At 40.7% G+C, this 60,948-nt stretch overlaps 2 protein-coding genes and 1 long non-coding RNA gene across 10 annotated transcripts; 1 reads left to right on the top strand and 2 right to left on the bottom strand.

Moving 5' to 3' along the window:
• Positions 1 to 1,085: 1,085 nt before the first annotated feature.
• Positions 1,086 to 8,911, top strand: LOC109202486 (uncharacterized). 6 transcript variants are annotated; one of them, XM_019360085.1, is made up of 4 exons: positions 1,086 to 1,165; positions 7,086 to 7,198; positions 7,304 to 7,480; positions 7,713 to 8,911. In XM_019360085.1, the coding sequence occupies exons 1-4, from the start codon at positions 1,139 to 1,141 to the stop codon at positions 8,800 to 8,802; spliced, it is 1,407 nt and encodes a 468-aa protein (XP_019215630.1). In that variant the 5' UTR covers positions 1,086 to 1,138; the 3' UTR covers positions 8,803 to 8,911. The 6 variants fall into 6 exon arrangements, with proteins under 6 accessions (XP_019215630.1, XP_019215633.1, XP_019215631.1 ...); XM_019360088.2 differs by having other exon boundaries at positions 1,128 to 1,194; XM_019360086.2 differs by lacking the exon at positions 1,086 to 1,165 and adding an exon at positions 1,223 to 1,438.
• Positions 8,912 to 12,051: 3,140 nt separating this feature from the next.
• LOC109202513 (syntaxin-12-like) lies at positions 12,052 to 14,237 on the bottom strand. Its single transcript, XM_025907863.1, has 6 exons — positions 14,136 to 14,237; positions 13,674 to 13,717; positions 13,381 to 13,486; positions 13,228 to 13,300; positions 12,447 to 12,529; positions 12,052 to 12,364 (listed from the first exon to the last, which is right to left on the bottom strand). Exons 1-6 carry the CDS (start codon positions 14,235 to 14,237, stop codon positions 12,272 to 12,274), a joined length of 501 nt encoding a protein of 166 aa, XP_025763648.1. The 3' UTR covers positions 12,052 to 12,271.
• Positions 14,238 to 15,596: 1,359 nt separating this feature from the next.
• Positions 15,597 to 21,321, bottom strand: LOC112847207 (uncharacterized). Of its 3 annotated transcripts, XR_003220626.1 has the most exons (4): positions 20,962 to 21,321; positions 20,808 to 20,872; positions 15,870 to 20,118; positions 15,597 to 15,696 (listed from the first exon to the last, which is right to left on the bottom strand). It is a non-coding gene; the product is annotated as an uncharacterized LOC112847207 (long non-coding RNA). The 3 variants fall into 3 exon arrangements; XR_003220625.1 differs by having other exon boundaries at positions 20,808 to 21,321; XR_003220627.1 differs by lacking the exon at positions 20,808 to 20,872.
• Positions 21,322 to 60,948: the final 39,627 nt, after the last annotated feature.

Genomic DNA, 60,948 nt, shown 5'->3' with positions numbered 1-60,948 from the left:
AGTATGTTAAGCTTTCAGCTAAAAATCAGTTATCAAGAATTAGTCTAAGAACAATTCATTTGCAGAGGGTGTAAAGAAAAAAAAGCTAGAGGACAGTGCTCATTAAAGTATGCTACCACTTGCTGGAGATTGGAGTTTAGCGCACAAGAATCCAGCTGCACGATAGCAAATAAATTGCCTTATTTACACTCTCCACGGGTGGTATATTCTCTCCGCCTAATTATTCCACTGCTCTTAATAAACTAATTGCCCCCCCCCCCCTTTTTCTTCTCTGCTATGAAATAAACTGTGCACTTGAACAGAACGTGAATGCCGTTTCATGTCACACATTTCACCTCCAGCCTGGTGCTCTCCTCAGTCACATTTGCCACATTACTCACAGAGAGACTTTTTGACTCGAAGCTGCACAACCACAGAGTGTGGCTGCATAATTCACAGTCTTGTGTATTTTTAAAGTCATCCTTACATTCATAATGCAGAGAAATTTGAATCACGTGACAGTGACACGCTGTTAATCTTTTAGCGTCTGCATCGTGTCTGTGTAGGCTTTGAATCACTGCTAGTTAACGAATACATGGGACGCAGTCTCTCTCTCCCCCTCCCACACACACACACACACACACACAGAGTTATGGTTCCATCAGTTCAAAAGAAAAGAACACTGGCTTGCATTCATGGAGACTTACTCCAATTTTAACCATGACTACTACTTTCCTAATACCCAAATTAAGCCAATGCAAAGATTGGTCTATACACGTCCCATCATACAATACACGCGCGCGCGCGCACTCACGCAGTCTCGGGCAAATCAAACCGACTACATCTTTACAGAGTCAGATTTGTAAACCCCTGTTCGTTTCCTTCTAAATCTCCACAAGCACAGATGGCCTTGCTCCCTCTCTCGTCTTTCTAACCGAAAGGACTTACTCGATTTGACATCACCTGCTACCAGCTGGCACGTATCCGTTCACCAGCTTTGAATCTGGTCCACCACCCCCCAAACAGGCCAGTGCAGAGGAAATGTGATTTTCATCATCCCACGCAATTAGCGAGATTTAAAGACGTTTTGTGTCACTGATTGAAAACACCTTCCATTGTTGCTGTAAACAGCGCACAGCGGAGTGAAATCAGGTCGGACATGAATCACCGGCTGGATCTGAACCAGGTTTGAACCCGCGGTCTCACAAGCATATGGTAATCAGGCAGTAATGAACTGTTGTCTGCAGTGTGCGCTGCGAGGTATTCATCCTAACATATTGTAACCGGTCTGTTCGTACCGTGGTGGCATTTGTAGTTCACAACACACGTGCGCACATGTCCCACTCTGCCCCCGCTCTCTGGGCAGTGAATTATAATTGTAACAAATCGAGCTGAATCGCGCAGGAAAGGGCAGGGTGCCGGTGTCAGCTTGCATCACTCTTTGGAAATGTCACCATTCGTAAGTAAATTTGTCTCAGAGTCACCGCGGAACTTCTTGTAAGTCTCGTAGCCTCGCAGTAATATTTTTAAACTCACGTGATTTATTTAAACACTCGCAGCGTGTCTGAGGGAAAGTCATAAGCAGTGTGAATACAGTTTTGATTTAGAGATGTTAATATAGTAACCGTTTGCCCCTGGAGCAAGGATGAGGGATTTATGGTCATCACTGGAGTTGGATGACTCGTAGCAGAACATTCACATATTTAAAGAAGCTGAAAATAAGACTTGAAACCAAAACAAAAAGTGAATATCATATTTCTCATTTTAAGTGCAGCTGAGAACAACTGTGTATTTATTGTTATGATTATTTATTTAATTATTTTTAGAGAAACCAGTGTAATCTAAAGCCAGGCAAAACAACTATAGCTGAGGGAAGCTCATGGTTAGGAGACAGGATGTAAATCACGGCCTGTAATGTAAGCACCTTCTTTTACCACCCATTATTTCACAATGCCTTTAGTTTTCCCTTGGAGTGTGTGAATGCCACACTGCTTCCTGCATTGTCGCTGAATATTACCAGTGAAAGTGAGTTGCTGATGCAAATTAGCTGCATAATAACACATTGTCATGAGAGGGATTCAAGCCGCCATTAAAAGGGAATTCGAGAGCATTCATTCAGAGACACCCATTTCCGAAATGTGCACATTCAGAAATGTCAGAACAGGTGAAGCTGGTGGTGGTTTGCATCTTACTCATTCCCTGCAGTTTCCTTTTAATGCATTATATCAGTCTGATAAGTGCCTTTTATGGAAGGAATTTGTGCTATATAAATGAACTTGGCAAGCCTCTCCTTACTTTAGAGACTCGGTCTTTAATCATGAATTAAGCTCGAAGCGTTCGTTGGTTAAATCAAGGCTGATGCATGTTTGTTAAAGAGGACTGAAGTATTGAGCAATGTGATGTTGATCCCTGCAATCAAACCCACTGCTGTTAGAAAATAATCAGCTACACTGACACAGTTCAAGTGGAAAATCAATGTGAAATTCCTTGCTGATTTCTTGAACTTATTAACCATGACTCTGTGTGCCAGCCGATGAGTGCTCACCGTGATAAAGACTCAAATTACTGCAAGAATGAAATATTACTTTTGTTTTGGGTGCTTCTCCAGTACAGCAGTATTTTGAAAATTGTAATACATGCTTTCCTGTGTGCTTTCTGCTACAGTTTGCTTAGCTCTGTGCTACAGTATGGCTCAATAAAGAGCTGACATACTGATACTGTATTGGCAACCAGTCTTTTTCTTGTTGCCCCATCTTAATACCATAGAAATTGTGTTAGGATTATGCATAAAAGCGCTTTTTAGACACAGATTTGCATGTTTGGATTAGTAAAGCCTTGTAATGGAGGCTTGCAGAAAGCTACCATCTTGTTCTGACACATATTGAAACAATGCGTGGCTGCTTTTCCTTTTAACTACCAGACGTATTCAGCTGTCCGTCTGCCAACTCAGATAATTTCTGAGGAGAATTTTGTTCAGTTGCTTATAAACACAGGAAGGCGAGGGAAGAGTCTCCCACTTTTAATTATCAACCTCGGTAACCAATCTCCTTGCCTCTACAATATCTTTTGAACAACCACTACATCAAATGGGCTCATTTGCATTTGAGGCGTTGAGAAAATTGAGCGAGCGATGCATGATATTCTGTATGTATGCACCCTTTAGCGACACCCAACCAGATTTCAATACACTGCAAACACAAAATTTACACAAATATATGGAAGAAAATACAAATCGCGTTGATTATCTCGTGTGTTAAAATCAGCTTGACACAGACTTGACAGAGGAAAGACAGGTTTCTTGTTAGGATTAAGTGTTACATTTAAACAGTTTTTTTCAACCACTGGAAGGCACAGCTGTGAAAGTCACAGATCCCAGCGACACCAAATGGAAAGTTCCAGGATTTCTCATCCCTGCATCTTCTTTCCCTCAATCCATCTCACTTAGATTTAGCCGAGATAATGTGATGTGCCTTTAACCATAACTCATGCCTGAATCCAGCCGCTAAGGCACAAATTATATCTACAATAGATATAACCAAAAGTTAATGATGTATGAGAATATCAGCCAGGCTTGTGTTTATTGCAGTTAGTGAAAAAAGCGTTTCTGCTTTTGACATCAGTGCATATTGCCTGCTGACAAAGCTGTAATGTGCCTGTTTTAATATTATGTCAGAAAATAATTAAAAATAAAACATGGCGACTATCCGCTTAGCAGAGATTTTTATAACATATACTGCACATTTTATATCCATGTATCATGAGTCAAATGACCAAGGCTGACATCTGATGCAACTGCAGGTAACATAAGCTGCAGGTGCTGAACTGTTGTGAAACAGTGGTAGCAGGTATGAGGAGTGGCCGCTCACTAAAAAATGAGAGGTTACATCTGGAAAGAATGTTTTGCGTTCTGTTGGCAGTTACACCGACTGACTCTTTTTGGACACTTGGCACAATGTGCACATACTCTCTCATGATACTGTTGTTATGATGTGTATACTATTCACACTTCTGGCATGCAGTGAGTAATATTAACATTCATTTGTACATGGCTCACTGTCCACTTGAGAAATCTTTCACATTTCTTCCGCTTCTTAGCTCTCTCTCTGTCTTTTTTTGTTTTTCTCTCCACTTACTAAAGGGCAGCACAACTCCACAATGCCACACTTCCCTCACCAGCTGTTTGCTGGCCTTGTCTGTGTGGTTTTTCCACTCATGCCACCTGTTGAAGACTAATTTAAATGTACAGAAAAAGCTTCCATAAGAATTAAGAGGGCAAGAAGCAACCTGGGGCTGCAAATCAAATGGAACTGATTAATTGAGCATCATCAAGTGTGAGCACCTCTGTCAAAGCAGAAATGTTGCCAGTCAGTAAGTTCATGACAGTACAGTTAGATAAAGACTGTATATATGGCTTGTTTGTTGCCACTTCCAGGCCATGTTCTTCTCTCTAAGAAGAACATGGCAGCCTGGGTCAGGTTTGCAAAGAACAAAAACAGAACAAGGGACAAGACTTCTGGAACAATGTCTTTTAGACAGACAGGACTAAAGTGGGGATGTATGGTCATAATACACAATGTTATATGCATACCAACTATTAAGCACGGTGGTGGACGGGTGATGACAGTGACAAGACCTGGGCACCTTGCAGTCATTGAGTTGACTATGAAACCTCTGAATACCAAAGTATTCTCTAGTCAAATGTGAGGCCGTGTGTCTGACAGCCAAAGGTTGGTCAAAACTGATTCATGCAAGAGGACAATGATCCCAAGCACAGCAGCGCTGGGACCTTAAGAAAGCTGTGTGTAAACCAGGGTCTGCAACCTTTAACACCCAAAGAGCCACTTGGACCCGGTTTCCACGCAAAAGAAAACACTGGGAGCCGCAAATACTTTTTGAAATCTAAAATGAAGATAACACTGTATATATTGTTTTTTTGTGCTTTGTGCGGACAACTAAAGTAAGTAAGTAAAGTTTATTTATTAAGCACTTTTCACAGACAGGCAGTCACAAAGCGCTGTACACAAATATTAAAATAAACAATACAATCAATAGACATTATACACAATGTAAAAGATCAAATGTAAATAATGTAAAGAATATAAAATACGTAGATCAACAAAAGGCTTGTTTGAACAGAAAGGTTTTTAACTGCTTTTTAAAAGAATCCACAGAGCAACTAAGGTGTGTTGCTTATGCAATCCATGAAGTGCTACAGAGAAAATTACATTTTATTTATGTAATTAACACATTTTAAACTCTTAAAGAAATATAACAAAAGGAAAGACACCCAGCTGAACTAAAATGATCCGTGTAGCAAACAAAAACTGTTGTGAGCCGCCACCCTTATATCGCCTGTGGGCTTTTGGAGCCTTGACCTGACTTTTAAAAAGTAATTGGAAAAAAAGCACTATGCCGTTAAAAAAAAGATATTTGCAAAATTCTGCCTAAATATCTGTTTTACCTTGTTAATGTGTGTGGCGGGGCGTGGTCTGCAGTGCCGCTGCATGGGAGTCGGACGCACCTGAGCGGCACCCGCAATCGCGCCTCGCCGCCTTAAGGGGCAGAGAGGAGGACGTTACTCTTAATATTGTTGGTGCATTTCAGGAGGACGCTGCTAATAAAGTTACACAATTACACAGTGAATTCACGTTTATTGTTATATTTACAAAATACCACCGTTTTTGTCTCGGTCGTATCATTTTATTTTGTTGTATTTATCCGCCACACCTTAAAGGCCGGTCCGTGAAAATACTGCCTGACGTTAAACCGTCCGTGGAGCAACTATGGTTGGGGACCGCTGCTCTACACCCGTAGTCAATCCCAGCCCTTTCAGTTGTAATGAGGCTTGCTGTTTACGCTTCAGTGCCAGGCAGGCAGCAATAAGGTGATCCTTTAATAACAGTATTCAACATCATCATGTGGAGGTGAGGGGGGTCTCACGACCAGACTCAAGCCTTGCACGGCGCAACTCGACGTTAACGTCAGCTTGTGTTCATTTACGAACATTATTCATCTCAAGGATGCTTAAAATCCTCCAATAGCATTAGCTCACGAGGAGACTCATAATCATCATTAACTGTCTAATTAGTGACCTGAGCTGTAAAGCAGGGCTAGGAGAGCTGTGTTCACATGTTGGTGCCATACTCTGCGCCCTTCTGTAAATAAACGCTTCTTAGCGCATCTGATAGCAAAGACACTGTCCTTCATTTCGGCTAAACTGCGATCGTGGCTCAAGAGTTGGCAGTTCGCCTTGTAATCGGAAGGTTGCCGTTCGAGCCCCGGCTTGGACAGTCTCGGTCGTTGTGTCCTCCTTGGGCAAGACACTTCAACCGTTGCCTACTGGTGGCGCCAGTGTCCGGCAGCCTCGCCTCTGTCAGTGCGCCCCAGGGTGGCTGTCATTACAATGTAGCTTGCCATCACCAGTGTGTGAATGTGTGCGTGGATGACTGGATGTGTAAAGCGCTTTGGGGTCCTTAGCGCTATACAAATACAGGCCATTTACCATTTAAACCTCCACTCGAAGACGTCCAAACGATGCGAGTGCAAAAGAATGCCGTACTGCCAGGTGTACATGAAAACTACATTATCCAACACAGAAAAGCTGCACGTGAAGTCAGACTACGCGAAGTATGCGCATGCGCCGCGGCCAGAGGCGCTGAACGTTCCAACGAACTGACGTCACAGTAAGGTCTCTTGGTAGTCAAAAGTACACAACTATCCAGATCTAGTGTGAGGACGGAGAGTGAAAGACTGGAAAAAGTGATAATTTGTTCAAAGCTGTCGCGAAAAAGTGAATTCACGGACGAGATTGTGGAAAAATGAACGTGGTAGGACTTTGAAAAATTGATCAGACCACCTCTCATCAAACAAAGCACAAATATTTTAGGCATTTTCAAAATGCAATAATTGCAATGATTAGATGTCAGAAGCTTAGTGGTACTGGTGGACTAACTGTTACAGAAACATCCAAGATGATTTTAGGCACCAATACTGTTTATTTAGTGCAGCTGTGACAAAAACCTTACATTGGCTGCTGGTCTAATTCTTATTATTATTATGGATGTGTAAAGCCTGCTCACTGACATCTAACTGTCTTTTCTTTCTAGATTCCATTAGATGAACCAGGTGAACCGAGGTGCAGTAATCTCAGCGTGCCTCTGTTCGAATTTGAAAACATTGAACACTGCCTCAGAAAACATTTAGCCTATTTATCGCGCAAGTAAGTCACAAGTTCAAAGTTATCAAGACAGTTATCAGCATATACAGACATATTCACTGGTTACAGGTTTGTTTTGCTCAAACATTCTCAATGATTTTCTTTCAGACAGTGGACGGCATTAGCCACTGATGACATCACCTCGGATGTCGTCAATCTGCTGACCAAGATGTGCCGAGTACTCATAGAGCACATTAGCAGCTTAGTGTTTAAAGTCGTACGCCCACAGGTTTTATGCTGCCCACATAATCATGATCGTGGAGACAACGAAAGCTCCGCTGACCGGTAAATCTAAAGCTTCCTTTATTAAACAGTTTCATTCAGTCTTCATTTCTTCTTCTTCATCGGGTAATCCTGGTGACGAAGGGGTTTCTCAGAGTACACAGCAATGGTTCATACTGCCTCTTAGAATAGTTTACATCTCGTGTGAAGTCATCCATGTGATTTATTTAATTTTGACAAAACAGTGATAGTGTGGGAAAATGACTGACTACATTTCTCTTTTCTCCCTTTTCAGGATGAATGTTGAACCTCTGCTTGATGGGTGCAGTTACTGCAGGGTGACAGAGGATGATATTCAGGCCAGCCTCAGAAACATCTTTGATAACTGTTTTGGTTGGGTCTTGGGTTTTGGGCAACGGCGGTCTCGTGACTCAGACAAACTACTGACTTTATTTTCAGTGTCGATTGCAAAGAATGTAAACTCAGCCCTGAGTCGTATCACAGGGTCCACACCCTTGCAATCAGATAGGTCCAGGTCCCCAACAAACCTTGTTGGGATGGTTTACAGTGTAGTCAACATTTTAGAAGACTATGCAAAGACCTTAGCTCCCCTTTCTGTAGATGGTGAGAGTAGCAGCGACAGCATTGTTGAAATGCCAGAGGAAGATAACGACTTTAAACCAGAGTCTGTAGAGACTTTTAAAAGCACACAGACTCAAGCTTGTGTAGGCAAGGAACGTTTGGTTAACAAGGGCCACAGTGATACATTTCAAATCATTGATGTCCAAAATCTTGACAGTGAGAGCTCAGAGAGTGATGAAAAATGTAGTGATGCCCTGCAGTGTTCGTCTGGGACACTTCCTACGCCTACAGAGATCGATACCTTTCTCAATTTGTGTCTTGCAAATTTGGTCATTCACGTTTCTGAGAAAACACAAACATTTGCTGTAAAGTTAAATTGTCAGCAGATAGTGACTGATATAAGAGAGAAGATTGAGGGAGACTTGACTCCTCTAAAAACTGTAAAAAACTTGTACATCATAATGTACAAAGACCTGTGTCGCAAATTTGGATCCAAATACGTGCTTCCGTTTGTAATGGAAAAGGCTGATGCGACTTTTGTAGCAGCCGTTGTGGAGCTATTAAAAGCAGAGCTCAAAAAATCGGCCAGCCCCAGTAACGTGCTGAGAAGTTTAGAAAGTAACAAAAGCGTTTCTCCAGCCGGTAAGAACAAAACGCAACAATCTGCTACTGAGCAAAATGGATCCACAGATTCCCAGAAAAACAGGCCGAGAAACCGTATCGTTAGGGCCCTCACTTCTTTTTTTAGATGTTTGAGGACGCTATTCAGTTACTGCATGAGCAGTGAGTCAGAAACAGAGTAATTATCTTCATAATTACTCAATGCATGCTCAGTGATCCAGGTAAGTCAATCCCAAGAGGTGGAATCTGTTCATGTGGACGTAGCGTTCTCAGCAGGAGGCGTTTTCTCCCGCTGTGAACGCTACGTCCACATGAACAAAATCCACCTTTTCTGTTCATGTGGACGTAGCGTTCACAGCGGGAGTTTTCTCCTACTGAGAACGCTACGTCCACATGAACAGAATCCACCTTTTCTGTTCATGTGGACGTAGCGTTCACAGCGGGAGTTTTCTCCTACTGAGAACGCTACGTCCACATGAACAGAATCCACCTTTTCTGTTCATGTGGACGTAGCGTTCACAGCGGGAGGAGTTTTCTCCCACTGTGAACGCTACGCCCACATGAACAAAATCCACCTTTTGGGGTACCTTCATAATGTTACAACAGTTACAATCCTCTTTTCAAAAAATATGCAGCAGTTTCAGCTGTTTGTAAGTCATTTAACACAGGTTGCGGCAGAAGACCTCCCCTCATCGAGCCTGGTTCTGCCGGAGGTTTCTTCCTATTAAAAGGGAGTTTTTCCTTCCCACTGTCGCCTTGTGCTTGCTCAGAGGGGGTGGTCTGATTGTCAGGGTTTTCTCCCCAAACTGCAGCGTCTTTGCTTTGCAGTATTGATTAGACAGTCAGACCACAGGACAGATTTTCAAATCTGACTCTGTCCACCATATACTGATTTTGAAAGGAGGGTTGTAACAGCAGCACGTCAGCTCTGTGGGACTTCTCACAGTGCAAAGACATGCACTTTGATTGGACACTCTAAATTGGTCACATAATTTGCTTCTTAATTTGGAAATAAAATGATCAGAAAATGAAACAAATGTGTGTTTGTCAGAACATTTGACTTGTTAAATGTGTATAATGGTTTGTAGTCTCATCAATCACAATGTAGAGACAATCGCACAAACTTGATTTAAACAGAGCATTTTGTGTTGGTTTTGTCATTGTAGGTTAAATGTAGACATTTATTCTAGATATTTGACACAAAGGCATTCTCAGCTCTGTAACAGAGAGGTTTTGGCTCAGTGTGAAAATGTCCTGCTGATATCAGTACATTTGATTTTGATGAAGTTCCAGTTAAAGGGTTTTGACTGTCTTGAGAGACAGCAGATTGTAGACCATTGAACTCCAGGCCTCGAGGGCCTGCAGGTTTTAGATGTGTCCTTGATCCAACACAGCTGATTCGGCTGATTTAAATGGCTAAATGACCTCCTCATCATGTCTTGAAGTTCTCCAGAGGCCTGGTAATGAACTAATCATTTGATTCAGGTGTGTTCACCCAGGGTGAGATCTAAAATCTGCAGGACACCGGCCCTCGAGGCCTGGAGTTTGAGACCCCTGTTGTGGACAGAGAGCCATATTCCTAACTGGAAAACTCAAAAACCAGTCTTATCTATGGTCCACCTAGACCTTACACAGAGTTTCAGTCTGTTCTCAGACTTTTATCTGATTTAGTGCCCAGCTAAGATAAAATAATTATTTTGGGTGATTTTAACACTGAAGATTGTTATCATCTTCAATGCCCTGTACCAACATAAAGCAGAGCAGCTATCTGAACGCCACCCCAACAGAGGTCGATCATCTTGTTAATAACTTTGCCTCCTCACTACGTACGACTCTGGATACTGTAGCTCCTGTGAAAACTAAGGCCTCAAATCCAAAGTCCCTGACTCCGTGGTATAATTCTCAAACACGTAGCCTAAAGCAGATAACTCGTAAGCTGGAGAGGAAATGGCGTGTCACAAATTTAGAGGATCATCATTTAGCCTGGAGAAATAGTTTGTTGCTTTATAAGAAAGCCCTCCGCAAAGCCAGAACATCTTACTATTCATCACTGATTGAAGAAAATAAGAACAACCCCAGGTTTCTCTTCAGCACTGTAGCCAGGCTGACAAACAGTCAGAGCTCTTTTGAGCCAACCATCCCTTTAACGTTAACTACTAATGACTTCATGAACTTCTTCACAAATAAAATTTTAATCATTAGAGAAAAAATTACCAATAATCATCCCACAGATGTAATAATATCTACAGCTACTTTTAGTACCATCGATGTTAAGTTAGACTCTTTTTCTCCAATTGATCTTTCTGAGTTAACTTCAATAATTACTTCCTCCAAACCAACGTGTCTTTTAGACCCCATTCCTACAAAACTGCTCAAAGAAGTCCTGCCATTAATTAATGCTTCAATCTTAAATATAATCAACCTATCTCTAATAATCGGCTATGTACCACAGGCCTTCAAGCTGAAGCCTATCCCAGCTGTCATTGGACAAGAGGTCGGGTACACTCTGGCTAGGTCACCAGGCTGATGCCAGGCTACCACACACAGGCAAACAACACCCATATTCACACCAACTAACTGCATGTTTTTGGACTGTGGGAGGAAGCTGGAGGATCTGGAAAGAACCCAAGCAAACACTGGGAGAACATGCAAACTCAGAAAAGCTCCAGCCAGATTGTGCAGTCAAATTTAGCTACCAGGGACCCAGCAGTCTCCGATTCACTCTAAGAGCAGCGTGCAGATGCTTTGGAGAACTTGGGGAAATGAAAGGATTCAAATGATCACCTGACGTCTTGCATTTCTAAACCCATTTATCAGTTTTCAGTGATGATGCCAAACACATTTAGTGATGCTGACAGATACAGTAACCAGACTCAAAGTCAAAATGATTTCCTTCACTAACTAAAGAGCAACTTTCCTTTTCGAAAAACTGTAAATCAAGTAAAGCTTATGTGTACAATCACAGAGGAGGGAAACATACCACAGAACAGCAAATGTTTAAGACATTTATTATCATACTGTCAGGGTTCATAGAAATCAACTTAAAACACTTGATCTGAAGGAGTGATTAATTTACGATTCTTGATGTTTTAACTATTTGCAGAGTTGAATTCGACTTCTAATATTTTCAACTTTGCTTTTACAACATGTACGATTTAACCATCGCTGGCATTACCAGTATGTTGTGCCTGTGAAGACAAGGAACCACAGCAGGATACAGTTCTCCACACACTAGACATCAGAAAGGGCCACAACATGTTTATCGACAACAACAAAAACTCTAAATATCTTCAGTTACCCAGACAAGCTTGTGTGCATGTCTTTAAAATAATTTCCAACAATATTTTTTACATTTGCAAAACAGTGAGAGCTAGTGTCAGTGCAGTTAATAAGAAGAAATGTATCAGTGACGCTAATTTGAATTGCTCCCCTGCACCAACCCAGTCCTCGTTCTCCTAAATTACCTCTTACAGTTCTTAAAGGAACACAAAGGCTTGATTATTTCAGATAACTACAATTTCCACATTGACAAGCCCTTTGTAGACGTGCTCCACTGATCTTGGTACAGGGATGAGCCTTTTCTTACTGTTCTTTTGATTCCAAGCAGGTGGGAGGGGACTGAATCGATTACATTGGTTGCGTGACATCGGCTCATTTGGACGCCCACCAGATGATGATGGCGAGTATGACGAGCACGATGGAGCAGACCATAACCAGGATGCAGATCTTCTTCCGGGACTTTTGCTGCGATAAAGACGGGACAGCGGGGTTATAGTGAGGGTCTGCGCTGAATGACACCACAGAGTGGTGACTGACACACACCCACCTGATAGTAAGCAGCTCTCTGCAGCTGCTCTGTTCCTCGTTCTACGTGAACTTCAGCATTCTCCACGTTAGCCTCGATGCTATCTGCAGGAAGACAAAAAAATACACCACGGTCAGCTGGGAGCTAACAGCAAGCTCCTCTGGACATGTGCTGTCTGCAAAGACAAGATTTTTAGTTTGGTTAACTGGTTACTCCAGGCTGCGAAGGGAAACAAAAATCTAACGTATTTATACACTGAGATTTGAGCTCAGGTGGATCCTGCTTCTGCTGATTTGGCTCGAGTCCACCAGTTGATTGGACATGATTTGGAGAGACACACACCTGTGTCTACTGTCCTATTGCCGACAGCACATGTCAGAGCACAGACCAAGCCAAAACGTCCAGGGAAGGTCTGCAGACCTCAGGTTTGTATCAAGGCGCAGATCTGGGGAAGGGTCCCAGTAAGGTGCTTCAACATAGTCCTGAACAGAGGCTGTGGATACTTATGTGCATGCTATGACTTTGTTTTTTGTTTTTAATACATGTGGAAGGTCTTCAGGAATAATTTACTTTATGGGCTATTGTGTGTAAAAATGTGGAATGAGGCTGTGACACAACGTGGAAGCGCTGTGAATGTGTTGTGCATGTTGGTCAGAGAGGACAGAGACCATTCTGGGTTGAGCTAAAAAGTGAGTGTGTGTCAGTTTTTAAGGAGGACAGATAGATTATTGATATAGGAACTAATTAATGGTTACTTCACAGACTAAGTGATGGGAATAACAACATTCCTGTTACTACTTACCAATCATCTCTCCCTGGTCATGAATCATCACAGCCAGGTCCTTGAAGATCTGGTTTACATCCATGATATCAGACTGTAAAGACAAAGATATTAGCTGAGCGCTGACGGGAGCGTGCTGGATGTTGATTATAGAAAGAGCGAGCCAAGGATCACCTCCAGCTGTCTGATGTTGGTTTCTCTCTCCTTGATGAGTTCCAGGTCCTCCTCTGTGATGGCCGCTTCCTCCGTCTGGGTGGTCATCTGACCCCACTCATCTTGGCTTCACGTTCACATCAACATAACAACATTTCAGTAACCATGTGAAAATGTGTGGATTAGAATTGGATATATTTATTCTTTCCCCTCCATCTTCATGCAGACTCTAAATGGTCTTTATTTTTAAGTGACACTGCAGGTCTTCATGACACACTTGCAACAAATTCCAACCATGAACAGAGGTCACTTACTTATCAAAGGACACAAGCTTTTCATCCCGAGAGTTGTCGTCAGCCTAAAAGAGAAGGAAAAATTCAGCACTGTCAATGCCAGGCTTGTTTTTCTCTTTTGTTTTGAAGTTAAACGGATCAAAAGACAAAGAGACAAACTTTAGGCTAGCGGGGAAACATCTGATGTAGAGGATCCTTTTTATGCTCTTTTTCAAGTCATTTCAACTCATTTTCTGGTAGTTTTTGGAAGGTCAGTGGTTCCCGACTCCTTTAATCATAATTTATTATATTGACCACTCTCATTTTCATTATATCAAGTTTTTATTAGTCGTACACTCTGCAGCCAAACCCAAAAGTTTGATTCTGGAAGTTTTCAGTGGGAGAAATGTTTTGTCACTCATCCAGAAGACTTCTTCAGTCTCAGCTGACTGCAGGTTTCCAACCTTATAAACAGGACATTTGCATAATGACTGAAAGTAGCACCACTGGCCTGTAGGTTCTAAATAGACTGTAGAGTCCTGGCCCGACAAGGTGGCTCTTGGAGGAGCCTGAACCAAAGTTCTGGCCATCCAAATGTTGCAACATCCCAGCATGCTGTTCTGTCTGGACATCCTGTCAGTCACCAGCTTGTGGTAAGGCTGTGATGAATAACAAAGTTCAGCAAAGCAGTGGAGCCACAGCTACAAACTGAGGCTAAATGTGAATGCATGGGAAAAATCAGCCACAGTTGCAACTGACCCATTATTCCCACTGCATGTACCGCGTTTCCATGTTTGCAGTGGTGTCTGTAAGGCCATGCTTGTGATATTTCAGACAAATTACTTGCAGCGTGGCTGGATTCACTTGTTCTCAGACAGTCTACAGTCTGTTGCAGCATTCATATGTTTTTGAGGACTCACAAAAGTGGACCCCAAGGATCGGGTCCCCCGACACAAACAGAGTAACATAGTGTACGCTGTTCAGTGCCAGGAGGATTGCCAGGATTTATACATCGGGGAAACCAAACAACCTCTAGCGAAGCGGATGGCACAACACAGAAGAGCAACCTCATCAGGCCAGGACTCTGCAGTTTATTTACACCTACAGGCCAGTGGACACTCTTTCAACGATGAGGATGTACACATCTTGGACAGGGAGGAACGCTGGTTTGAGCGGAGAGTCAAGGAGGCCATTTACGTGAAAAGGGAAAAACCATCTCTGAATCGAGGAGGGGGCCTAAGGGTACATCTTTCGCCATCTTACAACGCTGTGATTGCAGCCATTCCCCAACTCTCTGTGAATGGTACTCATGGCCATTGATCAGTGTTCTTTGATCAGTGGGTTTTGGTCAGTGATTGTTGATCAATGGTCATGAGAATTTGCATAATTATGATTAAGGAACTGACCTCACAGCCCATTGTTCCTTCAGTGGGCTGGTTTCAGTCATTATGCAAATGTACTGTTTATAAGGTTTGGGGAAACCTGCAGTCAGCTGAGACTGAAGAAGTCACTTGGATGAGTGACGAAACGTTTCTCCCACAAAACGCTACGTCCAGATGAACAGAATCAACTTTTGGAGGTTGTCTCAAAGTTATTTTTCCTTCACCACACATGAAATGTCAACGAATGATGACATACTGTACACACTGTGTCCTGAGTGTGTGTGTGTGTGTGTCCTGAGCCACAATGTTGGCTGAATGAAATTCCAATTAAACCAAGTGCGTCTGTCAGCATCACTCAGCCTGCGCTGTAAGAACAAGCTCCATAGTCACACTTTCAAACTTAGTGTGCATATTTATCTTACAGTTTGACATCATCCATTGTTAGGTGGCTGTAGCTCAGGAGGAGGAGCAGTGGGAACTTTGGATGGGTGAATGAGACATGTTGTAGAAAGTGCTGTGACTGTAAGCTATAGAAGAATCAGTACAGTGCTACTTTCATTAGGACATGTAAACGAGTACTTACTTGCTCTGAAGGCGATGAGGGCAGAGGGATTGATCCCAGCTCTTTCAGGTGTTTGTTGGTTTCTTTTGCCAGTTGGTTGGTGTAGTGTTGTGTCTGCTGCCTGTGAACAACAGTTCAAACAGCAGACAGACCATAAGACCTTCTAATAATTACACAAATACATTTCTTATAGGACAGTTCAACAGTCGCTACAGCGTGGCAGCGCTGGCTCTGAGAAAGTGAAGGTGACTGAAAGTGTGTTTGTTTAGCAGAGGAGGTGATATCGGTACATACAGCCGATCCTGCAGTTCACTGGTGTCCTGTCTGGTCCCCAGCTGGTTCACCATGGTCTTTATCTGAGCCGCTGCCATGGGAACACAATGATAGCGCTCAGTTTTGGAAGAAAAATATACAAGTGACACAAGAAAGAAGCTGCACTTTGTTCCTGGTAGTTATACAGAGATGACATCATCTGTAGTCATCACAGTTTGATGCTGCTTCTTAATGTTCACATTTGTGTCAGACACGTGTGTTTGCTATGAGCCATCATCATCATCATCATCAGTGTGACCTGAAACAGAAGCTGAGGGATTTCAGAACATACACATAAACAACGATATAAGGAAGTGAAAAGTACCCAGTGATGATCTGGCTGTTGTGTTCAATCGCTTGTACAGTTTTTCAGGTGTATCTGGGTGATTCTGTGTTTGTATTTGTTGTCCTGGCCGGGTCACTGCTTAAAGCCTCTCACAGAAAGGACACGCCTTAATTTGAGAAACTGTTCATTTTTCGCTTGTGTGCAGACTTTGTGGGTAAACAGTTCATACAATTTATTGGTTGCAATACTTTTGTAAATCTTTTGTAAAAGATATTAATTATCTAAATTGCAGCTTTAACTTATAGGATACGATTCCCACACCGTGGTAAAAGTGTGAGATAGGATGTTCTCCACGGGGCAACTGTGCTAAAGTCCCTCTGATGCTGGTCAAGACACTACATAACAGAGTGAGTAATGACTATAAGACATCACATATTCATATGTTTAACTTAATAAATGTAAGTAATAAATTATATATGTCAAAGATTTTTATGACAGGATGGGTTGGTGTAGCGTTTGTAGTTGTCAAAAACATAACTCCATTCCTCCGTGCCCGTCAAAAAATGTTCATAGAGAAATGACCCAGAGGTGTTGTTTCCAGCCTGGAGAGAGACTTGCAAATTCAAATGTAGTTTGGATGTGTGATTCCTACTGTGGTTCAGAGCATCTCTGTGGGTGCCAGACACAGCACATTTGTATTCCTCTCAGCAAAACAAATGCAGTGATGGCTGTGGGAATTTTGGTGCTGTGTGTAACCTTGGAAAACACGAATAATGCGTCTACCGCCTTTATGAGAAGAGACGAAACAACCAGAAGCTTTATGATCGTAAACGATATTCAAATAGAAATAATAATGAATATTTTAATGAGCATTAAAAGTACACACTGATATACGGGAACACATACATACACAATTATTTCAGCACGAATCCCCTGCTATTTCATGCTATTACAAAATCTAAATACCACGACTTTCTTCATTCAGCCAATAAACAGATACATATTAAAAACAACAGAGTGAATAAAATGAGCTCTGAGAGTTTCCCTCGGAACAATTAACCTTCCCGACAGGTGGTGTGATATTACCGTATGAGCTATAGTCGCTTTGCTAACATTCAGAACAATGGCAGAGCATCTAAGCATGTGCACATTAGATGAGTAGTGGGGAGCAATAACAGGTTGACAGAAAGCAGAGGTGCTCACAGCCATATGGTTCCGTTTACACGAATCCCCTCAGCAGCGTGATGTCATTATACAGCAGCATCACGGAGGAAGCAGGTTCACTCTGAAAGAGTCGTGCCTGAACCTCTATTCATCGATTCTTGAAGAGCGTTCACAGTATTGGCAGGTAAGACAAATCCCAGCCAAATTAGTTTATCAACTCATTGATGGTTTAGGAGAGAAACCAAACCACACACATACACACACGCAGAAGCTGAACACATCCATCAGAAACCCATCACTTCGACCTGGTCTTCTCCCCTGGCAGCAGCACCCTGGGTTATTTAGACAAACCAATATAAGCCTCCATGCCTTCAAACATACACATTCATGAATATTCTGGTCAGGTCCGAACCAGTGGACGGTCAGGACCTTGCTCAGAGGACACCCAGGAGGCCACAGAGGAGCCAATCAAGTCTTAGCGTGAGGGTCACCGGTGATTATGATGCAGGGGCATAGTTCTCATTACAATCCGCTAAGGCGAGACAGCATGACACGGGCCACAGCTTGGTTACTCATTCCTTACAGTTTCCTGCTCTTTATGCCTTGAAGCCTGGTTTCAAAAGAAAAAAAATATCACAATGTAGGAAAGTGTAGCCAAGCAGGCATTAAAATGAAATGGGTCACGCCTGGGAATGATTTCTTTTCTTTTTTTTCCCTGCATAAGTGATTTCAAAGCACTTCCTTTAACTCTATCAGAACTAAAGACCAGTGAGGAGTCACAAATGAATCCATGAATCAATTTTTTAACATTTTTTTAAGTATAGATAGTGATCCAACAAGTAACGAGCTGTTCACAGTCTCTTTTATTTAACTGAGAAAACACAAATAACCATTTTTACGATTTTATGCATATTATGGCAAATAAAAAAAAGGATGAAATACAAATTAAAAAGTGATGATTTGGACTTTGGACAGAGTCAGGTTACCCCCCCCCCCCCAGTTTCTCCAGCAAGCAGCAAACTCCTGGGAAGAAGAATGAAGCTTAAATGGCAAAAAATTGCAGTTCCTCAAATGTCTACCTGAGGCTGGCTCCAAAAGTGAGTGAATCCCCAAAGACCCAGTGTTAAAATGCCCACCTATACAGAAAAAATGAATTACACATAATAATAACTGGCACTTTCCCTGCTGGGACTGCTGTAGAGGGAGGAATGTATTTTTATAAGTACCAATTCCTATTGTATTAATGCTTAAATGTATCAATTATTAAGTATGGGGCAGGTTTTACAGAGAGCTGGCTGATAGAGCTGTCTAAGTAATATTTCTGCTCATTCGAGTCACTAAACTGCATCTTTTCAACTATGTTTGTAGCATTGGTGCTTTTTGAAAGTTAAAAAACAAAAAACAAAAAACGTGGTTCACTGTGTCATTAATGCTGACAACCTAATCAGGAAGATGTTTTCTGTCAATGTTACTAAGCATTGCTTAGCAGGTATCTATGCCTGTCTAATGCATCCATACAGTTGATGGATCCAGCCGGCTAACCAAAGTAACTAGCACTGGCTGAAAATTCGAACCTGCCAACCCAGTTTGGCTACTTTTTAGGATAGCCCAGCAATAACGCTAAACAGGTAAAATGACCACACAAGATCCTACAATGACACCATGATTGTTCAACACCCAAAATGGCCAATAAGTTAACCTCAGTTGGTTAGCAATCATGTGTCTGCAAAACGCTAATATATATCCACATATTGTCCATCATGATGTTGCAATTACACATGCAAACAGTGGAGATTCACATTCAGCACTAGATTTGTTCAAGTGCTCATGTGGCATGAGCAGGATGGTGTCCACCTTGCATCGAGCTCAAAATGAAGTTGAATAGTTGGGAAACAGTGCGCATGTATTGTACAACTATATCTTGATGAGGAAAAAAAAGTTTTTTGGTCTTTTTGTCCAGACTTTTTGAAGAGTTTTTATTCAGCATGATTTATGTTACTGTGAAGTTTTCATCTGTTAGTGACCATCAAAATTAAAATTATGCCTCCATCTCCATTATTTAGATAGTGGCTCCAAAATAATCTGGTCTTGTTTCAAGATAGCTGCTAATTTTGTTACAAGACTTGCTGCTAGACGGGCTTTAGCTACATTTGTCTCTTACACACAATCAGTGATTTTTTTTTCTTCAAATTTTCATCCTAAGCTAAGTTATTCCTTGCTGTAACCTTCAAAACAAAAGTGGTATTATTATCTGCTATTTTAGATGTGTGACAATCATGACATGACAATGTAGCCAAGTACAGGATAGGGTAGGGGAAGTTAAAGCAAGATGGAGAGAATGGGCCAATAGCTAGATTCGTAGGAGGGATAAAGTGAGTTGCGTGGAGAAGAATGAGTGGAGCCACAGGTAAAGTTGCTTTGAATTATATTAAACTATTAAGAAACAATTTAACAGCACTTCATAAACAGGAATGAAAACATAAAATAAAGTACAGTGACAGCATTAATAATAACAATCAGAATCCTATCTGAGCTCAGATATGTCAGTCTTGCCGGCTTAATAGTCAGTGTTCAGTCAAGTCAAATCCAATAGGTCAAAAGTCTGTGATTGGTGCGATTTCGTCCTACCGCACTGTTGCAATTGTTCGTGAAAGAAGAGCAACCTGCCCTTCTGGGCCAACTCGGAATGGCTGTGGTTCGGTTCAAAGGGAAAGGCTCGCCATCTTCCTCGTCAGGAAGAAATCCAGGTCTCACGATCCCACGAAAAAACCTAGCCCTAACCTGTAAACAACAGGGCTATTACTAATTCAGTTCACACACTATGATATATATGGCCATATGTGTAAATAATGCAAGTGCTATAACAAAAACAAGCACAAAACGTTAATTCTAATTTCTAACTATAGTCTATACAGTGCATCTTAATCATGAATGCAATCTTTAAATCACAATCAGCTTATCCTATCATCAAGGTGCACATTTCTATCAGAAATCATAAATAAACCATGAACTATGGTAGATTATTTTTTATAGTACTGCCCCTTTAACTGAATTACAGGAGCATTGCTTTGCACTGCATAGCAATGAAGCAATATGTTAATTACAGTCAATGTACAAAATAAAATTACCAAAAAGTATACAAAAGCCCACAGGCTGTAGTTTTACAGTATGTGGTAAGGCATTGGCACAATAAGAATATGCAGGGACATCTATACAGTGCCGCTCAAGCATCAAATATAACAAAAAATAAAGTAGATTCATGACCTTTAAGATCTTATTTTAGTGCATTTAATATTCAACAAGTAATACTGGAATATCATCAGCACACAAGCTGAGTGCTCAGAGTGGCTGAACTCCGTGAGAAACCCCGTGTGTTCTCCCACAGTGAAAACGTGGTCAGCTACAGCTATGAGCATAAGGCTAGTTAGCTTTTCAATTAGCCTGATTCGCCCAGTCCCAGTCTAACTCACCAGCACACTTCTAATGTTCAACTCTCAGAGAGGATCTTGTCCACTTCATCCGCACCCGTGCAGATCTACAACGTTGAAATTGGGCCATTATATTCTCCGTTAACTTCATGTTAGCTTTTTAGCTTCAAGGTTAGCTTAACAGCTTCCAACTCACACGCGATGGCTTCAAAGTCCAAAATGTTCACAACAAATCAGGTCCGTTTCTCCAAGGTCCATGCAGATCTCCGGTATGGATATTTGCTCAATTTATCAAGTTAATAGTTATTTTCCAGCAACAAGCTTGGCGGTGAAAATCAGCGATGGTCTCGTGCACCTCCGTCTCTCTCTGTGTCTGAGCACGTGACGGTACAGAGCAGGGGAAGGCGGGGCTTGTTCCTTCCTAACCAGTAGGGGTGTTAAACATACTCTTTGGGGTTTTATTCTTATATTTATATTATTTATATTTTACTATTGATTTACTTTAGCTCAACTCGGTGATTAACAGAGTAATGATAAATCCCAATTAACAATAACATGTTGTAGTGCATTACTGAGTCGTGTAAACTCACTGGGTTACAACAACAATGTAGAATTAAGTCAATAAAATCCCAGTCACATAGAGAGTGGTTCTAGACCATCATACTAAAGCCCCAATCATGCAGACCTACAGACTGATATTTCTTTTGCTCACTGACTGTCATCATTGCTGAGCGATGCTATCTGGTCATCTGCTGAACATTTGCTGTCTACCTGTTTTAGTTTGCTTCTACTTTCTTTTTTTTTGTATGTCTAAATAACTGAATAATTTTTGACATTTTTCACAACAAAATATTCTGTTCAACTGTCAAAATAAACACCAACTAAACCATTAACAAGCATTAGATCAATGCCAGCACAGCCGATACATTTATCAGTGAATTTTCAAAGTACATATTATCAGTTCTGTCATCATGTGATAAAAAGTTGGAAAATTTCTCACATTACTGATCATATTGCTCCTCTTAGAACTATAAATGCATGGTCCACGCAAAGCTTCCTGGAGAAAAACAGTGACAAGCTAAAGATATCCAAAAAAATTAGTCACACACTTGGGAAAAGACATTACATACAAAATAGTTTTGAAATCTATAAAAACACTTAATTGCTATAATAATGAAATAGAGGGATGTAGGATTGTATGGCTAACTGATTAACAATAATCAGTCTAATAATGGTACTTTTACCCATTGATAAACTACTTAATCCCTCCAAAACTGTGCCAAATGAATTTCTTTAAAGAAAAAAAATGTAATGAAATTGCATTTCTCTTCCAGAAAAGAGTTTCTAGTATTGGAGAAAATATCTTTTTTTGTAATTTATCTAGCTAATCACAATCTTATCAAATGACTGCCATGACCTCAGTGTCAGCCTTCCCACCTGTAAATTCTAATCCACCCTTAACTTTTAAGTCTTAAAACTTTCCAAGTAAGGAAATCCCTGAAAGTTGATTGTTTCACCTGAATGTAGTATTTTCTGAAAAGGCTACATACCTCTCTGTATTGAACTGGGAGCCCATAATTACTTTTTAAATCATTTTATTAGTTCATAAAGCTCTCAGTGGTTTGGCCCTTCAGTGCATTCCTGATCGGCTCAGTATCTATAACCCAACTAGAACTCTCAAGTCATCAGATGCAGCTCCTTTAACTGTCTCCAGAATTAGATCTAAAGTGTGCTGAGGGTGTTTTCCGTCCTGTTTTTCAGTACAAGCTGCCTGCTGACCTGAGATCAATTACATCTGTGAAGAAATCTAAAATGTTTTATTCTCACAGAAATACACAGACATGTGTATGTTAACTTGTGTGTGTGTGTATTTTACCTCTTTGTAATCTTTTTTTTTTTTGCTATATTCATTATAAAGTCTGCAAGTGTCAAGTAGTAGTTAGTATTTGCAAACATGAACAACTACAGGCAACAGGGATGTTTCATGTTTTACTGCCTTTACTTAAATCGCATCCTGATTTTTAAACTCTATCTCGGACTTTGTCTCAGAGAGCAGACACATATATTTTAGTCAGAACATTTATCGTTTGTCGGCACCTCTCTCATCCATTACCAAGCACAAAATAGCTCATTTATCATTTGTGAATGAATTAGCAACCAGGCTCCAGATGTCCTCTGCCTCTTCATGTCTTGTCTTGACTCCCACCTGTCTCTCTTGAACCTTCTCAGTATGCTAGCGGTGCTGCACTGACTGGCAAGGCATTAGACATACACAGATGAAGGATGGGAGAAGGAAGAAAGAAGACAACGGGACGGTGACTGTGTAAGTAAGGAGAGAAGACAGAGATTAAGTATAAAAGTGTTTGTAGTAAAGCACTCAAGAGAGATGGCTGAGGACAGAGACATCGAGTCTGAGGGAGGAGGAGAAGAAAAGAAAGTTTTACATAAGTAAGTGAATGAATAAGAGCATGTTCACTCAAGTGTGCATGAAATATCTCCCCTGTTCTCTCCATTGTTTGGTATTATCTTTCAAAGAGCCAGTTAGACTTCCAGCCAGTCTTTTATCAACACAAGGCTGGACTGCACCTTTCTTTTGAAGAACCAAAGTTAGGTCCAAAGTAACTGCAACTGCGTCCACTCAAAAAGCTAAAAATCAAACCAGTACAATGTAATGAATCTGAGCCCTAACCTACTGAAAATAATCCTCATAAATAAATATGCATTTATCTTCATTATTTAACTTTAAATTCTTTTTTCAATTTATTTTTTAAAGGATTTGTTTCAGTATTGATACATTTCTGGCCACGACAAAGCCATCCATCTTTCTGGGTAAGATGAAGGTACTCAGGAGGCCAATTGTTATACATGTAGGTTCAGAAGTTTTTGGACAATGATGCAATCTTTCTAACTGCCTCTATACAAAGTGGATTTTAAAACAAAGAGCAAGTCCAAACCCTTAGACTTTATTCAAGGGGTTTAAAAAAGGTATTCCAGAATACTGCATGAATAGCTTTTAATATCCATCCATCTTCTTCTACTTATCTGGGACCAGGTCGCAGGGGAAGCAGCCTAAGCAGAGAAACCCAGACCTCCCTCTCCCTAGCCAACTCTTCCAGTTTATCTAAGGGAACACTGAGGCATTCCCAGGCTAGCCAAGAGATATAATCTCCCCAGAGTGTCCTGGGCCTACTCCTAGGCCTTTGCCTGGCAGGACTTAACTCAAACACCTCGCTCGAGGAGACATTGAGGAGACATCGAGGAGAAGTGCTAGTCAGACAGGCAAACCACCTCAACTGTCTCCTTTCAATGTGGAGTAGTGGGTCTATTGTGAGCCTCTTTCAGATAGCTGAACTCCTCACCCTTTCTCTAAGGGAGAGCCCAGCTACCCTTTAGAGAAAGCTCATTTCTGCTGTTTGTATCCACTATTTTGTTCCTTTGGTCACTGCCAAAACTTGGGTAGTGACCAAAAGACCAAGTATCTAGGAAAGATTGACAGCTTTCCTAGATACTTGGACTCCTTCACTTGGGGCAGGAACTTGTCCCTGACCTGGAGTGGCCACTCCACCCTTTTCTGCCTGAGGACCACAGCCTCAGACTTGGAGGTGGTAATTCTCATACCTGCTTCTTCAAACTGCAACCTGCTCCAATGTGAGCTGGAGGCCACCACCTGATGAAGAAAACAGGACCACATCATCTGCAAAAAGCAGAGATACGATTCTGATTTCACCAAGGTAGAAGCCTTCAGCCATTTGGCTATGCCTACGTCCCCACTATGTCAGTTGAAGTCAGCAGTGCCCCACCCGCACAATACACCGTGGGCACTATTATAGGGCACTACTTTCTCCTCTTTATTAGCCCGATGGTTTGCCAGAATCACTTCAAGGCAGTCCAAAAGTCTTTTTCGATGGCTTCGCCGAACTCCTCTCACACCTGAGTTCTGCTTGGCCGGCACCCCATGGAATGCTGTTGAAGTTCTGAACTGTGAAGCGCTGTCTGAGCAGAGAGTGCAACCCTGTACACGTCTCAATTCATGCTGCTGTTTCTATCAGCAGTGAAATCATACATGCCCCTACAATAATACTGCCTCAGCCATGTTTGACAGATAATACAGTATGCTGAACTTGTACTAATTTCTTTTAAGAATGTACCAGATTGTTGATTTGGCCTCTCCAAAAGTTTTTTTTTCTCTCTCTTTCATTGATTTTTGGTTTCTCAGCCTTCACTTCCACTGACATCTCTTAAGGCCTCATTTCACACTTTTGTCTGCTTGATTTGTTATGGAATAATTAAGGAAGTGGCCTCACCTAGATAACGAATTATCGGTTGATTACTTTTGTAAAACTGGGATACTTTTGTTAAACCCCTTGAATTAAAGCTAGAAGTCTGCACTTTAATCACATCTTGATTGCTTGATTTTAAAATCCAAAGAAATTGGGTAGAGGCAAAATCAAAAAGGCCTAACTGTATTTCCTCACCACAAAACTAAAACACCAAATCAGGACTTAAAAAGGACAAAATCTCGGTATCACCTCAGCGATTGCTTTCACATGAATGCTGTTGACATGTTTTTGGTATTTTAATAAAAAGTTAAAAAGTTTAACTTTGTCAGCATAGGAAACCTTGAAATATTTAAAGTTGTGTAAACATTAAAACTTGAAAACTTTCAGCTGAAAATATTTTTAGCTTTTCATCTGAAGCACAAGGGGAAAAAACCCCATATAACTATCTGAGGCACTTGGTTGAGTCTAAGGCCAGGATGGAGAGTGTGAACTAGTAAACAACACAAAGCGAGACTGTTTGAATGTATCATTCCTTTAGGCAAACGCTGAAGTTGTGTTAAATTACCTCCTCCTACAGAAACACACTTGAACACACTCCACAGTCAGAGAGAAAACTATGTGTTGCAGGTGTAACCATTAGGGAGCAACACTAACTGAACAAGCACTTCATTTTGAGTGTTCCCAGGGGACCGAATAAGTCTGGCATTGTTGAGAGATGCAGCATAATTGATGACTGCTAACAGTTTGCTGTGGTGTTCTGTGATGTGACTGTACCTGTATCAAAATGCTATGACAGTCGACTCCCTGTAGAGAAAGGCCACTCAGTATTTCTGTCAACAAAACCAAACCTCGCTTTGTTATTTTCCTTCCCTGCTGGCTGAATTTACCAAAGAAAACATTCCCTTGTCTGTGTTTTCTTTTTTCTCTGATACCTATTCTCTAGACAGAATAGAAAATGCCAATGGGGGAATATCGAGCCTGATAACAGACTATGACAGTGCTGCCTTAGCGAGGTGTGAGTGACAGTAGAGAGGAGGCGAGTGTGTAGGAGGTAGATTTAATCATGCTGTGAATCTGGTATGCAGAACAATCGTACAGAAACAGAGTGAATAATTCTAAGTCTTTGATGGGCCAAATCATCTCAAAACCTTTGCTCTGCGGGTTTTGCAGAGATGCTAAAGAGGGCCAGACCTAAAGGAGAGACACAACGCATAATCGCTGAGTGTGGGAGAAGCAAGGGCAAGGAGGTGATGAAGACGAGCGCTGCCTGTAGTGGTTTACATGTGGGATTGAGTTTATGTCCGTCTTTTGTACTTTTTCATAATTTGATATGTTAATATAGGCTAACAGGCCCCGTGCACCCAAAGAATTAGCCAGTCTCTCAGAGCTTTTCAGAAAGTGTGAAAATAACTGGATGACACATAAAAAAAGCATCCATCACAGCTCATTATTTGATCACTCAGTCCATCTGCTCATGTCCTGTAGACAGCTGACTGATATAATTAATAGTCATTAAGTCCATCCACAGAAAATGACTGAGAGGATGAGGCACAAAGAAATGCTGAGTTTATTCTAGTACAAAGCAGATAAGTGTACCCGCCCCTGTAAATGTTATTTGCTTAGACCATTTATTCTTGGCAGAGGTCTTTCTGCAGGGAAAAAAAGAAGTTGTCCTTCTTGGGTTTTTACCTTGAGGGAAGAATTTGCAACTAGCATCACCAATGCCAGATCACTAACTGAACAACTTTGGGCAAGTGCTAAAAAGCTCCAAATCCGCAGAGGCTATGCTGTGGCAATAAAGGAATATTTTTGTAATTTTGTATTTTTTTCAGAGTCCCTTGGAGAGTTTTGTTTTTCTCAGTCAATGTGTAGCTATCCCATCCAACTTCTTTTTTTTTTTGATAGGCTTGTGTAACGTTGTCTAAGGAGCTTGTAAAGAAAAGCGTCTGGACTTCTTTGAGTTGCTTGAAGACGTTTCACCTCTCATCCGAGAAGCTTCTTCAGTTCTAAGGGTCAATGGTGAAGAGTGTCCCAGATTTAAAGCCAGTGGGAGTTTCCCCCCAAAGAGGGACAAAGGACCCCCTGATGATCCTCTACCTAATCACATGAGCCGAGGTGTGAAAGCGGGTGTGGGTCCTAATCAGCCAGGGTTTCGGGTGAGCTCATTGTGAAACCTGGCCCCACCCTAACATGTGATTTCCTGAGGTCAGATGGCCCAGGATGTGAGTGGGCTTTAAGGCGTCTGGGAAGGGATCTCAAAACTGGATTACAGATGGCAGACGGTGTCGTAAACCACCGCCTCTGTTCAAAGATGGTCGCTCACAGTGGACATAGATGGCCTCTTTCACTCCTCTTTCAAACCATCTGTCCTCTCTGTCCAAAATGTGAACGTTGGCATCCTCGAAAGAGTGACCTTTATCCTTAAGATGCAGGTGGACTGCTGAGTCTTGTCCTGTGGAGGTGGCTCTTCTATGTTGTGCCATGCGCTTGTGAAGTGGCTGTTTGTTCTCTCCAATGTTGAGGTCTGGGCATTCCTCGCTGCACTGTACAGCATACACCATGTTGTTAAGTCTGTGTTTTGGAGTTTAGTCTTTCGGGTGAACCAGTTTCTGTCTGAGTGTGTTGCTGGGTCTGAAGTACACTGAGTTTCTCTGATACACCGGCTACATAGGGGATGACAATGTTGTTGCGTCTGTCTTTCTTATCCTCCCTCGCTGGTGTCTGATCTTGTTTTCTTGTTTCTTTTCTGACTTTATAAATGCCCAATTAGGATAGCCACGTTTTAAGTGCTTCCTTTACATGTGTGTGTTCCTTCTTTTTCCCTTCAGGCTTAGAGGGAACATGTTCTGCCCGGTGGTGTAGGGTCCTAATTACCCCAAGTTTGTGTTCCAGAGGGTGATGGGAGTCAAAGAGGAGATACTGGTCCGTGTGTGTGGGCTTCCGGTAAACTTCACTGTTGAGGTTGCCATTCTCTTCAATGTGCACAGCGCAGTCCAGGAAAGGCAAGCAGTTGTCCTTTGTGTCTTCCCTGGTGAACTTGATGTTTTTATCCACGGCGTTAATGTGCGCAGTGAAGGATTCCACTTCTTGTCTTTTGGTTTTGACCCAGGTGTCGTCTACATATCTGTACCAGTGGCTGGGTACTTTCCCTTTAAAAGAGCCAAGAGCCTTCCTTTCCACTTCCTCCATGTAAAGGTTGGCTACAATAGGTGACACAGGGGGTGGCTGTAGCTCAGGAGGTAGAGCAGGTCACCTATTAATCGGAAGGTTGGTGGTTCGATCCTTGGCTCCTCCAGTCTGCATGTCAAGTATCCTTGGGCAAGATACTAACCCCAAGTTGCTCTCCGATGCATCCATCGGAGTATGAATGTGTGTGAATGTAGTTAGAAAAAGCACTAAGTACAGATAAAGTGCTTGTATGAATGGGTGTGATTGGGTGAATGCGATATGTTGTATAGAGCGCTTTGAGTACTCCGGGAGAGTAGAAAAGCGCTATATAAGAATCAGTCCATTTACCATTTACAGGGGAGCCCATGGCACAGCCATGTTTTTGTCTGTAGAAACCCTCGTTGTATTTGAAATATGTTGTGGTAAGGCAGAGGTCTAACAGTGTGCAAATCTGATTGGGTGTGAAGTTGGTCCTGTCTTCCAAGGAGCTGTCTTCTTGTAGTCGTTTTCTGACAGTCTCCACTGCCTCCGTGGTGGGTATGCAAGTGAAGAGGGAGACTACATCAAAGCACACCATGGTTTCATCTGGGTCCAGGGTAAGTTTCTGGACCTTGTCGGTGAAGTCGGTGGAGTTCTTGATGTGATGTGGGGTGTTCCCCACAAGAAACTCCCACTGGGGAAACTCCCACTGGCTTTAAATCTGGGACACTCTTCACCATTGACCCTTAGAACTGAAGAAGCTTCTCGGATGAGAGGTGAAACATCTTCAAGCAACTCAAAGAAGTCCAGACGCTTTTCTTTCCAAGCTCCTTAGACTACGATGACCTGGATGACTGAGAACCTTCACAGACATCTTGTGTAACGTTATTTGAAACAGAGACCAAAGGTAAAAAAAATAACATGTTAAAAAAAAAAATATATTTACATGTGTATATATTTGTGCCTCTGGTATTCTTGCCCATCCCTTTCTGTGCCCCGCTCATGTATTGACCCATGTGCCTGTTCATCTTAGCCCCTATGATGCCTCACAGGGCTTCCACATGGTGCTGAGGCAGGTTATTGGTCGGTAGTTGGACGGGACCGGTCCCTTCTGGGGGTCCTTGAGGATCAGGACTGTCCGGCCTTCGGCTTCAGTTAGCCATTCTGGGTGTCTGTCGTCAACTAGCAGCTGGTTCATTTGTGCTGCCAGGCGCTCGTGGAGTGCAGTCAGCTTCTTCAGCCAGTAGGCGTGAACCATGTTGCCACTGTGATGGTTACTGGATATATATATATCAATTTTATACTTAATTTCATAGAAAATTCTGCGTTTTCTTTTAAATTTGCTGTCATATGACATGAACAAAAGACAACCCACATTACATTACCTAATGGAGGTGAGAATGAGCAACATTACAGGTTTGGGAAAGTCTTGACTTTATTACTCCACCTGGCAAAACCAGGGGAGATAAACAAGCTGCAGGTGTGGAAGCAATGGGTACAGATTCTCATCACTCGTCACACACAATTGGAACAAAGCTACTTTGGGCTAATCCCCTGTTCACAAAGGGATAGTAGGATAGTAGAGGTGGGTGGATTGATCCAAATATTGATAGTATCAATACCAGTGCTAATATTGGATCAGTATTCGATCAATACTAATGCAATAGGAGCAGATTTTTATTTTTATTTTTTCACTGGATGCCCTTCCTGATACAACCTCAAAGCGTTTTGTGTCTCCTCTATGATTTGAATGAGAGATCTTTTGCTTGTTACTCTATTATGTAAATCACTACACTATGGAGTCACTAAATGCACCAAATTAACAAACTGCCAAATAAATCAAGCCTTATATGAAAGCACCGGGCAGGTATTTTGGCATAAAAGAAAACACACTCGGTAGGTGACACGTTTGCAAATGCATGACACAGTCTTTAACCTGCCATCTCTCTAGTACAAAGACTGTGTGATGTCTGATTGTGGGAATTTCCACCAATTTGCACTAATGTGACAAAAGCGCAGGTAATAGTCCTGTCAGTTCATAGATAGCAAGTGGTTGTCCTATTTCCTGTCTGCTGCCTGTTTTACTCATGCAGCACCCTCATCTAAAGGAAACAAAGTCTTTCCTGAAGTGAAAATATGGCTAATATGAACGATCTCTTACTACAAGCTAGAAAGAACTTCTGACCTTTTCCGATCCTGATTCTTCAAGCCTCGTTTGATGCCTCCCCCCCCCCATTTAAATAATAAAAATAGAAGCATTTTATGGAATAGAAAAATTGTTTGTTTATCATGAACATGACTGCAGCCCTTTCTTACATGAAAATAAAAAAAAATATGAAACATGAAAAAAAAAAACCCCACACACACTAAACTCTGCAGCTCATGACAGGAAGTCAAACACAGTCCAAGTGGAAAGAGATTATGGCAGTTACAATATGATCTAAACAAATGGACCAAAACACAATGTAATGACTTCCAGTGCACAGAGTAAGATTAATGGAGTAGTTTAGGGAAGTGAAGTGACTAATCTCCACACACAGCAGTATTTCTCTTAATTAAAATAGGTGTTCATAAAAAAGAAGAGCACATTCAGTGGCTTAATGATAGGCAAAAGAGCGATAATTAGTGGCACACAGCACATGCCTCTCTGATTTATCACCAGAATCTGTTCACCCTTTGACATCTGATGTATGACAGGTTTAACAGCGTCCTGTTGTGGATGCAAAACAATTTGATTTTTATTCCACGCGCATCCAAGTTTATTCTAGTATTTTGCGTTTAATTAATTTCAGAAGGATCTTGTTGATTGCTTTTATGTTTGACAACAAACTTTTAAGAAAGACAGAAATATTGCATTGTAACATTGTCTTTGCTGGTAGTGTGTTCTCCCAGACAAGATTAAAGGCTGCAGAAATGAATCCACCGGTCCATGCGCCTTCAAATCACCAAATAAACAAACACAAATTATTGGCTAATTTGTTATTTTAAATTATTTGTTATTTTGGTTATTTTGTTTTGTGCTTTGCAAAGCAATAATTATGGTTTATTTCAGCTTGCCAAATTTTTGAATTATGTGTGATTTGTTTTTTTTTATTGAGCTGATTTATTGCATAATTGAAATAGACACTCACCGGACACTTCTTAGGCAGTAGTGGTAATGGTCCCTTTATGAGCACAAGGTACCATCTTCTGATGGCCGCTTCCAGCATTATAACATGGCATGTCACAAAGCATACAGTAGATCATCTCAAACTGGTTTCTTGGACATTACAGTGAGTTCAGTGTACTCAGATCGCCTTCACAGTCAAAAGATCTCCATCCAGTAAAGCACTCTTGGGACTTGGTGGAACAAAGATAGTCATCTGCAGCAGCAAAGATATCTGCAGCAACTGTGCAATCCTATCATGTCACTATACACCAAAATACACCAGTTTGTATTCCTACAGGGTACAGTTAGCCACTGTGCCCTATAGGAACCCTGTACTTATTAAACAGTATGACTTCTTTCACCATTCCTCCCATTTTCCACTTCATATAAGTTTAAGAACTAGTAGGAACACCAAGTAAATCGCATGTACTGATTCATTCATTCTTTCAAAAAATTACAGTGTAGGTTCAAGGAAACTGCTGTGAGTAAATGCTGGGAAATTAAGCTATAAATGGTGTGTTGTATCACCCTAAAATATTTAGTACTGATACATCTCGTTTAAAATACTTTGTTAACAAAGGTTATACTCCCTGTTCCCTGAATTTTTTCTCTTCCTGTTTAGATATCTCTCTAAAGGGTTATGCTAAATGGAGCCTTTTTTGGAGCGCACTGAGCTGATCCCTTGGCTGACCTCTGGGTCTCTGCTCATGCGTATCTCATTTGTGTCTGTGAAAGCCCCAAAGGGCTGTTGGGGCTCTTTTATCTAATTTAGCAAGATAAGACTGAATTCTGGTTGTTCCTTTTTAGACGAAAGGTGAAAGAGTTGTGCTCGCTTCATCTGGAAGGGGCAGGCGGGCTGAGGAAATGATGATGACCACAAATACTCTCTGTTGAGGGGCAGCCTTCAGAACTGGATGATTATTAGTCCCGTCAATACGTCTATTCAGGCTTTTCTACCTTGGTACCAAGATGTAATAAATGTTACTGCTTTGACATCTGACTCTCCTGAAATGAAAGTGAAAACCTGGTCTCAAAAAGATTTCCACAGCATTTTCCGAAGTAATGTGCTTTGGTGGTATTAATACAGGCCTAACTGGAACAGGCTAAAACTGGAGGACGCCCTCAGTGGGCTCAGTGGGAGCTACAGCTTTCATGTTTCATCTTAGCCACTTGATGTTTATATTTCATTATTCAAATTCTTTATCGTAGATATCCAGAAAACACCAACTAGGTGTTTTAACTGCTCTGTATATTCCCACAGCTCTCCCTAACATGAGTCATGTTTGTAAAATATGCTGGGTGACAGCTTTGCTCACAACTCCCTGCCTTTGTCTGAGTGTGTAGGTTGTGCAGCAGGACCCCTGACGGTTTATAGAGATGATGAGTTCAGTCGTTGCTTCAAAGACCCGTCTTACCTCCGAGCAGATTGCTATCACAGCCTGCCGCAGTGAAAAATGTCACCTCAGTTGTCTCATAGGATGTTACCCATTTCCACAGTCATTGATTTTGTAAATGAAACTATTGGAATACATCTCAGTGACAGAATCAAACAGAGCTAATAGCAAACAGAAAACATCATGCCAAGGACAGTAAGCAATATTGTGCAGTGTGTGAAACATGCACGGGTAAGTCTGTGCTACAAAAAAATCACAAAAACTACAATAAAGGTTGACTATAACGGGCATCCAAACTAATGTGGTTGGTCCCACAAATGTGCACCCAAGTGGTTTTCTTATCCATTTTCTCATTCACACATTATTTACCATCCCACCGGTCTCATTTGCATTGTAATGATTAGACTGTATGCATGCAAAATAGCTTTTTAAAAATGGTTTAATAGTTCTAAATATATTCATGAGATTCCTGGGAGAGTTGTGCAGACCTGTCAGAGTGGAAAGCCATTGGTAGCACCAATAAAATGACTGCAAAAACCTTCTGTGCTTCCCCCCACCCTTTTTCCACAGTGTAAACCTAAAGAATACACCATTCAGTCAATGTTGTAATGATACTATAACACAGAACTGTGCAGTTTCCGTATGTGCACACCCATATCTGATACAAAAAAAACAAGGGGTTTCTGTGCTGAGTGTTGTACGTTTATTCATACGGCCAAGTTTATATGGAACTACAAAATACTATGGCACAGTTGTGGTCGAATATTATTATATTTGTTATTAATCTCTGGCTCTCTTCCACAGCGTGTCTTTATCCTGTCTTCCTTCTCTCACCCCAACCGGTTGTAGCAGATGGCCGCCCCTCCCTGAGCCTGGTTCTGCCGGAGGTTTCTTCCTGTTAAAAGGGAGTTTTTCCTTCCCACTGTCACCAAAGTGCTTGCTCATAGGCGGTCATATGATTGTTGGGTTTTTTCTCTGTATGTATTATTGTAGGGTCTACCTTACAATATAAAGCGGCTTGAGGCGACTTTTGTTGTGATTTGGCGCTATATAAATAAAACTGAATTGAATTGAATTGAATATTAAGTGTCTTTAAGTCTTAAGTGTAGACACAGACAACATTCGCACTCACATTCACACCTATGGGCAATTTAGACTTTCCAGTTAACCTATCCCCACTAACTGCATGTCTTTGGACTGTGGGAGGAAGCCGGAGTACCTGGAGAGAACTCAAGCAAACACTGGGAGAACATGCAAACTCCACACAGAAAGACCCTGGCCTGATGGTGGAATTGGACTCAGGACCTTCTTGCTGTGAGGCAACAGTGCTAACCACTGTTCCACCTCACCTTTACTCCTCTAAACATACCTCTTATCACTGTTCCTAAATAGCTCGATCTTGGTCTCATCTGACCATAAACCTGGGCAGCTGCAAATTTCAGTCAATCTTCAAGGACTCAGTTTTGGAGCAGTAGCAATTTAAAGCTGGCTTCACTGTGGACAGTGTCGCTGGTGTTCCAGCAGTTTCCACTTCATAGCAGGCTTGAGCCTTAGTGGTTCCTGGTTTGTTCCTGAATATCTTAACCAATTTCGTTTCATCTAAGGGTGACAGTCTTCTTCCAGACCTTGGCAAAGTGGTGACATCCAAATAATTTGTACTTGTGTACAACTGTTTGAACTTGTGTATAGTTATTAAAGATGTATGCTGTACAATCATTCCACCATGGAAAAAGGATAATTACAAAAACACTGAAGGCCCCAAATTACCATAACATTCATGCCCAATTTTAGTGTATGTTGACCAGACCACAAATATGTTAACCCACTTTCTAGTATATATAGCATATATTTATAGTGTAAAATACTGAAAGATCAGCATGTCCCTTAGTTGTTATATAGATTCCCGAGAAGCTATTACATCTTCAATCCAGTCTATATTAATTTTTTTCATCATTAAACAAGAAGAGATGAGCTGGACCTGGGGCCTACTTATAATGACATAAAGCTTTGATCATACCATTGTCTTCCATTAGGTAGGCTGTAAAGCTTTCAGAGAGGAATAACAGAACACTAACCAGATGCCAAGGTCGGACAATAGAGAGCACTGACGCGGCCGGTGTACCTTATCATATGTTAACAATGTCCTTTATATAAACCTAAATGATTTCTCTGACCTACATACTTCCTTTGGTTCCTTATTTTGTGCCTGTATTTATGTTTTTCCTCCTGGAAACATCATCCTTTTTGCAAGACATAAGCTTGAAGACACTGAGGTGGTTCACATTTTGGGGGCAATTTCAGGCTTTAGGGCTATTTAGTGAACTATGGAGCTTTGAGCTGAATGCTAACTTAGCCCAGTAGCATGGTTAAAAGACTAAAGGATACATTTCCTGATCTGACACCAGTGAGATGAACTATATCAAAGATGTTAAGAATCCCTTTTTAAAAACAAAACTTTAGGCTAAAAAGCGCTAAAGTTTGGGGAAGGATTAGGGAACCTTTAGGGAAAGTAAAATCTGTTGTTTGTTGTAGTTACAGTGTCTCTGCTCCTCTGCCCATATCATGATTACTTTGAAGTTTCGTTATGTTTCAGTCACTTGCTGAAATTATTGACTCCAAGTCTTTAATTCCATCATGTTGACACAGGTATAATTTCACCATGTTCATTTCCACGTTTAAGTTTAGTATGTTAACATTTGATAGTAAATGCTAAGCATGAATACAAAGCTGGGGCTTATGAAAATGTTGCTGTTGTACAAATTGTACAGAGATTTGGTCACAAATCAGATTATTAATCAGAGTTTGACCTGGTGATATCACTAGATTAAGAGGCAGAGGCTTTAAGCTGCTATTTTTAATAGCAATACAGTAGCTGGCATTTATCATGGATTGGAAAAACCACAGAAAAGACATTAAAACAATAATGGACAGATCTGACCTCATGATTTCAGTGTATATGGCTCTGATAATGCCCTTTCATGTTAGATGAATATGACTATTTTTTATCATTTCTTTTCTTTCTTTCTTTCTTTACCTGAAGCTGCAACCAGCTCTTCTTTGAAGAGTTTCAAGTGAGCTGCTGTAATTCCAAAGTCCCCTCAAAGTCATACACTCTAAGGAAGAAGCAGCAAAACTTTAGCTTGGTGTTCAACTTAAGCTGAGCTGGAAGTTAAGTGGAGCATACAATCTGCTTCAAAAACGGCCTGAAGAGGTATGAATTAAAGGAGAGGGACAGAGGACGAGAGCGGTGGTATTTAATTCACCCGGCAGTTCTTAATTGGATTTTTCTTTGATGTCCAATACCAGTCACCATGGGATGGGAAGAATGGGCTTCTCTTAAGGGAGATTTATTTTATAGGCGGTTAAGTGTTCCATATTTCCTTATTAACTGGAGACTGGAAGTGCAATTACTTCAAGAGACAACAGTGAAAACATCTGAAGTCTTTGGTCTTTACACCATATTTGAGCACGTCTCTTTTTTCAGGCTCTATGTAATATTTGGCTATCTAATTTTCAAGTGGCTTGGAACAGTAAGTGGGGCTGCAGAGAATATTATCTGTCAACTGTGAGGATATCACTGGAGATATGGTGCCTGCGTCAGCTCTTGCAAAAACAATTTGTTTGACTGAGATTCTCAAATCCCACTTACTGCTTAGGTACTCCAGAAATGTTTGGCAGGATTGTAAAACCCAGAGAAATGTTGATGGCAATGCTGAAACCAATTAATTTACCATTCAGGTCTTCACCAGTTTGTCCCTGACTTGTTAATAAAAAGAGACAACACATTTTAAAGTGCTGATAAATTTATTAGCTGGGCAAATGGCACATCTAGGGTATGTGCGTTACAATACTGGATCATGGGAAATGTATTATCGTAAACTACATGATACGAGGAACTGTGGTGTTTTGTTTAAGGAATTTTCATAAAAATAGTCCTTTTTACTGTTTTTATTCCTCCTTCATGAACAGATGTGGTGATTATTAAGCTAGTCAGTACATGTAAAAGTGCAAAAGAAATCATCCTAAAGCCTAATAATAATAAGGGTATTGTATGCACACAAGAGCCAATACATTTATGATGAATTTAGTGTTTTTTTGGCTGATTTGTGCACACAAAGCAGTAGCATACCCAGAGAACCAATGCAACACATTACTGTTTCTCTTCTATGAAGCATGACGCACGCTGCATTTGTCACTCACCTAGAGAGATGGTCACAGATTCTAACTCGTCTCACCAGGGAGACATTTTTAAAACACTGTGGTAGTCAGTGTGGTTTTGGTTCAGCTGCAGGAAAAAAAGGTGATGCACACTGGCTCAGGGAGCAGTGCCAGGTGGAGTTGATTGGCACAGCTGGTGTGCACTGGTTAATCAGCTTCTCCTTTCTTATGCAGAAGCATGCTGGGACCTGGTGGCCACACACATGCACACACGCTCTTTAGCTTCACCAGCAGGCAACTGTAATGCTGTCTGTGGGCCACATTTGCAAATAAGGTTTTTTTGTTGTCATCATAGGTGTTTTATAGCACTATTCAATCACAGCATTTTTGACTTACCAACTGTGTGTGTGAGTGTGTGTGTGTGCTTTGGGGGGTGCGGGGGTTGGAGGATAAATATTAAGGCAGCATGGTTAACAAACAGCAGCATCTGTTACACATTTGAATTTTTCTTTCCAACCGTGAAAAGGTCGACAGTGAGCTGGGATCTATTTTTCTTTGGAGTAAGTCATCCTTTGGCCTCAGATTTAGACCAATAACATTTTAGTGATCTGTAATTGACTCATCTGACTAACCTAACCATAAAAAAACGTGTGTGTGTGTGTGTGTGTGCGTGTGTATTTATATCCTTGTGGGGACATCTCATTGACATAATGCTTTCCCTAGCCGCTTACCCTAACCATCAAAAATGAATGCCTAGCCCTGACCCTTACCTTAAACCTAACCATAACCTAATTGTAACCCTGACACTAAAACCACATTTTGAGTCTCAAAAATGCCTTCAAACTCGTGGGTACCAGGAATTTGGTCCCCACAAGGGCTATCGGTCCCCACAAGTATAGTAAACTTCCAATTTTTGGTCCCCACAAAGATGTTACACACACGTGTGTACGGGTATTGTGTGTGTGTGTGTGTGTGTGTGTGTGTGTGTGTGTGTCTGTAATATATACACATTAGAAATGCCGGGTTACGTTGCCATGGGAACTTATGTTGTAAACCATTCTAGATTAGATTCATACAGACCAATATATTCTCTGGAAAAAAACCCATCCCCATTCTTGGAAGATCCCTACACCTCTGTGTGCAGATAGCAGGAGGTGTACAGTTTCTTTTAAAGCTTTTATTCCTTTTTTTCCATGTTCATTTGAAACTATTTTAATACAATTTTGTTGTTCTATGAGCATTATGAACTTTAAAGCAGCTATTTGTACTTGCTGGCCTCATATCAAATTTGCATGTTGACTAAGCCTATTATTTTTTTTTAATATGAATTCTTGCTCAGAGCAATTAGAGCAATTACTTGCTCTGTGACCAATAAGCACCACCCAGGCTGTAGCTAGAAAAAAAAGTTCTTTTAGACAATCATTTAATGAAATTGTTCATTATAACCCATCAGATTCCACTGTGTATTAATAAGAAAGTTGTGATATTGAGTCTGTGGTTTTGCTGGCTTTCTCTCCTGGCTTCAAATAGGTCAAACTTTATTCATAAAGTACATTTTGTCTGATCTTACTGATCCTCACACATATGTACAGCACACTTAATGCTAAATACTGTACAGCACTTTTCCTCTCACACACACTCCCGCTGTTACCTGTTTGCAGCTGTGTAGCTTATGTATTATGTGTTTAACCTCTTCATATTTTTCTAATATTACAGTTTTACCTTCCCTTGAAAAGTCACTTTTATCCATGTTTGTGACTGGTCAGATACTGGCGACGGATCCCTTTCATATGTACAATGCAAGGGACAAATTAGTTTAACTGAGCTGGTAATCAGCTTCATGTGACCCATTATCCTGAAGGCAGATGTTAGGATAAGTGATTCCAGACAGTAGAAAGATACCCTGAATATGCATAACTTGCTTCATAGAACATCCTGTGTACCTGTGAACCAAACTTGGCTCACAGGTACATTTTGGGCTGCTTAAGCACCTAATAAAAGCACTGTCAATTTTAATTTCATGAGAGTAATGTCTAATTTATATCCATAATACTTAAATATTATGTTCTTATCTGCATCCAATAAGTGATGATGTGATGAATCCTTTATATCCTATATCCTAATACTCTGTATCTGGTGACCTACTAAGAATGATCCATATTGTAGAGTTGGACATCAGCTTGGGCATATATATAGTTACTGTAATAGACAGGGAAAGTCCGAAGAAGGAAGATAACAAATAAATTGAACTACAGAGTTAAAATCTCAGTTACAAGGCAAAAAAAGGGTTTCCACTCGAATCAAAACATGTGACCAAATAATCAAAACCTGGGAGGGAATTGTATCTTTTGAAGCAAATACATGTTTATTATTAATTCTGTATATTTTCTCATCCTGTCTCCTGCTGACATAAGCAATGATTTCTCTTTGGAGACTGAATTTGTTGATGGAAGTAAATCTTACTCATACTGTAGCTCAAATTTTGTGAATGAAAGTGCCCAGGCCACACTTAAAGTATGACATAGGAGGTCCACATTTGTATAATATAACACTTGGCTGTCATTGCCACAACATTGTTGAGATAAGAGAAAATACATTAAACCCAAAATGCCAATAGGTTTGTTAGTCCACAAACAGCACTGGGTACTGGAGGTAGAGACACCTATCCCCTTGTGACATATGATCATATCATATCTTGACCTTGCTACACATGAAAAGTTCTCCAGAGTGAAGTTTGATGTCCTGCAACGAGGGAATATCTGGGTTTTGATATTAAGTCAGCTCTAGGAGCGATAATGATATCAGGCAATGAGCCAAACAGAAACATGAGTCACCATGTGGAGTCAGCAAGACCTTACTCTATGTTTTAATGTTTTAATAAATGTGCCACAAGTTCAGAAACAATCATTTAGCAGCTGTATACACCACTCTGTATATTCTCCTTAAGGGATTTACATAAAAACAAAATGGTTCAAAAGTATTATGAGAATATCGGGCTGAAGTCGGCTTTTGAAAACATCCCGTCATCTTGTAAGGTCTCGGCAGCCGGTGTTATAAACTCAATTAATGGTAATCCTTTTCTTGAAAAGTGCTGCTTGTTGTTGACGCGCACACTATGGCACCTCTCCTTCGACGTTAGTACAGCAAAGCTCACAGCGAGTCACCAAAAATCCCAAAATGCACAAAGTGTACCAGTCTTTGCAAAACAGGCAGGAGACAAAACTGAAACTTCTTCGATTAACAACTTGGGGTTTTTAGGCTGCCGCCCAAGACAAATCCCAACTTCTCTGTCAGAGATCCAGTTCTCCTTATCGAAGTCTATATCAGCAGTTTGTGCAATCCCATTCCCCCGCAGTACCTTTGAGCCCCTTTACCAGAATTTCAGTCGTATTTCATTTATATCTTTTTAACTGAAGCGAAGTTTGTGCAATCCATGTGCTGATCTCTAAAGTCTGTCAAGTGCTGGCTTTCCTGGAAAGGAAATAAGGAGTACTGAAAGCTTAAAAAGAAGATAAGCTGCCAAAATGGATAGGATTCTGGATGAATATGTTCAGAGTCCTGCTGGTATCATCCTTTGCCTTTTGTTGTCAGTTACATTAAATATAGTAAAAAAAAAAAAAGTATTCATGAATAGTGCTGACAGTTTTTCTTCTGTTTAATGTTAGTTTAAATATGCAGCATTAATCATAATGTATGAAGTTTTGATTTTCTGTTTTTCTTAAACCAACTGATCTTTTAAATAGCATACAGTCAACATAACACACATCCAGCTTCAGACAGCATCGACTGTCTTTTTTAACTATGCAAGATAAACCCTTGTGGAAACACTCAGTTCTCTGGGACAAATAGTGTAGTTTTAACTAAATGTAAGAAATAACACCCATTACTGACTGGGAATGTTTTTAGAGGGTTAATCAATAAGACTTTGGTGTCTTTTAGTATCACAATATGCATGGTATGTATATTGCCACAAATACTACTACTACTACTGCAATAATAGTACTGTAATAACGTCATGTCTGGGTGTGGAGGTATTTTGCATAGTACCTAATATATCCTTAGAACACTCCCTACATTTGCTGTTTCATAACCTGAGCAGTGAAGTGATGAGCTACACTTTGGAAGAAAGTAAGCCTGACATTTTGTGAAATAAGCCTCTTGATAGAGTGCTCCGCACTGAGCTGCCTGCCATGGGATTTAAGAAGTTTTAAACTAATACTCTGTCATATATTTCCCACGTCTCACCAAGTTCTTTCCAGAATGTCTTATATAACACTTAGCATGCACTCGAATTAGTTTTGTTTCTTTATAGTTTGTCCAGGAGTCTTCGTTTTGCTATATGCTAACATGTATTTTAGTAAGGCTTGAGCGTAGGTGGTGATTGCGCCATAGAAATGTTTTGCCAGATGTATTACCTGTCTGTCTAGCAACCTACAGTTTCAGATGAGCAACAGACTAGAAAGTGAAAAAAATGACAAAATCTGTTCAGAGAGAGAGAACATGAGAGAGAACATGTCACAGTATTGGGTCTGTCGTAGCAGATGCCAACGAGACCGGATTTTGCATGATGAGCCAGACAGACAAACAGATGGACAAACGGACAGATGGAGCGAGAAGGTGAAAACACACAAACACGTGCAGTCATGTGACTCTATCTGAACTTTGTGTAAACCACTAGACCACAAAGCCACTAGTGTGCAATACCCAGAGAAATTCCCCCCAAAATCATCACATCTCAGACTCTACAGGACTCAGTTAGTATGTTAAATGTTAATGTTCGTGACAGTGCAATTAGAAAAAGACTAAACAAGGGTGGCTGATTTTGGAACAGTTTTCAGAAGGAAACCTCTTCTCTCTATAGAAAACCTGGCAGCATAGCTTAGGATTGCACAAGATTAGACCAAACTGGAGATGTCTGGCACCAATACACAACACAAACAAGCTCAAGTAAGGTGGTGGACGGTCGATGACTTTGGCTTGTTTTGCAGTCACTTTAACCTATTTGGTTTTTTTGGATACAATTAGGACACATTTAATGTCATATTTACAGTAATACTTGTTTAATGGTTTGGGAGCAGTGATCCCAATAACTTATTTTTATCTTCCTAAATGAGATATCGTGTGGCTCAACAATCCTGGACCTGGGCAGCTTGCTGCCATTAGCCATTAAACTATTTTAGAGTCAAATGTGAAGCCACCTGTCCAACAGCTAAAGCTTGGCAGAATTTGGGTTTATGCAGCAGGACAATGATCCCAAACACAGCAGGAAATCTACAACAGAATGACTGAAAAAGAAAAGAATCAAAGTGCTGCAGTGACCCAGTCAAAGTCTAGACCTCAACCTGATTGAAATGCTGAGGTGGGACCTTAAGAGAGCTGTGCACAATCATGTGCTGCAATCTAAAATAATTATTAGCAAATGCAGTCACCGTCATTTGCATTATTAGAGCTATTGCCTCGTATCCTCTTATATTGTGCTGGAGTTGTACGGTTAGTTTGCCTTATCCCAGCAGCAGCTGTTGCCTCACTGCTGTGATATGTATAATAACTGTCAAACACTCTGCTGTCTCTACATTTAAATACATTACACATTAAAATGTTGTAAAAACTGTACAACAAGGAAGAAACCTGTTCAACCTGGTAGCTTGTTATATTCATATCACTCGTTCATGGAGCTGTTATTATGTTGTACTAATTACAAGACTACACTGGAAATAGACATGAAAATGTAAATATCAGCATTTTTAACTGGAACTATAGACTATAAATGAATATTTTGCAAAGCCCATTTAAAGTCTGAGTAATTGTTAATCATTTTTGCTCCGCTGCCTGTATAAGTAATGTAGACAGCAATAGTGTTATTAGATCTATGAATTATAGTATTGTATACTCCATAGCTGTATCTATGATAAATACACTATTAGTGTTTGATTAAAGCTCGGTCAGTTTCAGTGTCGTAAACTTTTACTCACAGTGACTGTCACACGCGAGATGAAGCACGGCATTTGTCAGTTTTCCAGCCGCAATCAGAAAAGAAAAAAAAAATTCTGAGAAGCAATCAAAAGAGCAATCAGATGATAAACACTAAGAGTGTATGGGCAGAAAATAAGCTATCAATGTGTCCCGCTTTCCACAAAACAAAGAGTAGCGGCTGTCGCCACAATCTTCGATTCAACAGCTTTTTACTAACTTTGCCTCCGAGGGCAAGAGGTAGTCACGGTACCAGTTTGGCAGCTGACAGATATTACTCATCAATGAACCGGTGATCATTTTCCAAATGCAAATATTTTATTGCAAGAAAATAAGGGTGAAATCGTCAACCAATAGCTGATGATTTCATGACTGCATTTTGGCAAGCGTGTTCCCTTTCTTGTTCTCCAGACGGACCGTTTGCCTGCATGTAAACAAAGGTCAGCGTCTACCAGTCCTGCATATTCATACATGAACATCTCTTTATAGAAATTAGTGTCTCGGCAACCGCAATCTAGAACAACAAGACAGGCTAAAGTGTTTGAAGTCCCACAGCGAGTGAGAATGCAGCAACCACGAAACAAGTGCAATTTAATCCCATTGGACAATTTTCCACGTCAAAGTCAAAGTATTTGTTTTTGCCACTGACAGGCTTAGATTGTTATTCAAAGGGTCTAACGTTATGGAAAGGATCTCCACAGAGAAATTTCACTCAAAGAGCAATCTCGTGGGAGATGAGTTGTTGCAGGGAAAACAACAGTGGAAACAGTTTGAGAGGGCTGTCTGGGGAAGAGTGCAGTAAAGTTACAGAGTTTGGGTAAAGGGCAGCTTACTGTTGTCTAAAAGGTTAAAAAATATATAAAAAAACAAAAAGCCTCATTGTGGTGGGCCACCTGGACCACAAAGCCATATTTCAGTAATAACACCCAAGCCAACACCTTTTATTAGACATTCAGTTCTTTATTTCCTATAATTTGTCTTTACAGTGATAGGCTTATCTAATAAGAAGCTCAGAACTGCTGTAGATTTGAGCTCGTTAGGTAAAATGAAATGTTACGCACTTTGCACACAGCTTCCTTCAGAAGCAGAAAGCTTGGTTACAATCTGTCATTTTAATGTCATGAAAAATCTGAAACTTTCAAACATCTGCAACACTGTAAAAAATAAATGAATGCCTAAAACCCCCCCCACAGAGAGACGTTTTTACAGACCCTGATGTGAAACATCCATTAGCACAACTCCTCTCATCATACTTGAATTATTCAGTAACTCTAAATGACTTGAAAATAATCTGCTATTATCTCCGTCCTCTGCTATATTGCTGGATGCAGCGAAGAGGCATCATTTATTACACCTCATTAAGTACTTCGAACACAAAAGGACATTAAGCTCACCCTAATTCACTTATATTATTCTGTTCCATTGTTAGAAAATTACATTATTTTCCAGTTTTTCTGTTAAAAACCCGAGTTCCCCCTCCACCTCCAACTTCCCATGAAATGCTGTGAAGAGCAGCTCTGCCATGATTCCTGGCACTGAAACCTCGCGCTTAGGTCCTGTAAAAGATTGCACTGCTTCCCACTCGTTTCCTTTCACGGAGAAAATATGTGTTTTGTTGTTTGTGTCAGCAATCTCGCCGCCACTTTACACTGCCTGAGGCCAATTTTCAGGAATAAATGCTAATGAAAGTGAAACACCCCAAAGTAGGCCCTTTGTCCAGACTGGAGTGTTTTGATGGGAGCTTCCGCATAACGTGGCTGATTGAATTTTTGCGGCCTTAGATTTCTCATGTGCACACACAAAGAGACGTAATTAAAATGTTTTCTGTTTTCAGCAGATGATGGTGAGTGTCACAATCTTTTACCTTGACAAGCTCCTCACTTCCACAGCACTGAATTTGGCATTGCTGATTGTAGAGGATGAGCGACAATCTGATTTTTTCATCAAATTCCCTGAATGTTGAATTGAGATGTGTTATTTACCTGTCATCTGTTGCTCATATCTCATTTGCATATTATTAAAGGAAAACTCGCCCCACTTCTTTCAATATCTCATCCGCTTGTTTTGCTTTCTTTTTCACATTTTCTTCAAAAAAAGAAAACGAAAGTAAGCCCATGCAGCGAGCAGTGCTCTCTCTGCAGTGTTGATGGATTGCTACAGTAAAGATGACTATATTGCTGTGATCATTCATCTTGCCAAATGTGACACATCAGCACAACAGGGTATAACTCAAGGTACATCACCTGCTGTTGACAAAAGACTTGACTTTACCCAAGGGCAAACAGACTATTATCAGCTCCGAGAGCCCAAACATCCACCAATTAAGACACAATAGCTTAAAGCAATGCAGTCATACACAGACTAGTTTAATGTCTTCATTCTGAAACTGGGGTTGACATTTAAAGGTTGCTGTTAATTTCACCCACTGTTTAGATCTGTATCCTAAATGGGTAACACATCCCAGGGAATACATATTAATCAAAACACCTTTGTTAAGAAGAGATTGCCGCCCATGGCCAAAACAAGCCAGCAGTGATTCTCAGCAGGATGTTGACTGATATTACTGGTGGAAAATTGAGAGCTTTATGCTCCCAGCCCAAAGTCAACACTGTTTCTTCTATTTACATTTTAATCATGTATGTAAAAATATAGATGATTTACCAATGAATATCAGCTTCAATTCTAGGATTTAAGTCAAGGATTTAAGTTGTATGTGTTTTAAATAAACAATCAATTTAACTGTATATTTTTGAGTACTGAAATTTGAAACTAGCATCAAGGCTGCTGGTGCTATTCAGCTAACATGCTGACTGTCCAGTGATGTGTTGTCTGTAACTCTTTAAAATGAGGAATGAGGAGAGGACTGATGATTCTGGGCAGACAGAGATGCACATTCATGTGAAACAGAAAAAATTCTCATGACTCTGTGCACTCCTATCAAAAATGAAATAAGAAGGAATTAGGAAGGTCAGTAGCAGCCAGGTGATGCTAATCAAATACGCTTGTTTTAGCGATCACCAGCAAGTGTGAGCACCTCTGTCAAAGTAGAAATTTTGGGAGTTTTTCTTGGTCTGGAGCATTTGGGTGTGTGTTAACACAATGCTACAGCTGTCCTAGGAGTGGATGGCCCAGCAGATTCATCCCGTCCCTGTGGTCAGACTGTGTAATGCTCAGAAAACTGCCAAAAACTCAAGAGCTACATCTCAGACTCTAAAGTCGTCAGTTAGCTTGTTAAGTGTTAAAGTTCATGAGAGAAAAACAAAATTAGAAAAACACAAAACACATGCAGCTTGTTTGGAAGAACTGCCAGGAGAAAGTCTCCTCTCTCTAAACAGAACATGGCAGCACAGCTTGGACTGTACATTTGAGCAAACTAAAAAACTTCTGGAACAATCTCCTTTGCACATAGGACACCACAATAGAGACCTTTGGCCACAATGCCACGTTTGGTGAAAACCAAACGCAGCATATCAGCACAAACACCTCAGACCCATTTAGCATTTGATGTAATATTTATAACAGTTACTTGCTTATGGCTTGGAACTCACTTTAATGTGTCTGAGTCGGAAATCCTGTGGCCCAATAATCACTGTTTATATTTTTTTGGCTCTAAAATAATAACCTGACCTTGTCCTCTGCTCCTAGAAGACTTGAATATAAACATATGTTTAAATGTTGCTGAGGTAAATGGTGTTCTGGTTAATTTCAGGAAGTATGTATGTGTAGAGGAAAGCTGCTCTTTGTCATCAACTGTGATCATGAGTTTTACAGACAGAATTTGTGGGTGCAGTAATGGGCTGTGGGGTGTGGGGGTCCCAGGATCGCACCTTTTTACTTTTGCAAATGATGCGATCTCTTGGCTCAAGCGATGACCTTCAACTCATGCAGTGATGGTTTGCAGCTGTGTGTGAAGTGGCTGGGATGAGAATAATCAGCTCCATTGTGTGTGTGTGTGTGTGTGTGTGTGTGTGTGTGTGTGTGTGTGTGTGTGTGTGTGTGTGTGAATGATGCAGATGCTATACTGGTCTGTCATACAAAGAGAAAGCTTGGCATTAAGGTAAGCTATGAATTTACAGATTGACTACTGAAAGTGTGACTGAAAAAGATTATGGATGCAAGTGGAGGACAATCGCTGACAAGGGTGGCTTAATTGATCATTGATAATAAGGTCGAGGCGCTCAGTAATTTAGGAGGGGATCAGACTGGAACTCCTGGAGCTCCTCAACATTTAAAAGAGGAACATTTTAATGCTTTGGGCATCCTCTGAGATGAGGTGTTTTGGGCATTTCAAACGAAGAAGAGATCTTGAATCAGACTCATGATATGGTGACTCTGGAAACTGGAAACTCTGCAATGTCCCCTGAGTAGAGCTTGAGGCGGTATATAAGAAGAGTGAGGGCTGCTGCCTCTTAGATAAATGGATGGATTGCATCTTCTGAATGCTCTGCTATTCAGGTGTTTCTGTGACTTGTACCATCAATTCATGCAGCCATTCATTTTCTTCTGCTTATCCAATTCAAAAGTGCAGGGGGACTGGAGCCTATCCCAGCAGGCACAGGGTGAGAGGCAGTATGCATCTTGGACAGGCTGCCAATCCATCACAGGGCTATGTTGTATGCTATTTCTTATTTAGATGATCTTAATAATAGCTGGGGCATTTCGAGGTAGGTATGTATCACTGCATTCAGTATACTTGCAAATGCCTGAAAAACTGCTCACAAAACTGTCCATTTTATCAGTATCATCGTCATATATTTTGCAATCTACATGCGAATGAACTTGAAGCTCATGCACTTACTCACATGCTGTCAGTCTGATCGATGTCTCCGTGCTAACAATACTCTCATTGTTTTGTGCGTGAATGCTGCCATTCTTCGCTTGTTGGGATTCAGAGCACATCTTTCAAATGTGGTAGCTGGGTGTGATTCATATCATGCTTTCTGTAGCAGGAAACAGTCCCTTGTATCAGCCATCAGCATGTAAACACAATTTTATTTCTTATCGAGGGTAACTTCTTTGGCAATCAGTGTAATTCTGGCTATATCTGTAGTTCTGTATATATGTGTGTGTGTGTGCATTTGTTTGGTGTGGTTTGATAACATTAGACTACCGAGAGTAAATCTGTGGTGTTGTGTATGCCTGCAGAGCTCAGATTAAACTTGAATTATCAGTGTAGGGACTGCCTGCTGCTTCCTCCTCCTCAATCATAGGGGTTCATCTCTTGGTTGTTATTGCTGTTTTACTCTGTCGAGAAGAAACTGCAGCAGTCAATCTAGTTTCTCGGTACACCTAAGAAACATATCACTCTCTATACAGACTTTGTATGTGAGCTATTGTGCCGATCAGCTCATTGGTTCTGTTGTCGTTTGACCCTTGTGCCTGTACACAGTTATCTGAATTATCACAACACAGACTGAATGACCAAGTGTGATACCATTCGCAAGTGTAGCAGGAAGAGATTAATCCATCTGCCATCCACTGCCTACACTTTCACTCCAAACTTCTGAAATGTCAGAAAAGTGTTTTAATTTTCCAAAACTTGGAAAAAGATGTGAACTGTGAAACTGTAATTATGAAAGCTTCTCCCTAAAAATATATCCTTTACAGCTTTGTAAATTAGTGCTGCTGTGGCATCCGGTGACATTAATATAAGTGGGTTTTTTATCCTCAACTCTGCCTGATTAGAAAATGATCATCCCTTCCAGGCCATGACAGCAGTGCCATTCTAGTGTATAATTAAAATGGCATCCACCTCTGACTGAGCTATACATTTAGTTAGCCTGCTTTTGTTTGAAGAGTTGAGCTTAAACTCTTCCTCAGAACTTAATGTACTGAAACTTATGTATACTGGTTATACACATATTTAAAGTAACAGTCTTCCCAGGACTGGACGTCCCAGCAAATTCCCCCAAAGGTCAGACCGTGCAATGCTCAAAGAATTGCAAAAAACCCAAGAGCTACATCTCAGCCACAGGACCTGAGCACCTTGCAGTCACTGAATGGACACTGGGTCATGCAACAGGTCATGGATCTACAACAGAAAGTTAGGAAAAGAAAAGAATAAAGGTGCTACGATGGCCCAGTCAAAAGTCCAGACTTCCATAAATAAATGCCTGCAAACCTGAATGAAATGAATTAATGTTCTAAAGAAAAGTGGACAAAAATTCCTCCTGAATGATGTGAGAGACTGAGAAAACAATAATGGACGTGATCACTTCAAGTTATTGCTGGTAAAAGTGGTTCTAGAAGATACCGAATCACTGGGTGTACTTAGTTTTCTACAGGACTGCATAGAGTCCTGAAAGGGCTGGTAGAACATGGGTTTTATGTTATGGTTTTGTTATTATCCAGAGCTGCTAGCTTAATTATACAAGGTGACTAATGTGATTATTGAGTAACTGCTAATAGGCTAAAGTTAAAGTGAGCGACAGCAAGGTTAACAGCTATGATAAATATTTATTACTTCAAAGTTGTTGAAACAGGATCTTTACTGACCTCTTGAAATTCCCCCTAAAGTGTTGTTTAGTATCAGCTACTTCAGCTGCAAGTAAAGGGAGGAAGTGTTTGCTTGCCTGCAGCAGGGCTGTGTGAAGCTGTGTGTCAGCTGTAGGAAGCAAAAAAGGCAATGTTGGTTGCAAATAAGTATCCAATCCACAGTTTTTAATATTTATTTGTATATCTATCTATCTATAGATATAGATAGATAGATATTTTGATGACCCTAAATGGAAGTAGAAAACTGTATTCCCTCAAGGAAAAATTCAAATTCAAATTTGTACATAGTGTGGGACAAGTAGTAATAAGTAATATTGACAAGCAGAGACTGCAGCGTGTTGTGCGCTCTGCTGAGAAGGTGATTGGCTGCAGACTCCCATCTCTGCAGGACCTGTACACCTCCAGGACACTGGGGCGTGCAGCTCGGATCAAAGCTGACCCTTCTCACCCTGGACACAGTCTGTTTGACCTGCTCCCCTCAGGCAGGAGGCTCCGGTCCATTCGCACCAGAACCTCTCGCCATAAGAACAGTTTCTTCCCCTCTGCTGTTGGACTCATGAACAATAACCATATGACTGTTCCCACCACTAACACATGACCCTACACTGTGTTCACTGCATCATTCCATGTTTGGACCTGATGATCACCTGCACCCATGTATATATCTATTTATATCTATCTACTTAGCACTTTTAATTCTTTAATTCTTATTTTTATGTCTATTTAAGTGTTATATGACAGTATGTTTGCACTAAGTACCGTAGCAATTTCCTAATGTTGTAAACCTGCTCAACATTTGGCAATAAAACCCTTTCTGATTCTGATTCTAGTGATCTCTGCACCAACTCCTAGTATCCTTTTAGCTGCTAATGGCCCACCTATGTTCAGCAGCTAAAGTTCAAAATCTGTCTGAGGTAGTGTACAGATGTGGACAAAGAATTTTTTGCTCTTGTTATTTCGAATTCTCATGAGCCGTCCTGAGGTTGCATCGATCCATTTTGTCCACCTTTCGGTCCCAATTTTCCAAGTTGTAAGGATGACATTCCCTGCTTGACTTTGTAGTCTTTCCAAGTAGAGATGTGCTGTCACTAAGTACGAGTCCAATTTAAATCGTTCAAACACAAAAAACAAAACAAAACAAAAAACGGAGACATGGCCAATAATTCAGAGGTCTGGCAAAAACGCTTTACACTTCTCTGTGTGAACACATTAGCTCTGTTTTGAGGTACTGTGACAACCAGACAGCTTAGCCGAAACACTGTCTAAAGATGTCTTGTAGTTAATCTTTTCCTCTGCTCAGCGAGACTTAAGACTGGAGCATCAGAAGCGATAATTTTACATCCTCACCTGGCACCTCATTCTGCTGTATTTCACGGATGACAAAATATTGTATAAATAGCTTATGAGATTTGACATGAGGGATCAGTTTCCATTAATGTATCAAGAAGTTGCTAAAGTTTGTAGAGAGTGTGCTATTTTGTTTCACAAACAAAAAAGCCTTCGGTTTATTTCTCCGCTGTGCTTCTCTCCTAAGTGTGCTCTCAGGGGAGGAAACATGTATATTACATGAAATCTGACCTTGCCTTACTGTCAGGCTTTCCTTTTCAAGCTCCAGCTTCTGAGTGCGTCTATAGGTGAATGTCTGTGATGAGTGCCGAGGCAAGAAATCAATGTGTGAAAAATGAAACTGTAATTAGCGTATCAGTCATGCCTTAAATGATACGTGAATGACATGGTGGTGGCCAGGTGGGTTCTACACTGCTAAAAATAAACATTAGCCCCTCAATATTAATGAGCAGCACGTGTTTTCAAGACTATGACCGCATAGCATCTATTCTGTTAGAAAAACAACCGAGGCTTTGATTGATAGCATGTGAGACATGTTAGTTATATTAGGTGTAATCACTATCTAACCTCTTGTGAATATTTGATAAGTACTGAGTTCGTGCAAAGGTGGTCTGCCCTTAGCTGCTGAGATTCTCCCAAAGGACCGAGACTAGGATGCTAACAGCAGGCAGTCCATGTCTGAGCTGATGAAGTCAGACACTCCCTGGGGCTGGATTTTAACCAGAATACACGGGCACACTGCATTTAGTCAAAAACAGAAATAGAAACAGAAGCCTGCTGATACTTTAAAAAACAAGGATCAAGCATTACGATTATTCTTGAGTGACTCATCGACCAACAAACAAAACAGGCGGCCTCTCCTTTGACAATTTCCCAGTGTTAATGCATTTATCTAAATGTATTCTCTATTATTCTGTCAGTTTCTCCTGCATCTCTGCCTAAGCAGAAAGTGCAGTCACTTTGTGCAAAACGTAATGTATGGTAAATTATTCAGGAAAAAGTTAATGGATGAAAATGTTTATTCTAAAGAGATGCTGCCAAATCAAATTCCCTTTTCAGATACTTTACTGTGTTCAGCGCTCTGTATGCTATATGTTTGAGCGTACAATTAAAATGTAAAAAAAGAAAAAATGGCACTGTGCAAATATGATGTCTTTTCATCAGGACACCTTTCTCTGTGTGGGTGATTTATTAAATCCACAGTATACTTCAGAATTCAGCTTCAGAATTATGTAAGGCCCATTTCCCAATGGCAATTACACTACTTATAGTTGCATGCAAACAGTTCGTGTCAGAGTTGTGGTCTTCTAGCCAAATTATTAACAACTGATAACTATTGGACCCAGAAATTTGCCAGTGTGCTCCTAATGTCAGTCCCAAGTCCAGATAAAGGGGAAGTGTTGTACCAGGAAGGACATCCATGTAAAATCTTGACCAAATAAAACATGTTTCAAAAATGAGATATCTATAACAGATTGTTAACCAGAATTGGGTTAAAAACGACTGCCTCTGGTGCTGGTAGCCAACAGGATGCCAGTGAAAAAGGTGTTTCTGTTGGTCGAAGAAATGGGAAAAGGAAAGGTGGGAGGCATGTTTGAAGGCAGTGAGAGAGAAGGAAAGGCGGAAGTGTAGAGGTGAGATTAAGGACACTAACTATATTGTGTGTGCAGGACATCAGGTGTAAGGGAAGCAAGAGCAGGAACACTGCAGATGGATTCTGACTGTTGGTGTAGATATAAAGAGACACCAACAGTAGGAGTAATCTTGAAGGAAGAGTATGTGAATAGGGTTGTGGAGGGGAAGAGAGTGTCATATACAGTCATATACGAAAGGGTAACGTTGAACGTTGTCAGTGTGTATGCCCCACACGTTGGATTTCAGTTTGAAATGCAGATGGGATGGTGGAGGATTTTGTGAAAATTATGGAAATCAGTGTGGTATACACACACTTTAAGAGGCAGCAGGAACATGGTGTGATGTGTGAGTGGAGTGGAAGAAGGTGCACCCACGTGAACTGTACTGTATGTTATGCACAAGGTGCAGTTTGAGAGCAATGGGAGTCTGCCATGTGATGTGAGGGGAGAATATGGCTAGGCAGCATCAGATGGTCGTCTGTAGGATGACTTTGGACATCAAGAAGGAAGGATTAGGATAGCTCAGCAAGGATTAAATAGCGGAAGTTGAAGGAGGAAGAATGTTGCTGAGAGTTCAGGGAGGAGTTGAGACAGGCTTTGGCTGGTAGGAAAAGTTACCAGATGACTGCGAAAGCACAGTTATAGCACTGATTGAAGCTGCCAAGAAGCTGTTTGGTGTATCCTCTGGACAGAGGAAAGAAGATGATAAGACTTGGTGGTGGAATAAGAAAATACAAGAAAGTGTTCAAAGGAAGAGGTTAGCAAAGAAAAAGTGGAATAGTCAGGAAGATGAAAGTAAGTAGACAGGAATACTTGGAGACTAGATGTATGGCAAAGTGAGGTGGAAAGAGCAAAGGAAACGGCTTAAAGTGAGCTGTATGGGAGGGTGGACACTAAGAAGGAGAAAAGGACTTGTGTCGATTGACTATAAATATATATGTGTGTGTGTGTGTGTGTGTACTACATATCAAACTGGAAATAATGTGCAGTATGTGCAGTAGGTGATTAATGATAGAGATGAAAATGTGCCAACGAGTGAAAAGAGTGCATTCATAAGTACTTTGAGGAGATGATGAAAGTAGAAAATGAGAGAGAAAGAGACAGAGCAGGACGGATGGAGGAACGTTAAGGAATTGTGAAATGCAGAGAATCAGTAAGGAGGAAAGTGAGGGCACTACAGATTTGATGTTTGCTTTGGGAGTGTTGATGGAGAAGTATAGAGAAGGTCAGAAGGAGTTGCATCATGTCTTTGTGGCTCTAGAAAAAGCATATGATAGAGTACCAAAAGGAATACCTTTAAGTCATTTATGAAAGTGGTTAAATATAATTCTGATAAGCAGATGAAGCAAGTTTATTTTAGTGTCAGATTCAGTTTTGGCAATTTTGATTAACACCTTGGACTAGACAGAAGCTCAAGTAATACTTCAATCAAAATCTGACCTTTTAAAACCGAATGCCACCTTTTAACAGCGGCGAGTAGTTTTGGCCTTCATGGAAAATGCCTGTCAGTGTTTTTTGCTCTGAGTATACTCATGTAGTTGGCTGAACTCAGTCCTTCTGCTTGTAGATTTACTCGGTTGCGACTGCCTGTTGTGAGGATGTTTGCATAAAAGCTCACTGTGCCGGCAGAACTGAAATTTAGATAACCTATTTTTACAGTAACTGGCCAAATGATTTTGATAGTGACTCATCTCAGCTCAGGGATCCGGGAGGCATCCAAGCTTTAGGAAACCCTGGGGCAAACCTCAAAACAAACTGGAGGAATGATATATTGCAGCTGCCATGATACAGCCTCAGGATGCCCTTTTACTGCTGTTGTACTTTCTCCTTTGTTCATGTGATGCTACTTTTAAGTGCAATCTAGCTCCAGCCCCTCTGTTCGTTCATTTATAATTCGGTGTCTTGCTGCTGCAACACACATAACCTCTTCTCATCTGATCGCTTTTCCAGCTACAAACCACCCTTAATTATAATGTAGCCGAGGTCAGACATTAGATCAGTTACTAGTCAAAGTCCTACACATAAAATACACTTAAATTAGTGCCACATAATATATAATTAGAGCATAATTACTAGGTGGGTTGCAGTATTTTACTGTGACCTGATTTATATATTGTTGGTATCCTATAGCAACGTGTCATATCCATATTTGTATAGAAATACTTTTTCAGATCTCCAGTTAAACCACTATTTCTATTGAGTGATGGCCATTTTGAACTTTTTGATGAAATAATGACATGGTCTTGTACTGGTCAGTGGTTTGCTTGTTTTAAGGATGGGTTGGACCTGCCTGCGCTCAGGTGGAGTTTCCTGTTCCCATTCTTCAACCATCTGACCCGTTTCTCATCAGACTCATCACCTACTTGAATTTAACGACCAGCTTCAGCATCCACACTAATGATGTTCTCCCGGTGCTAACATCCTCATTCTCATTGTTTTCTAGAGACTTCTGTACAGTTGTAAGGCACACATCTTGCAAGACACCTGACTCAGGTGAGCTTGTCCCTTTCATGTGGAAAATAACGGTCAAATACTCAGCAGTGGCTTCCCCCATCGTGTCTATTTCATTCTCTCCACAGTTGCCCTCCTCAGCTGCCTGAGCAGTTTGGACTAAACCAAATAAAACCTTTGAGCAGTAAACGGTTAAGTTATTAAACTGAGCTGTTGCCTTTTATGACCATGACAAATAATAACTAACATGATGAATTTAGGTTTCTATTCTATTGGCATGAAGTGAAAGCCATATGAGAGCTGTATGATTGCAGCAGAGCTGGGAGTATTTCCCAGCAAATACACAGTATCAGGTTAGCCTGTCCCCCTTAAAGAACTTAAAATATCTGCACAGAGTGACTCACATTTATCAGCAACACTTATGCTCGCCTACTGGAGAAATTCCTCAATACACAGTTGGCATGCAGGTATTTTCTTTTGTATGTGCATGTGATAGTGTTGCATTGGCATGTATTTTGATAGGTATGGCACACAGCTCATTTATGTGTAATGAATTCATATATTACTTCCCAGTTTAATAGAATTATACATTCACTTACTTGACTATGCCTACCATACAGTCCTTTGAGATGATAAGTGCTGCAGAAAATCAGCACATTGTCACATGGGCTGATGTTTTATTGTTGAAGCTATGAATTATTCATGCATCCTCACCAAGTTTCAAATAGAGACACGAATTGTGTTTTTACTGACAGACAAACAGGGACAGATCCTTTTCTCAAAAGCACACAAATGCCAGTGTAATATAGATCATTTATCTGTTAATTTATGAGCAGGTTTCTCCCCAATTACGTATTCATAGAATCTTGGGGCAGAGTATGCACCTGTGAGAGAAATTTGTATTGATTCTTAAATACATTAATTTTCATTCAGATGAGTGGAACGTGAAGTTTCTGTTGAAAGACTCGCGGTTATGAATTCTAATTGTGCTCGACTCATTCTTGCACGGAGGCTTTCTGTTATGCTGGGAGGCACTTTCCTCTTGTGGTGACCACGGTGTGAAATATCCGTTTAGAGGTAAAAATCTGACTTGAGTCATTTTTCTGTGCTGAAGGCTCTTCAGTGAAGAATTTAACTTCTGACATTCAGGGGGACAGCAGGGACCAGCTTTCACAATTTTCAATTGGTTAAATCCTCTGTTCTCTAACAATTACAGTGTGCAGTTTTATACACAGTCCTACATTTTCAGAGGGTTCAAATTAATCCCGTCCCGTCCTTCTGGTACAAGTTAATCTTGGTTTCATCTGTCCAAAAATCATTTTCAGGACTGTTCAGATTATTTTAAATGTTTATAAGAAAGTCTAATCTGGCCTTCTTGTTCTTGAAGGTAACCAGTGGTTTCACCTTGTTAACTCTTTGTTTCCATTAATTGAACTATATCACGAAATGAATAGTAAATATACACAATACCAGTGCTGGTATTAGTATTGATACTACAGTGATAGGAGGAATACTTTGTTTCAAGCCTTTAAGTTCAGTATGCAGCTTAACTGTACTGTGTTAACACAGTAAATAAATCATTAAAATGTGTTCAGAATTTGTAAATTGATGATTATTCATCTGAGCCAATTTAAAGTCATGCATGTGTTTTTATGAAAGGAATGAATTTCTCTGCCAAATTTTTATATCCTTTCAGTCAAATGTTGAGACATTTTACTCAAAACTAAAATCTTTGTGGCGGCCTTAGAAGAAAAAATGGCAGTTAAACCGGGATTTTGTTTCAGTGCGGCTTTTGCCGACATGTGTACATAAGCAACAAAACATTTCTACAAAAAAAAAAAGCCTAATTTGGAAAAATAAACTATTTCTGAACATTAAAGAAGTATGATTGGCTAGTAACTGACAGACTGCACATAAACGGTACACACGGTATGATATGCAGTGAAAACCCGCAGCTGTCATAGTCCGAGGCAGGTCTAGGTTGTGTCTACTTTTTTCTCTCTCTCTCTTTCTCTCGTCTGCTGCTTTACATTTCTGTCTCTCAGATGGAGAGCTGGGCTTGCTCTGCGCTCACTCCCTTCTGTTTCCTGGGCTCCTGCTGTCACACCTGTTGCCACTTACTCATCAGCCACAGTAATTAAGGACATCGGCTTGAGCACCTACTCTCTGCCAGATCGCTGCTGTCCTTGCGGTGGTAATCATACCTTTTTTTGTTTTAATTTTTGGATTCTTTACTCTCTGTACCTGTTTATCTGCATCTATCCACTCGTAACCACTCACCTGACTTTTAAGCTGGTCATTGTCTGCAACAGAGAAAATTCTTCTCCACCTGCAACTACCTACCTGGACTCAGAAGTCTGTATTACCTGTGAAGGGCGATAGTTCCACTTACCTGTCTGCCCACTCTTCACCACACACTCACCTGCTTAGCTCCTGGAACCCCTGTGGGTTGCCTTCTTACCCCCCTTGCTGCCTGTAGAACTATAATTCAACACTGCAGTGTAATATATTGACTGATGGAGAATCCCCTGCTGTTTACTAACCTCTGTTCTCCTCTTTGGCAGAATTTCTTCCCTGCTCCAGTCCTACTTACCTGTCCATACACCTGTCATTGAGCTTTGGCTCTGTGAAAAGATCCTTTTGTGTTAGCAATAAACAATCTGCAAGCTTGCTACCTATCTCTTGGGTCGAAAGGCAGGGTACACCCTAGACAGGTCGCCTATCTATTAGAACTAATATTTTGTTTGATTAAGACAGAAACTTTAAAAACAATGTCCTGCTGTTGCCTTGGCTCCTGTCGTCACTAAAGATTGGGTAGTTAATGTTTATAACACCGGACAGCACTTTAGCAGGAAGTTAAAGATGTCACAAAATCTCTGGAAAGTTTCAACAACACTGACGTATTAAACAGTTATTGTAAAGGTTAACCTAGCTGGCGCGCACATTAACATATGCTGTTTTGCTATTAGCTTTTACATTAGCGAACTGTTACCATTAGCGTAGAGGCTAGTAGACTCCAGGGCGCGGTGGACTATTGAGCCATGACAGAGTGGATTACAGACACTTGGAGAACCTGGTGGGTTGCTGCCTGTGCAGAACAGTGGGGGAACCATAGCTGAGCTGACCAGAGAGTCCAGTGTGAAGAGCTAATCCAAGCAGATAAACAGCGAACTCTGCAGCAGAGCAGCTAAATCAGGCCTGAAGAACAGAGCCGAGCTGCAGAGTGAGGCAGAGCAATGTGAATGCTGGATGACAGAGAGGCTGCAGGCAGATGTGGACAAGACGATAAACTTTTCTACTTTTCTAATGATTTTTTAAACAGCGTTCTTATTAAATTGTAGCAAGCTGTGAGGTCAGTTGTAAAATGTGTTCAGTGACTGGTTTGATCTTTCACTCTGAGCGTTGTTTTTTATATTTTCTTATCCAAAGTTTATCTGTAACTTTTCCATTATGCTCTTGTCTACAATAATGAAATTATTTAGATGTGTCAGGTAATGTTTGTTGTACCCTTTGTTTATCAGTAGATTTTAAAATATACCTTCAGGATCTGTATTGAAATTATTGAAGTTATTTGTAAAATGATAAACTTTAATACTTATTTAGATAAATCTAACTTGTAGTTGGGAAAATTAGTTCAAAAATTAATACCTTTTTAGAGCTATTACTTATGTTGTTGCAGGATGGGGTAAGAAGCTTCCTTGTGGTATTGAAAATGGTGTGGAGTATTTTCCTGATTATCTGTATCACGTCTGAAATTCTGGTAATTTGACAACCCTACTGCCAATTATGACATACAAAGTACTTTTACTGCTTCTGCAAAACAGTAAAATAAGATAGATGAGATATTTAAGCGTAGACAAACTGAAAGCGCTTGCATCCACTGTCACAATGCTAATGAAATGAAGACCAACATCAGACTTCTAATCTCAGCTTTATTTTTAAACCTGCATGTATGTTTGAATGCAGCTTGCATAGCAAGACAAAGTATGCAGGTTACAGTTCCTTTATCATCCTTTATATTTGATGACACACTAATCATAACATTTAAACACCCGTCGTGTTACCTGCTCCACTATGTCACATACACATGCTCTCTTTTGGGAAACCGTAGCACTGTGGCTGAGACTGCCAGTACAGTAGTTGCTGAAGTTGGGGGATTCAGTAGTTTCTGAGGCTTAAATTGGGAAGTGAAACCTCACTTTTGGTGGTTCAGTGTTTTCCCATCTGTGGAATGAGGTGCAACATCAGCACTAAGCTACCTTACTGCACACTCACAGATGATTTAACAGCCAACTCTTAAGCGCAGCCATGGATTAATAGAGTCTGACATAAAGCCTTTTCACTGGCTTTATCTGTTTCTTCTAAGCTTGGGGGAATTGAGCACTGGTTCTTTTCCCCCAGCGTGACACCAGCATCATCTGCACTGTTTCACAGTACTCTCTCTTTTTTTTTAACTTTACCATTTGTGCTGTGTTGGCAAGCATCTCCACTCACTATTGGCAATCATTCCCTTAAGATTTTTAGATCAAAGAAGTATTGGCTCTTCTGCTCAAAGATTACCACAAACATGGCCCAATTCTATGCAAAGCCTGCAGGGGTCATCTAAATTTGTAGAGGTCTGTCAGATACAAGTAAGTGGTGATGTTGCATTGGATTATGGGAGGTTTTGAAGGCTGACCTCAAAATCCAATGGCTTATAAATGTCTGCTTAAGAGCACAGTTAAAAAACAAAAAAAACAAAACAACAAACAACAAACAAAAATGTTAAACTGGATGGAAATTTGGGGATTTTGGGGGTTAGTTGGGACTTCAACTTTAATCTCTGTGCACCTGATGCTCAGTGTTTTTCAGACCCAGACTCCTATTCTCCACGAAGCGACATGGAGGGAATGCTCTTTCATTTTTTAGTTCATTGAAACGACAAAATAGCTACTTAAAACAAAACAGCGCTGCGAGACCCAAAAATCGAGAAGCAGACTTCTTTTTTTTTAACTGTCAACTTATAAGTGGCCCCATGCTGGATCTCCCACAGGGATCTTACTTTTGAATAAAGCCATGTACTAATGGATGTAAGTTAACTGGGGTTTTCTTTTCCGAACACTGTTGGTTTCAACCTGCAGGTGACCTTCCAGAGTACAAAGTCAGTCAAAAAAACCCCAGATCCATATTGAAGTTTTCACAAGAAAGCCAGCCAGCAATGGATCTGCTGTGCTCAGAATGGGAATTAAGCCACTGCACAGGAACTGGCTGAAAATATTGAGAGATTAAGTGGAGATTCTTCTGAGATGAAACAGAGGATTGTGCTTCTGCTAATTGTCTCCCTCAGGGAAAGAGTCAGCTTTTATTCTGTTTTAAATCGTAGGATTCTTATGGCTGCTTCTGTGTATTTATATTTGCAAGTGAGTGATTTCCTAATGGTATCCTGCTAAATAATACATAGCAAGATTTTGCTTCACACACTGTAGTATTTGGGACCTGCAGGATTCACTCGAGCTGTACCTCTCACATAAGGCTGAAGCAATTTATATGTGGTGGTTGCTTGTTGCTCGAATTTAATTTTTGACATGCACTTAAATCCGCATTAATAATACTACTGCAAATATTTACATACATTCCTTTTAAGCTTTGCCCTTGTGTCCTATTTAACCTCTTATCATCAGTTTCCTACCATCTGTTGACCTGTGAGTAATCTTTACTGCATCAGAGTTTTGCTCTTAAAATTGCTGATTTTATTTTATTTTTTTTTTGACTGAGCTGGCCTTTTTCAGCGTAGTGGGAGACAATTTATCACTACTTTTTTGTGTGTGTGTGTGTGTGTTCTTACAGAGAAGTGAGTTGATTCTGACAACAGATCCTCCTCTTTAATAATCCACACTCTGAGCCATGTTTAGATCAAAGGAAGAAATGGCAGCCATGTTTTATGTAGACACTTGTCTCACTGTAAGACGGCTGCTCTTTTTCTCTCGGGCTCCCTTTTCTGCTAGATCTTCCAGTGTTTGTGTCTAAAACGCTCAGCGGACCATTAAGTCTTATATCCAGCAGAAAAATACCGCCAGAGCACGAATGACAGTGGATGATTTTCGACCTCAACTGAATTTGCGACCAAACCTGCTCTGTGGCTTATAAATGTCTGCTGTTAAAGAAGGAAGCCTCGGGGAT

The sequence above is a fragment of the Oreochromis niloticus genome, linkage group LG6, assembly GCF_001858045.2.
Source record: "Oreochromis niloticus isolate F11D_XX linkage group LG6, O_niloticus_UMD_NMBU, whole genome shotgun sequence".
NCBI lineage: Eukaryota > Metazoa > Chordata > Actinopteri > Cichliformes > Cichlidae > Oreochromis > Oreochromis niloticus.
This window is presented reverse-complemented; position numbering and strand designations above follow the sequence as displayed.

What these genes read in the sequence shown, in the direction of transcription:
- LOC109202486 (XM_019360085.1), top strand. Translation starts at nt 1,139, where the DNA reads ATGAATCACCGGCTGGATCTGAACCAG. An exon ending in ACCGGCTGGATCTGAACCAG is followed by an intron (nt 1,166 to 7,085) that starts GTTTGAACCCGC and finishes TTTTCTTTCTAG; the next exon opens with ATTCCATTAGATGAACCAGG. An exon ending in TTAGCCTATTTATCGCGCAA is followed by an intron (nt 7,199 to 7,303) that starts GTAAGTCACAAG and finishes ATTTTCTTTCAG; the next exon opens with ACAGTGGACGGCATTAGCCA.
- LOC109202513 (XM_025907863.1), bottom strand. Translation starts at nt 14,237, where the DNA reads ATGTTGCAACATTTGGATGGCCAGAACTTTGGTTCAGGCTCCTCCAAG. An exon ending in CCAACATCAGACAGCTGGAG is followed by an intron (nt 13,301 to 13,380) that starts GTGATCCTTGGC and finishes TTGTCTTTACAG; the next exon opens with TCTGATATCATGGATGTAAA. An exon ending in AGAGAGCTGCTTACTATCAG is followed by an intron (nt 12,365 to 12,446) that starts GTGGGTGTGTGT and finishes TCTTTATCGCAG; the next exon opens with CAAAAGTCCCGGAAGAAGAT.